Here is a 72089-nt window from a genome sequence, read left to right as displayed (position 1 = left end):
TAAAAGCCATACGCCATTTCCATTTTTTCAGTGACATCTGTAGAATTCTTGAGGGCAAGTGTATTTCGTTTGTGTGGTTCGTGAGTCCGTGCTCGTGCGTGGGGATCTTAGTTCGAAGAACAAGCGCAGAAGGATATACAATGGATCGTAAAATTAAAAAGAAACGTTCCGTAGTTCAAAGAGCAAAGGCAGAAATGTGTACACGAAAAAGTCAGTCGCTGGTCACCGTCTTTGCTGTTGACTTGGCATGGCGTGGTTAAAGCGAAGCAAACGGTCTTCGAATGTGCAAGTTATTTTTAAATCATACCTCAAGTCCTTATCTCGCTTATCTCTTAATTTATGGCAGGGAGAACGTCTCGTTTGTGTACGTTTCACGAGTGACTCGGCTGGCTGGCTGGCCAGTAGGGATCTCCCAAACAGTGAGCATTGAAATGTACAGACAGTCGTGTGGAGTGGTGTTCACTTATTAAGATTGATTAAGTAAAGATCAGTGATAAATGTATAGTTCTTGAGGACAAGTGGATTGTGTTTGTGTATAGTCTGTGTAGTTGTGAGTTCGTGCTCATGCTCGTGCGGGGGGTTCTTAGTTCGAGGAAAAAGTGCAGAAGGACGTACAATGAATCGTCAAATTAAAAAGAAACGTTCCATAGGTAAACTCAGCGGAAAAGAATTATAATGGGTATCCTGGATAATTTTTTAAAGACTATGAATGTCAGTAGAGCAGTCAGTGAAATAGCTAAAGCTACAGGTTGTTCCGAAAGAACAATCTATGCTATAAGGAAGGAACACACACATGGTCCTTTGCGAACTCCCGCCAAAAAAAGCAAAAAAGAGAAGGACGGCAGGAAAATGCAAGGAAAATTAAATATGATGAAACTGTGCAAAGTGGAGTGCGTGGGGTGGTTCACTATCTTTTATTGGCTAACATACTACCGACATTGAACGTGATTTTGAGTCGGGTAAATGGAGAAGGTTCTTTACCACGATTTTCCAAAACTACGTTGTATCGCTTTTTACATGATATATAGGCTTCCATTATTTAAGACGGGATAATAAAGCAGCTTTCACTGAAACCGATGAAATTATTAATTCGAGGCACAGATATATCAGGGAGATAAAACGTTTCAGGTCAAAAAATAAAGCTATAATTTGCACAGATGAATCGTGGGTAAATATTGGGCAGAGAGTGACAAAAAATGGAAGGATACGACAGTGAAAAGTGCACGGCAGGCCGCCATTGAAGGGGTGAGTTCGGGACTTAGGCTTAGGCCACCGAAAAGCCGAGGACCGCGATTCGCCTTGGTCTACGCGGGTAATGAACATGGTTTTGTTCCAAATGCTGAACTAACATTTTTATGCCATAAAAACACGGCGGACGCCCAAGAGGAAATGACTGGTGAAACTTATGAGAAGTAGTTTTCGGAACAACTGTTGCCGAACACTCCCGAAGGTGCCGTGATCGTTCTGGATAATGCCGCTTATCATTCCCGTAAGTTGGAAACTTGGCCGGTGGCTTCTTGGCGGAAAGATGACATCGTACAGTGGTTGCGTAAAAACAAATATCTTTTGAGGACGGGATGCTCAAGCGAGAATTGTTGCACATCGCTTCTCAGCATAGGGCCCTGTATGATAAGCAGGGAACAGATGAAATGGCAAAATCGGCAGGTCGGCAGATTCTACGTCTCCCGCCTTATCACTGCGAGTTAAACCATATTGAGATGGTGTAGTCCCAGGTGAAAAACTACATCCGGTATCATAAGGTATCATTCTGGAAAAATGATATGGAAACTTTAATAACCGCTGCGTATAAGAACATTACGGTGGACATATGGGCCAATTACGTGAACGAAGTAAACGAAAACGAAAGAGATTTGTGGAAAGCAGACGAATTACAGGACGATGTTAACGATGAACAGTTTTTAATACGACTTTCTATATCGTCCGGACCAACCTCAAGTTCATCTCCTGAACCCGGTTCATCCAAAGCGGGAACATCAGGCCTTGCAGAAATGATAGAAGGTGTACGTCCGATGTCTGAGAGCAACGACAGTGATTAAGAGTAGTATAAGTGGATGGTTCGGCGGCCTTCACCTCCACCGGCACTCCGCAGAGGCTTCCTCCTCCTCCTCCTCCTCAGGCTCTCGGGAGAGGCCTCCTCCACCTCCTCCCCCACAGGCTCTCGGGAGAGGCCTCCTACTCACCGACCTCGCTGGCTAAGAGCGCGAATCTAACCTTACATCCGCCATCTTGGCGGGGCTTAACCTAACTTTTTATGCGTAAGAGAGCTAGCCTACCCTCATGGAGGGGCTTAACCTCAGTTTTACGACCGGATGCTCTTCCTGACGCGTAAGAGCGCGAACCTAACCTCACATCCACTATCTTGGAGGGGCTTAACCTAACTTTTTATGCGTAAGAGGGCTAGCCTAACCTCATGGAGGGGCCTAACCTCAGTTTTACGGCCGGATGCCCTTCCCGACACCAATTACACAAGATGGTGCCTATGCATGGCTCCTTATGGGACGCCTTAAGGGTGCTTGTGCAACATGGTGGCTGCAAGATGGCTGCTATACATAGGCTCTTATGAGACACCCTAGGGATGCTTGCACAAGATGGCGGCTATACACGGCTCCTTATGAGACGCCTTAAGGGTGCTTGCGCAAGATGGCTGCTGCTCTTATCAAGAAAGCTAGCTTAGAGGCTAACGTGCCGTGTTAGAAACAACGGTTCTGGCAAGTTTTCGTAACTTGATCAGGTCTTGCAATGGTAGAGAGTATAACGCGCCGTGCTAGAAATAACGGTTCGATTCATTAAATTTGGGGCTTAAATGCAAAATGTTAAATAGCTCGAAAACGGTGCGTCGTAGAGCAAAACGGACAAAATATTTTTGCGCAATACCCAGGTTTGCTGTATCAGGAACATGATAGCATAAGAAAAAGTAGACTAATGTTGAGATCAACGGTTCGGTTCCTACTTAGGCCCTTTGGTATTGGCGGCTATCTAATTGTACAAGATGGCGGCTATACATAGCTTCTTATGAGACGGCTTAAGGGTGCTTGCACAAGATGGCTGCTGCTCTTATGAGACGACCTAGGGATGCTTTCGCAAGATGGTGGCCATCTAATTCTACAAAATGGCGGCTATACATAGCTTCTTATGAGACTGCTTAAGGGCGCTTGCACAAGATGACTGCTATACATAGGCTCTTATGAGACTCCCTAGGGATGCTTGCGCAAGATGGCAGCTACAAGATGGCAGCGACAAGATGGCGGCTATACAGAGCTCCTTATGAGACGGCCTAGGGTTGCTCGCACAAGATGGCGGCTATACACAGGCTCTTGTGAAGAAAGCTAGCTTAGAGGCTACTGCGCAAGATGGCGGCTGCTGTTATGCATGCGGTGGAGGGCAATTTGAAATTCCACATGCTCTTGTCTGTAAACAAAGCTACGTTCTTTTTGACAGCGGCCATCTTTAATCAAGAAAGCATCGTGCTGCCATGTTTAGCTACTACCTTTGAAATATGGCGGCGGCAATGTCTACATGTTTTTATGGCAGCTGCTATCTTTAATTAACAGAGCACCGTGCTGCCATCTTTAGCTACTGCGTTAGGTACGTGGTAGCTGGTAATTTCAAAAATTCCACGTGCTTTTTAACAGCGGCCATCTTTAATCAACACAGCATCATGCTGCTATCTTTAGCTACTACCTTTGAAATGTACTGGCAGGCAATTTGAAAAAATCTACGTGGTTATGTCAGCTGTCAGCCGCCATCTTTAAACAACAACGCATCGTGCTGCTATCTTTACGGCACTAAAACTCATCGTGGTGAAGGGTAATTTAAAAAATTCCACAAGCTTTTTTGACAGCTCTCATCTTAAATCAACAGAGCATCGTGCTGCTATCTTTACAGCACTAAACCTTATACCTTTGAAATGTGGTGGCGGGTAATTTGAAAAATTCTCCGTGCGTTTTTGACAGCTGTCAGCGGCCATCCTTAAACAATAGCGGCTATACATAGGCTGTTAAGGCCTCCTCCGCCTCCTCCTACGTCAAGGCATGGCTTTATATCTCTATCGAGCAAGTTTAAGCCTGCATCGCGAAGGCAAGAGTGTGCACGTGTTGCAGTGGTAACATTATTATGCTTGTTTAGACTTGCAGATCACAAAAGAAGTGATTGAAACATAACAAGACTAGAATCAAACGCTGTACTCGATGTTGTTAACTTCAACCTGCGTTCAGAATATTGTTGATGTGTTCAGATCACTAAATAAGTGATTAAGACTAGAATCGAACACTGTAGTCGATACAACATGTGTTCAGAACATGTCAGGGGATACCTTTGTTGTAAGAAGATCAGATCATAAAAGAAGTGATTGAAACATAACAAGACTAGAATCGAACACTGTACTCGATGTCGTTAACTTCAATATGCGTTCAGATCACTAAATAAGTGATCAAGACTAGAATCGAACACGATACAACATGTGTTCAGAACATGTCAGGGGATTCCTTTGTTATAAGAAGATTAGATTACAAAAGAAGTGATTGAAACATAACAAGACTAGAATAGAACACGATACAAGATGACGTTACTTACGACATGTGTTCAGAACATGTCAGGGGATACCTTTTTCTAAGAAGCTGGATTCGAACAGAGAATAAAATAAGACCAGAATTCTTAACAGCTTGTGCAAGATAGCGGCTGTCATCTTGAGCAAGCACCCTTAAGGAGTCTCATAAGGAGCCGTGTATAGCCGCCATTTGTGTCCGCCATCTTGCGCAAGCATCCCTAGGGTGTCTCATAAGAGCGTATGTATAGCAGCCATCTCGCAGCCAAGATCTTGCGCAAGCACCCTTAAGGCGTCTCATAAGGAAGAGCAATGTATAGCCGCCATCTTGTGACATTGGCGTCGGGAAGGGCATCCGGCCGTAAAACTGAGGTTAGGCTCTTCCATTAGGTTAGGCTTGCTGTCTTGCGAGTCAAAAGTTAGGTTAAACCCCTCCATGATAACGGATGTGAGGTTAGGCTCGCGCTCTTACGCGTCAGGAAGGGCATACGGTCGTAAAACTGAGGTTAAGCCCATCCATGAGGTTAGGCTAGCTCCCTTACGCATAAAAAGTTAGGTTAAGCCCCTCCAATATGGCGGATGTAAGGTTAGGGTCGCGCTCTTAGACAGCGAGGTCGGTGAGGAGGAGGCCTCTCCCAAGAGCCTGTGGAGGAGGAGGTGGAGGAGGCCTCTCCCGAGAGCCTGAGGATGAGGAGGAGGAGGAGGAGGAGGAAGGCTCTGTGGAGGGCCGGTGGAGGTGGAGGCCGCCGAACCATCCACTTATACTACTATTAATGTATGTTGTATTCATTTTACCTTCCTACAAATATAAATTTATGAATGAATGAACTACTGGCAAAAATGAGTGCAATTGAATTAGACAAACGATTGACTGAATGGGTGGCTATATTTCTAGAACATAGAACTCAGTGAATTATAGTAGGCGAATCTTTACCTGACCCTGTCATAATTAAGAGGGGAATTCCTCAAGGCAGTATTATTGGACATTTATGTTATATATACACTGACTGACAGAGCAAATGCAACACCAAGAAGGAGTGGTTCGAAAGGGATGAAAGTTGGGGAAAAAACAGAGACGGCACGGACGAATAATTGATGTTTATTTCAAACCGATATGCAGGTTACACAATGCACACGGCATCGACTCAGTAGGATGTAGGACCACCGCGAGCGGCGATGCACGCAGAAACACGTCGAGGTACAGAGTCAATAAGAGTGCGGATGGTGTCCTGAGGGATGGTTCTCCATTCTCTGTCAACCATTTGCCACAGTTGGTCGTCCGTACGAGGCTGGGGCAGAGTTTGCAAACGGCGTCCAATGAGATCCCACACGTGTTCGATTGGTGAGAGATCCGGAGAGTACGCTGGCCACGGAAGCATCTGTACACCTCGTAGAGCCTGTTGGGAGATGCGAGCAGTGTGTGGGCGGGCATTATCCTGCTGAAACAGAGCATTGGGCAGCCCCTGAAGGTACGGGAGTACCACCGGCCGCAGCACATGCTGCACGTAGCGGTGGGCATTTAACGTGCCTTGAATACGCACTAGAGGTGACGTGGAATCATACGCAATAGCGCCCCAAACCATGATGCCGCGTTGTCTAGCGGTAGGGCGCTCCACAGTTACTGCCGGATTTGACCTTTCTCCACGCCGACGCCACACTCGTCTGCGGTGACTATCACTGACAGAACAGAAGCGTGACTCATCGGAGAACACGACGTTCCGCCATTCCCTCATCCAAGTCGCTCTAGCCCGGCACCATGCCAGGCGTGCACGTCTATGCTGTGGAGTCAATGGTAGTCTTCTGAGCGGACGCCGGGAGTGCAGGCCTCCTTCAACCAATCGACGGGAACGGGAAATTGTTCTGGTCGATATTGGAACAGCCAGGGTGTCTTGCACATGCTGAAGAATGGCGGTTGACGTGGCGTGCGGGGCTGCCACCGCTTGGCGGCGGATGCGCCGATCCTCGCGTGCTGACGTCACTCGCGCTGCGCCTGGACCCCTCGCACGTGCCACATGTCCCTGCGCCAACCATCTTCGCCACAGGCGCTGCACCGTGGACACATCCCTATGGGTATCGGCTGCGATTTGACGAAGCGACCAACCTGCCCTTCTCAGCCCGATCACCATACCCCTCGTAGAGTCGTCTGTCTGCTGGAAATGCCTCCGTTGACGGCGGCCTGGCATTCTTAGCTATACACGTGTCCTGTGGCACACGACAACACGTTCTACAATGACTGTCGGCTGAGAAATCACGGTACGAAGTGGGCCATTCGCCAACGCCGTGTCCCATTTATCGTTCGCTACGTGCGCAGCACAGCGGCGCATTTCACATCATGAGCATACCTCAGTGACGTCAGTCTACCCTGCAATTGGCATAAAGTTCTGACCACTCCTTCTTGGTGTTGCATTTGCTCTGTCAGTCAGTGTATATGAATGATATGAGTAAAGAAGTTGACTCAGAGGTAAGGCTTTTTGCAGATGGTGTTATTCTTTACAGAGTAATAAATACGTTACAAGATTGTGAGCGACTGCAGAATGACCTCGATAATGTTGTGAGATGGACAGACGGCAATGGTACGACGATAAACGGGGTTAAATGTCAGGTTGTGAGTTTTATAAATAGGAAAAGTCCTCTCAGTTTTAATTACTGCGTTGATACCTAGGGAAGAACTTCATTGGGGTAATATAAATATGATTGTAAATAAAGGATACAGATCTCTGCACAAGGTTATGGGGGTATTTAGGGTTTCTAGTAAGAATGTAAAGAAGAGGCCATGTAATTCCCTGGTAAGACCCCAAGTAGAGAATGGTTGCAGTGTAGGGGACCCTCTCCAGGATTACTTGATTCAAGAACTGGAAAAATCCAAAGAAAAGCAGCTCGATTTGTTCTTGGTGATTTCCGACAAAAGAGTAGCGTTACAAAAATGTTGCAAAGTTTGAGCTGGGAAGACGTGGGAGAAAGGAGACGAGCTGCTGGACTAAGCGGCATGTTCCGAGCTCTCAGTGGAGAGATGGCGTGGGAGGACATTAGTTGACGAATAAGTTTGAGTGGTGTCTTTAAAAGTAGGAAAGATCACAACATGAAAATACAGTTGGAATTCAAGAGGACAATCTGGGGCAAACATTCGTTTATAGGAAGGGGAGTTAGGGGTTATAATAACTTACCAAAGGAGATGTTTAATATATTTCCAATTTATTTGCAATAATTTAAGAGAAAGCTAGGAAAACAACAGATAGGGTATCTGCCACCTAGGCGACTGCCTTAAATGCAGATCAGTAGTGATTGATTGATTGATTTATTGATTGATTGAAACCTGCTCTCCGGGATGATACTTCACGCTTTCTTTATTAAATAAAACAATTATTATGTGCAGTATGGACGCATGTAAGTAGTCAAACAAGTTTGCTGTAAAATGGGCTTAATAGCCTCAATTTCTCCAGTATAATTAAACTACCATTATCATTGTCCTTCTACGCCCAACTTGGCAGTTTCGAACTTGCCTCAGTCCGATGGCATTTGAAGGTGCTCAAATGTGCTTGCCAGCCTCCTGTATATAGGTTTACTGGCACATAAAACAATTCCTGCGGGACAAAATTCCGGCACCTCAGCGTCTCCGAAAACCGTAAAAATAGTTAGTGCGACGTAAAAACCAATCGCATTATTATTTATTTCTTTTCTATGTATCTACGAGGGTCGAGTCAAGTCATGGCAATTTTTTTTAGTTTGTTAGTTAGTTGTTAGTTAGTAGATACAGTACGTAGGTCGAGTCATAAGTCATGGCAACTATTATTTTTTTCTCGCGAACAGGAGACAACACGGAAAATCTAAGATAAGCATTTGGAAATATAGGGCATGCACTTGTGCATACATAGTGCCTGAAGACAAGTTCTGACTTTAGGAGATTCTCGTAGGAAAGTGACAGAACACAGGCCATTGGTACATTGTTTTATTATGGTATAGACAGCAAATACACACGATACTACGTACAAAGAACAGGTTTCCACTGGTTACAGACCTTCGAAATAATCACCCAAGTTTTCCACTGTGTGTACATCTTTGTCCATGGACACTGGACGGTCTGGGCGAGGCAAATCGGCAATTGATACCCTACCCCGTTTGAACGTCTGCACCCACGTCGCCACTGTTCTACAGGGCATTGTATGCACACCTAATGCTTCCCGCAGCTCTGCATGGCATTAGTGTGCATTTCTGCCGCGCAGAACTGCTATTTCAATATACGATCGTTGCTCCTGCTTGTTAACTTCCATTTTGTGACGCTCTCACTCACACACTGAACTTGGGGGCATGCTTAGACCCACACTGTTGTTTACATACACCATCTAGTGGCATCATACGCAAGTACTTACCGTACGTTTCCAAAAGCTTATCTTGGATTTTCCGTGCTCTCTCCTATTCGCGAGAAAAAAATAATAGTTGCCATGACTTATGACTCGACCTACGTGCTGTATCTACTAACTAACTAACTAACTAACTAACTAACTAACTAACTAACTAACTACCGAGCTCGATAGCTGCAGTCGCTTAAGTGCGGCCAGTATCCAGTATTCGGGAGATAGTAGGTTCGAACCCCACTGTCGGCAGCCCTGAAAATGGTTTTTCCGTGGTTTCCCATTTTCACACCAGGCAAATGCCGGGGCTGTACCTTAATTAAGGCCACAGCCGCTTCATTCCCACTCCCAGCCCTTTCCTCTCCCATCGTCGCCATAAGACATATCTGTGTCGGCGCGACGTAAAGCAACTAGCAAAAACAAAAACAAAAAAAGTAACTAACTAACTAACTAGCTGAATAAATAAATAAATAGTGAGTATTCAAGTATTATTGTTCATGAACTCGAGGCTACAAGTATGTACTTTATGACAATAATCACCATTATTAATCGACGTGTTCTCAATTGAATTATACCTGTAACATCTTAAAAAGTAGAACTGGAAATCAACTAGGTAGATAAATATGTGAATATGAATTCGTAGAATGAGAAAATATATTAATAGAATAAGCAGCGAACAGGGATCCTGGAAACGACTTATTCGTGCAGGTGCATGTAGTCTGAGTCCTGAAAGAAAAAAAATATGTATGTATGTGTGTATATATGTATGTATGGAAATACAGTGTGTATGTCCTTTTCCATTGAATACGCAGTCAGAAGGCAAAGCAACAGATGAGACATCCTACATATCAAGCGAGGAGTTAATTACATTAAGTCATGCAACAGAAAATTCTCATTACAATTGCTCCAGTCCCCAACTGCATCAATTTTGCTCCGTCATGGCAGGCGTGAAACAAGGCATAATGGTGACTAATACACACGCGACATCAGATCGATACCATAATGTTATTAGTTTGTATCGATCTATTGAAAACGATCTGAATTACATGTACAAAGAATTGCTGTACTATTACTTCTACTTGCTAGGATTTGCTGTGTGTGGGAAAATTAACTCCTGGGTTTAGGAGGACTAAATACCTATATACCATGGAACAGCCTACCCGACTCCTTCACTGGATGGTTAACGTTGACGCCTTCGATTGAGAGGATCCCGGGTTCCATTCCCGGCCGGGTCAGGAATTTGAATCGAGTGTGATTAATTCACCTGGCTCAGGGACTACTAGTAGATGTTTGTGTTCGTCTCAAGACTCTTCTCTTCATATTCAGACAACACACCACACTACCATCCACCACAGAAACATGCAAAATTGATTGAATCCCTCCGCGTAACATTGGCGTCAGGATGGGCAGCCGGCCGTAAAACAGGGCCAAATCCACATGTGCGACATGATTCGCACCCGCGACCCCACACGAGTGGGGAAAAATGGTAGTAGTAGAAGAAGAAGAATAAACCAACGAACAGCCTCCATTTAAATGAATTCTACGAGTAAGAACATTTACACTTTTCATATATATGGTACAAGTTAAGCCGCGAACGAATTGCGTGACATTATGAAATCAACAAATAATTTATAGAACAGAGCATCCTAAAAATAAAAAGTCAAGGTAAAACATGAAGTAGACATCGAGATAGATATGTACAATACTGAAAAATAGAAGGAGAAAATACAAAACCACAGAAATAACGTAAAATAAAAGTAAATACATAAATTAACAAGTGAAGAATGAAAACTAAACTAGGATGTCTAGTTGTTGCATTTAACAGCTGTTGTTGAAGCTTTCAGAAGGTCGTCGATAGTTCCGCAGAAGGCTCTATGTGGGCATTGTGTCGCATTGTCTGGAATTCTTCACCACAGTCACAGCTTGGAGAAGGTCGAAGGCCCCAAGAACACATTGCAGAGCCACTTCTTCCATTACCCAGTGGGACCCAAACAGTCCGCAGGAGATGAAACCCAGGCCCCTTAATTAAGACCACGGCCGCTTCCTTCCAACTCCTGGCCCTTCCCTGTCCCATCGTCGCCATAAGACCTATTTGTGTCGGTGCGACGTAAAGCAACTAGCAAAAAAAAAAAAATTAATAAATAAATAAAATAAAATAAAATAAAATAAAATAAAATAAAAAAACCGAAATCCAGGCGGGGGCTGTGTAGGATCAAAGATCGATCTCCATTTGTCGGGGGCCTTAACAGTCCGTTGTTCATTCCAAGTTCGCAGTCCACAGTAGTTTTCTTTCAACAGTGCTTCCAGCAGCAGGTGAGGGTGTCTGGATTTCTTGGTGAATGGGAAGTGATTTATTGTATCATTAGCTAAATAAATAGGCTATATATTTACCGTCTTACTAATAAACGGTGTATAAATTTTATACAAGGTTTAAACACCGTTTATGTGAAATTCGTTACTAATAAATAATGGCGTATGGCCTCCGGAGAGGCCTGGTGCAGGGCTTTTTCTAGTAGACGGCCTATGTCTGTGAAGATGAGGGCCCTACCTAGGATGATTTCTAACGTTGAATACGCCACAGACACCCAGCCCCGAGCCATTGGACTTACCAATTAAGGTTAAAGTCCCCGATCCGGCCGGGAATCGAACCCGGGACCCTCTGAACCGAAGGCCAGTACGCTGACCATTCATCCAACGAGTCGGACAATTCGTTACTAATAAACCGTGTATAAGCCTCCTCTGTATACATCTGTTATAGTTATTCATTGAATTGCTTATACAGACCAGAACCCTTCTATAAGCGCTGTATAGCAGCGAGTAGCGGGAAAAGAAACGAGTGAGCAGTTTATTTTCGTGGTATTTGCTGTCTGCAGTAATATAATCGTGGGAAATATTCGACTTATCCATTTAACGTTGAACACACATTGAAGGAATGGACGATAACGTTGATGATCTTCACGATATTTTAAACATAGAAGACATTCACCATTTAGAGGTTATGGAGCTAGACATCTTCGTAAAGTAAAACAGTTTAAAGAGACGGAATGACAATGAACAACTATAAAAGAAATTATGGTTGAGCGTATTTTTGTGTAATAATGTGTTACTGCTTAATAGACTTTTGAAACTGCGAGTTTATTATACATTTTCTGCCTCTACAAAGATCCTTCTCAAATTTGAGTATAAAAAGGGACATACTGTATTCCTTGGCATAAAAAATGGTATAACTTGAAAACCGTACGTAATATGATTTTTATACTTTGTAGTTGAATACGCAGATATATGTTGTATAAATGCCTAATAGAAACTTTTTTGATAAAACCATTCTTTTAGCTACAAAACAGTTTTTCCTTTCTCCTGAAAAGTAAAGATTTTGGAACGTGTACCCTTTTCAACTCACCGATTCAATTACAATTGCCTACGTTTTCCGTAATATCCCCGTTAGGAGCTCTTGATCTTTTCTTAAGCTTTTCCATTTCTTTCGTGGCGTTTATTTCACAAGCAAGCTGGAATTAAAGAGGACAAATTGGGGCAACTATTCGTTTATAGGTAGGGGAGTTAGGGATTGGAATAACTTACAAAGGGAGATGTTCAATAAATTTCCAATTTCTTTGCGATCATTTAAGAAAAGGCTAGGAAAACAACAGATAGCGAAACTGCCATCTGGGCGACTGCCCTAAATTCAGAACAGTAGTGATTGATTGATTGATTGATTGATTGATTGATTGATTGAAATGTTTTTATCAATATAAACCAGTTCCCAGCTGTCTCATTTAGTGTTGCCACTGCCTTTTCGATATGCCATGCTACTGCGCGACTTTCCGGAAAGTTTTGCTCGTAGATAACCAGCAGAAGTGATCATAAAGATGGTGAACGTGCGAAATACGTCAGTGAACTGCAGGAAGAGATTCCTACGACTTGGAACGAGTGTGTACGTGCTGTATTGTAATACAATGCGTATACCACATTTATTAGTAAGAAAAATATACGACGCTTATACAGGATTTATTCACTGTATAACTATACAAGTGTTAAACAACTGTGTAAGGACTTTTTATTAGTAAGACAGTTAAAATATACACTATTTTCCGATATTTATCCCTCGTCATATACCTAGTAAACTGAAGAGTTTGCGGAGAAACTGAAATAGACCACAAAGTGGTCGAAGTACGTTTTCTTTTTTTGCTAGTAGCTTTACGTCGCATCGACACAGATAGGTCTTATGGCGACGATGGGATAGGAAAGGCCTAGGAGTTGGAAGGAAGCGGCGTGGCCTTAATTAAGGTACAGCCCCAGCATTTGCCTGGTGTGAAAATGGGAAACCTCAGAAAACCTCAGAAAACCATCTTCAGGGCTGCCGACAGTGGGATTCGAACCCACTATCTCCCGGATGCAAGCTCACAGCCGCGTGCCCCTAACCGCACGGCCAACTCGCCCGGTGGTGTAAGTACATCTTTCGGATAGTAACGCCTGTCCAGCGTCCGGACAAGCCTGTGAATGTCAAAAACGGCATAATGGGCCATTTATTTTGTTTATTTTTGCAAAATGCTCTACGCTACTAAATAATTTTAGATCTGACAATCAATGAAGTGGTAGTGTCAGTCGTTTGTGCACGCAGTGAAGATAAGACTTTGGACATAAAAGCTGTTCGAACCGTCGCCAACCACATTCAGTGCAGGCGTAGTAAACTCTGCTGGAGCAAAGTATGCGGTGTAATGAGACACTGGGTTTGATGAAGACGGGCAGTCACTTGCCATATCGGACGCTAGTACGTGTGACGCGAGAGCTTGGTACACGCATGCACATAAATGGTGTCCCGACATAAACAATCAACACTGTCCCACTCCAGTATTGGAAATAAGGGGTACGGAATGGAGGGGTATTGTTGAATGCCAATCCAGTACCAAAAAAGAGGGGAAGGGAGTGAAGGGGCAGTGCTGAAGGCACAGTGTATGTATTGCTATACATCCACCACTGCGCCCGTTTCAATCACAACAGTCTTGTAGTGGGATTTCTACCTGCAGCAAGGCGTTGAGCGAGGAGGTAGGGGGACGCCATGCCTTGTTTATATCGGGACACCATTTCTGTTCATGCATGCACAGACATGGACGAAAGTATTCATACCCAAACCCATTCAATGCAAAATGCTTTTTTTCTGGACCAATATAGAGTATAGATCAAAATTACAAACCCAAACGTATACCTTGTACATCTGTGGTCATTACAAAGCACAAAATAAACTGGAAGTAAATAAGAGTACATAACAAAACAACAAATGCGTACTCCATGACACTAGTTGTCTGGACATAAGTATTCATACCTCACGTGTTAAAATGGGATTTGAACGAGTAAACAGAAACCTATGATGTTCCGTGGCATTAGTTGTGTAGTAGATATAGACAGAGATGGACTGATTAGCTGGTCAGAGACGGTACTAGTCCAATAGCGAGGAAAACTAGGGAAACGCCTGCTGAAGAGATACGACTTATTCTACGCCTTCAGCACCAAGGAAAATCGCATTCCGAGATCGGAAACATCATTGAAAGAAGTAAACTAACTATGAAAAGCATCATGCAAAGGTTAAAGGACAGGATGTTCTTATAAGAAAGAAAAGTAGTGGACGTCCGAAGAAACTGACCCCACGAGAAGAAAGGTTCATAGTAACCACAATTAAAAAACAACCACTATCTTCGGCAATAGCATCGCAGCTGGCAGAATATTTCCATCATGCAGTGTCACACAAAACAGTAAGGAGTATCCTACATCGTGCTGGGTATCGATCTAGGGTCCCAAGAAAGAAACCGCACATAACGAAAGTGAATCTATGGAAGAGACTACAATTTGCAAAATAATATGTGGCGAAAGATAATGCGTTTTGGTCGACAGTTATGTTTACAGATGAGAGTAAACTTAATATTTTCCGAAGTGATGGATGCATTTTAGTGCGGAGACGCCCTAACACAGAGCTCGATGAGCAGAACATCGTTATCACTGTGAAGCACGGCAGGGGTGGGGTTATGGTGTGGGGCTCAATGGCCGCTCCAGGTGTCGGGGAGTTGGTATTTATCGTGCACTAGTTGGCATGCACCTGGATTGATACCGCAAAGAAGGAGACGCATTTCTGCAGGGCACTATCGCCAATAATGAGACGTGGGCACGAGCCTACGTATCTGAATTAAAGCGTCAGTCGAATGAATGGCATCACCCAAGTTCGCCACGTCCAAAGAAATTTCGACAGGAACCCAGTCGGGTGAAGCTTATGCTGATTGAGGGTGTTATTCTTACACATGCTGTGCCTGAGGACAAACCGTCAACAGTGACTACTAGTGTCGATATCTGGAGCGACATTTGCGTCCGGCTATGCGGCGCAGACGCCAACGTTTATTGCGAGACGATTGCCCAATCGTGTTACATGACGACGAGAGTTGACATGTCGTAAACGATGTCATGGTCTTATTGCAACGGTTGGAACAACCTCCGTACTCATTAGACATGGGTCCTTGTGACTCCGACCTGTTTCCGAAGTTGAGGAACCTCTCCGAGGCCACCGATTTCCTGACTTGGCATCTGCATTTCGCGCAATAGAGCGCTCCGTCTCAGGCATCAACAGAGAACGCCGTACCAACAGTTCCCAACGACTTCCCGACATTTGACAAAAGGTAATAGACTATGCGTGTGACTGCATTGAAGGAATGTAATGCGCTCCTACATCCTAGCATCATGTTTGAATGGGACCCATATACAAGAAGCGCACAGTATCATATCATTTTTCAAGATGTTCTGCCAGCACTGATGGAGGATGTGCATCTCATCGTGCGTACTCAGATGTGGATGCAACACCTGCTCACTTTGACCGCGCAGTACGTGACGTACTAAACCGCACATATCCCGGGCGTTGGATCGGAATTTGCGTCGTATGCCCGCTTCCCTGATATGATGCCATTAATTTCTGCTTGAGGGGGCATATCAAAAGCCTTCTGTGCATGACACCATTACCCAACCAGAAACACTTGTTGTCTGTATACTTGCAGCATCTGGCGAGTTTCGTGCGATGTGTGGTGTATTTGGGAAAGTGCGCCAGAGTTTACTGTGCCCAAGTGATGCCTGCGTTGAATGTTGTGGGCGATGGTACCAACATCTTTTGCCAAAAGCATTCAATAGCTAGTGCCTAATTTCGCTGCATGCACAAACGACTATCATTTCAGTGACTGCCAGTTCGCTTATCTACGAACGCAGAGCATATTGGAAAAAGAAATGTAAAATAAAATGTACATAATGTCGCTCCTGATATTCCCAGGCTTACCCTGATTCAGGTTTTCGTCCTAAACGATACGATGCCTTTCAATGGTTGTTGTATTTCGACCACCTCTCTGGGCTACTTCAGGTTCTGCACAACGTTTTGACTCAACCTTCATAATGTATACAATGCACTGCATTACAGCGTGCCTTCTAATATGGACGAGGTGAAGTTGTTACGTTCATTTTTCGGTTCCACTCTCATCCTTTACTTTGATAATATGAAAACGACTGTGGTCTTATGAACGATGTTTATAAAACCATCCTCTCTGGATCCAGTCCCTATTATGATGTTAAAGTGTTACTCAGAGGGTCAATTAGATTATACATTCATTGGGATCGGCAGAGTGGTATGTAGGCCTAATTGCATTTTCTAGTGCAGTGAGGAAAGGAACTGATTAAGGGGCCGAAGAGCCAGGAATAAAAAAATTACCTGTCACGAAAATCACCCACATTGATGTTAACTGTGACGGAATTCTCACCTGGCCACATGACATCCAGGTATGTGTTCGGAAAAACAATTACATTCGGCCGGTGAAGGATGTGATCTCACTGTATTTTAGCACAGAATGAGGAATAGATTTAAAACTAAACAATATTCACAGTTTGGGTATTTAAAGACCCATTTTTGAATAAGATAGGAGGTAAAGCATGTCCTACTACAGGAAAATCCCAATTATAGCCACGGCAACATCCATTCTGAACAGAACAGTTTCCTATCTCTCAATTAATTGTGTACATTTCAGTGGAAAGATGGAAAGTGTGAAAATGAAACATAATAATAATAATTTCGTGTGGCTATTTGTAGCCGGTTGCAGCCCTTGTAAGGCAGACCCTCCGATAAGAGTGGGCTGCATCTGCCATGTGTAGATAACTGCATGTTATTGTGGTGGAGGATAGTGTTATGTGTGGTGTGTGAGTTGCAGGGATGTTGGGAACAGCACAAACACCCAGCCCCGAGCCACTGGAATTAACCAATGAAGGTTAAAATCCCCGACCCGGCCAGGAATCGAAACCGGGACCCTCTGACCGAAGGCCAGTAAACTGATCATTCAGCCAACGAGTCGGACATTTGAGATAATGAAAACATATGTTACTGTAAGAATACTTTTACACGGACTGGGTTCATTTTAAAGTTTTTGGAAGACAACAGCCTGTGTAAGCGAGTTATGCATTAATAACACTGGTGTATGGAGTTTTTTTTGTTTAGAACTTTTTATATGACAGACACTATTTTTGAAAAGAGGTAAGTCACGGGTACAGTTACAGTTCAATGGTGCAAAGTCCACTAGTTACATTCCATCTTCTGCAGTGGAATCTTTACTCACAGATCCGCCCATACAACTGGCTATGATCATCGTTTAATAGGTGGGGAATAATTGCCAATAGACCCCTCTTCTTTTCTGCAATAGCTGGGCTGAGTGGCTCAGACGGTTGAGGCGCTGACTTTGTGACACCAACTTGGCAGGTTCAATCCTCGCTCAGATCGGTGGGATTGGAAGGTGCTCAAATACATCAGCCTCGTGTCGGCAGATTTACTGGCACGTGAAAGAACACTTACGGGACTAAATGCCAGTAACTCGACGTCTCCGAAAACCGCAAAAGTAGTTATTGGGGACGAAAAGCTATTATTATTATTATTATTATTATTATTATTATTATTATTATTATTATTATTATTATTATTATTATTATTATTATTATTATTATCCGGCTCCATGGCTAAATGGTTAGCGTGCTGGCCTTTGGTCATAGGAGTCCCGGGTTCGATTCCCGGCAGGGTCGGGAATTTTAACCATCATTGTTAACTTCGCTGGCACGGGGGCTGTGTGTATGTGTCGTCTTCATCATCATTTCGTCCTCATCACGACGCGCAGGTCGCCTACTTGCGTCAAATCAAAAGACCTTCACCTGGCGATCCGAACATTTCCTCGGACACTCCCGGCACTAAAAGCCATACGCCATTTCATTATTATTATTATTATTATTATTATTATTATTATTATTATTATTATTATTATTATTATTATTATCTGCCATGATGTGGTGTTTGAACTTTGAGTAATGCAGACCGTACCTCGCCCGCTTAGGACTTTTCTTTGAAAACCGTAATGGTATGCCCAACTTCAGTGTCATTATGTATATCATGTACATCATATTCACAGTAAGGCAGTCTATATTATTAAAATCACAGTGAATGCAACATGATTTAGATATATTCAGTTTCTTATTGATAATCAGCTAGTCCGCAACTTCTTGGATGTCACGGGAATCGGATGTATTCTTTGTAACTACTTTCACCGACTTCTAAACGTTAGCGTCTTCTACGATTTTAAACATTTCACTGGAAATGAAGCTTTTGACACACGTTTTCGTTTCTCAGTTAAAGCTGCCAACTGGACTACCTCGTGTTTCCCGCATGTGGATCTAGCGCTGTTCATACATCGTTTTCCCAGACACATAACACCTTTCCATGTAATAAAGCGTTTTCATGATTTTGGAACTTTGCACTTTTCTACTTTAAGGTACCCATTTATACAGGGATGATGACTTTGTAAGTAGAGATGCATAATACGAATCAAAAACATCAGGAGTTAGTTTCAAGGATTTTTAATTTCATTGAACAAGGAAACTATAAAGAAGAGATGGTAAGGGAAAAATATATTAGGAAATAACAAAACCAAGTTAAAGATTCTGGAGTGGAAGTTAAGTTCTTCCACGATTTCTTAATCACTGTAGCAAGTGTTAGTTCCATGTCGAACCGCCTTTGATCCAGGAATTAACCATTCTCAGTGCGGTACGAATCCAGCTTACAACTGCACGACTCGTACCAGGTGGCCACTCGCTCACCGGAACTAACTTCTGTTTTTTAGTACCTCGTGTACTATGTGCATCCCAAAAAAATTAAAGTATCGTTTTTAAAATTCTCGACTTACTGACGGAATGCAAGTTCACATTCCTGAGGGTGAAGCAATAGCACCCTTACTGCTATTTGTTCCACGTACCACCGAGACAGGCAGGCCTTTTGGCGACGAAGGCATGGGAAAGGAATAGGACTGGGAAAAAATTGACTACAGCCTTGGTTAAGATACACTCCTACCATTTCTGTAGCGGCGAATGGGGCTTAATAAAACAATTATATAACAAAAGAAACATTTGGACATTAAATAAATTTTAGAATCGTCAAAACCATATCATAAAATCAAAATCAAACACGGTATAATACATGACAACTATAGGCAGGATGTGGACAGCATAAGGAACCCTACGAGGTTATGGATCGAAGAACTTTTGTGGCCGAAACTTCCACCAAAAATAATTTAGTTAATACCTACTTATAGTAAATACATATTTATTGTTGTGTTGTTTGAGTCATCAGTCCATAGACTGGTTTGATGCAGCCCTACATGCCACCCTATCCTGTGCTAACCTTTTCATTTCTACGTAACTATTGCATCCTACATCTGCTCTAATCTACTTGTCATATTCATACTTTGGTCTACCCCTACCGTTCTTACCACCTACACTTCCTTCAAAAACCAACTGAACAAGTCCTGAGTGTCTTAAGATGTGTCCTATCATTCTATTTCTTCTTCTCGTCAAATTTAGCCAAATCGATCTCCTCTCACCAATTCGATTCAGTATCTCTTCATTCGTGATTCTATCTATCCATCCATCCCACCTTCAGCATTCTTCTGTAACACCACATTTCAAATGCTTCTATTCTCTTTCTTTCCGAGCTAGTTATCGTCCATGTTTCACTTCCATACAATGCCGCTCCACACGAACGTCTTCAAAAACATCTTTCTAATTCCGATATCAATGTTTGAAGTGAGCAAATTTCTTTTCTTAAGAAAGCTCCTCCTTGCTTGTGCTAGTCTGCATTTTATGTCCTCCATACTTCTGCCATCGTTAGTTATTTTACTACCCAAGTAACAATATTAATCTACTTCCTTTAAGACTTCATTTCCTAATATACAGTAATATTTCCTACATCACCTGCCTTCGTTCGACTGCACTCCATTACTTTTGTTTTGGACTTATTTATTTTCATCTTGTACTCCTTACTCAAGACTTCGTCCATACCATTCAGCAACTTCTCGAGATCTTCTGCAGTCTCAGATAAAATAACAATATCATCGGCAAATCTCAAGGTATTGATTTCCTCTCCTTGGACTGTGATTCCCTTTCCAAATTTCTCTTTGATTTTCTTTACTGCCTGTTCCATGTAAACACTGAAAAGGAGAGGGGACAAATTTGCTGCTTCTTTTTCAAAGCCCTCGATTCTTATCACTGCAGACTGATTTTTATACAGATTGTAGATAATTCTTCGTTCTCGGTATCTGATCCCTATCATCTTCAGAGTCATAAATAGTTTGGTCCAATCAACATTATCGAATGCCTTTTCTAGATCTACGAATGCCATGTACGTGGGCTTGTCCTTCTTGATTCGATCCTCTAAGATCAGACGTAAAGTCAGGATTGCTTCACGTGTTCCTACATTTCTTCTGAAGCCAAATTGATCTTCTCCCAACTCAGCTTCAACTTGTTTTTCAATTCTTCTGTAAATAATACGTGTAAAAATTTTGCAGGCATGAGATACTAAACTAATGGTGCGGTAGTTTTCACACCTGTCAGCACCGGCTGTCTTGGGGATAGGTATAAAAACACTCTTCCGAAAATCGGATGGGACTTCTCCTGTCTCATACATCTTGCACACTAAATGAAATAACCTTGCCATGCAGGTTTCTCCTAAGGCAGTCAGTAATTCAGAGGGAATGTCATCAATTCCAGGTGCCTTGTTTCTATTGAGGTCACTCACAGCTCTGTCAAACTCTGACCTCAAAATCGGGTCTCCCATTTCATCAGCATCAACAGCCTCTTCATGTTCCAGAACCAAATTATCTACATCTTTACCTTGATACAACGGTTGGATATGCTCCTGCCATCTTTCTGCTTTGTCTTCTTTCCCTAGAAGTGGCTTTCCATCTGAGCTCTTCATATTCATACACCTAGATTTCCTTTCTCCAAAGGTTTCCTTGATTTTCCTGTATGCAGCATCTACCTTTCCCAGGACCATACAGCCTTCGACATCCTTGCACTTCTCCTTCAGCCATTCTTCCTTAGCTACCTTGCACGTTCTATCCACTTCATACTTTAATCGCCTGTATTCTTTTATGCCCTCTTCATTTCTAACATTCCCGTATTTTCGTCGTTCATCAATCAGGTCTAGTATCTCCTGAGTTATCCACTGATTCTTAGTTCAACTGTTCTTCCTTCCTAACATTTCTTCAGCAGCCCTACTGACTTCATTTTTCATGACTCTCCACTCTTCCTCTATAGTGTTTCCTTCAGCCTTTTCATTTAGTCCTTGTGCAACATGTTCCTTGAAACAATCCCTCACACTCTTTTCTTTCAACTTGTCTAGATCCCATCTTTTTGCATTCTTTCCTTTCTTCAATTTCTTCAACTTCAAATGGCATTTCATGACCAACAAGTTGTGGTCAGAGTCCACGTCTGCTCCTGGGAAAGATTTGAAATCCAACACCTGGTTTCTGAATCTCTGCCTAATCATAATGAAGTCTATTTGATACCTTCCAGTGTCTCCAGGTCACGTCCACGTATACAGCCGTCGTTTGTGGTGTTTGAACCAAGTGTTGGCAAGGACTAAATTATGATCAATGCAGAATTCAACCAGCCGACTTCCTCTTTCGTTCCTTTGTCCCAATCCGAATTCTCCTACTGTATTTCCTTCTCTTCCTTGGCCTACCACTGCATTCTAGTCTCCCATCACAATTAGATTCTCGTCACCTTTTACATATTGTATTAAATCTTCTATCTCCTCATATATTCTTTCAATTTCTTCCTCATCCGCTGAACTAGTAGGCATATAGACCTGCACTATTGTGGTGGGCATTGGTTTGGTGTCTATCTTGACGACAATAATTCTTTCACTATGCTGGTCGTAGTAGCTTACCCGCTGCCCTATTTTCTTATTCATTAATAAACCAACTCCTGCATTTCCCCTGTTTGATTTTGTGTTGATAATTCGGTAGTCGCCTGACCAAAAATCTTGTCCTTCCTGCCAACGTACTTCTCTTATACCAACTACATCTAACTTTAGCCTATCCTTCTCCCTTTTCATATTCTGTAACCTACCACAACGATTCAAACTTCTAACATTCCACGCTCCGACTCGCAGAATGTCAGTATCCATCTTCCTGATGATCGCCCCTCTCGTGTAGTCCCCACCCGGAGATCCGAATGGGGGACTAGTTTACCTCCGGAATTTTTACCCGGGAGGAAGCCATCATCAGTACATCATTCATACAGAGAGAGCTGCATGTCCTCGGGAGTTAGTTACGGCTGTAGTTTTCCGTTGCTTTCAGCCGTGTAGCAGCATCAAAACAGCTAAGCCATGTTGAGTATTATTACAAGGCCGTATCAGTCAATCATCTAGACTGCCGCCCTTGCAGCTACCGAAAGGCTGCTACCCAACTTTCGATGAACCATTCGTTAGGCTGGTCTCTCAACAGATACCCATCCGATATGGTTGCACCTGCGGCTCGGCTATCTGCATCATTGGGACACGCAAGCCTCCCCACCGCGGCAAGGTCACATGGTTCGCATTAAAAGAAACATTAAAAGAAAGGAAATACGAAACACTACTGGTAACATAAACACAAAGGAAAAGTACAAACCCTGATGAAATGAAGTTACATCAAACAAAATTACAAGTTGAACTTTTGAAGCGACCACTTTCACCAAAGGAATAAAAATACAGGTCATGGGAAATGAATCAGAATTACTGAGGTCATTCTTAATGACAAATTATTTTAAATTACAAAACTGTTAAAAAAACTTGCCTCACTCCTACGTGAAGATGGCTATAAGACGTCTGTACACCATTATAAACGTCTGGCTCCATGGCTAAACGGTTAGCGGGTTGGCGTTTGGTTACAGGGATCTCGGGTTCGATTCCCATCAGGGTCGTGAATTTTAACCATCATTGGTTAATTTCGCTGGCAAGGGGGCTTGGTGTACATGTCGTCTTCATCAACATTTAATCCTCAACACAAAGCGCAGGTCTTCTTCAGGAGTCAAATCAGAAAAACCGCACCTGGCGAACCGAACACGTCCTCTGACACTCCCGCCGTCTCATTTTACCATTATAAATAACAATTTATTTTTGTGTATAAAGGTCGACGAGTAAACTCATGTGACAAATTAAAACGTGATATAAAATAAAATTAAGTTTCATTAGGAAATTTAAGATTTGCTTACCCCAAGAGAAGGCAGATCTCCCACGGAGCACAGAGCTCACGCACAAGTCCGCTTTACATGTTGCCGAAGAGAGAATTCAGACACCCTGCGACGCGCTTCCCGAAGGTATGCCGTGCTGCGTGGTGCAACCGGAAATGGCACAGCAAAATTAATGACCAATGACCGCACAGGAGTTACCTTTCTATTTTTTAAACCAATCAAATTTAAATGTTTAATTGGACGCTTGTTTTCTTGTCCTCGGAAACTTCTCGAAGCTTGTATCTTGTGCAAGTTCCAGAAAAATCTATGCGTGTGGTACAGGGGGGCCCACAAATTTTCGACGATAAAGTATAATACAGTTTTAAATTATCCAACATTTACTTGAACTAGGTCAAATATACAAACTCTCGTAGCATATGTCACAATTTCAATGACGTGAAAGTCGGAAACAATGGAGAGCCATTTTCGGAGCTACCGACAATGGGGTTCCAACCAACCATCTCCCGAATGTAAGCAGACAGCTACGTAGTGAACTCGGTGAACGACTTGACTCCACCATTACTGTTTACGAGACACTATACTTGAGATTAGTCAGATACACAGCCACAGAGATACTAGAATCTTCAGGGCTCGACCTTGGATGGAACATTTCCGTTTCATGTTCCAGAAGGCGCACGGGGAAATCAGGTGAAGAAAACAATAGATGGAGAGGCCGCGATATGTTCCCGGGCTGGCTGAATAACATCATCATCATCATCATCATCATCATCATCATCATCATCATCATCTGTTTACCCTCCAGGTTCGGTTTTTCCCTCGGACTTACCGAGGGATCCCCACCTCTACCGCCTCAAGGGCAGTGTCCTGCAGCTTCAGACTCATGGTCGGGGATACAACTGGGGAGTATGACCAGTACCTCGCCCAGGCGGCCTCACCTGCTATGCTGAACAGGGGCCTTGTGGAGGGATGGGAAGATTGGAAGGGATAGGCAAGGAAGAGGGAAGGAAGCGGCCGTGGCCTTAAGTTAGGTACCATCCCGGCATTCGCCTGGAGGAGAAGTGGGAAACCACGGAAAACCACTTCCAGGATGGCTGAGGTGGGTATCGAACCCACCTCTACTCAGTTGACCTTCCGAGGCTGAGTGGACTCCGTTCCAGCCCTCGTACCACTTTTCAAATTTCGTGGCAGAGCCGGGAATCGAACCCGGGCCTCCGGGGGTGGCAGCTAATGACGCTAACCACTACACCACAGAGGCGGACTGAATAACATCAACCGGAGCATAATTTAAAAAAAAGAATAGTTAAAGAGGTGTAACAAGATGTTGTACTGCAGAAGGGATCGTACTGTATGTGCGTGTTAAGTGAGGCAAATTTCTCCGAAACATACCAGTACGCTAGTGATGGGTCGCGTGATGCAAAGCTCTCGATGCATTCTGAGCAAGCGATGCAGTACGTGCCTCATAATGCTATCTCGATGTCGTATAGTGATGTCAGGCGCATGGGCTCTTTGTCTCGAGGCAGTGCTGGGAAACGTATCGAGAACTCTCGATGCATTTCGAGCAACTGATGCAGTCCATGACTCGTAACCCTATCTCGAAGTCTGAATCGGGACATCATGCGCATGCGGTGTGTTATCCCTCAAGTATACTTCGCCTGCTGATCAACTAATGACGATAGGCCCGCTTCTTTATAATCTACTCGCAGTCATCTTACATACTGGTACTTCCTGCATTTTAGTTAGGCAATGTGCGCTTCCATGGCTAAATGGTTAGCTTGCTCGCCTTTGGTTCAAGGGCCTCCGGACTCGATTCTCGGCTAGGTGGGGTACTTTAAAATTCATTGATTAGTTTGTATGGTTCGGGGACTGGGTATGTGAAATAAATAGTGATGAAGAATGTGACGTATTTGTAAGATTGAATTGAAACTAAGTTATTTCCTTTACGACGCATCGAATAGTGTAATAATGTGTACAGAAAGGAAAATATACCGGTAATGGCATAAAGGTATGTGTGCATGTATCTGAAAAGGAACTCGTTCTCGGGTTAAGTCTCCTTCTGGACTATTGATACTTTTATGTAAGTATGGTAACAAGTAGATCGTTTCCAGAAAAGGATCATTCAACGCCAGCTACAATATTATGAGACCTGAAGGCACATATACAGGATGAAGCCGAACTCCATCGACAAACTTTCGGAAATTATTCAGGGAAGCATTCAGTGGCTCGTTATAGAGTGGAACCGGTAATTAAATTATGATTTATTCGGTTTTATTACCGAAAACTGCCTTATTTATGTGAAAATACCTTTACAACAGAGACAAATAGTGCAATATTCAATAACTAAAACGTACAACACAAAACCCAGAGTAACAAAGCCTCTAATATGTAATAACCAGAACGTAGAACACAAAACCCAGAGTAACAAAACCTCTAATATGTAATAACCAGAACGTAGAACACAAAACCCAGAGTAACAAAGCCTCTAATATGTAATAACCAGAACGTAGAACACAAAACCCAGAGTAACAAAACCTGTAATATGTAATAACCAAAACATAGAACACAAAACCCAGAGTAACAAAGCCCGTAATATGTAATAACTAAAACGTAGAACACAAAACCCAGAGTAACAAAGCCTGTAATATGTAATAACCAAAACGTAGAACACAAAACCCAGAGTAACAAAGCCTCTAATATGTAATAACCAGAACGTAGAACACAAAACCCAGAGTAACAAAGCCTGTAATATGTAATAACCAAAACGTACAACACGAAACAGAGAGTACTGCGATAACCCTCTGTCGAAACACGTAGACTTTTATCACAGTGTGTTCAATATGTTCTGTCAGTGTACTGTTTAAAAGGTAACCATTCCATGTAGTTGGCTTCCAGCATGTTGAAGAACTCGTACGGTACATAATTCCCACACCCCGGCGTCTGTCAAAAACTAGCATTTAGGACGGACGTAAAACAATTATTATTATTATTATTATTATTATTATTATTATTATTATCATCATCATCATCATCATCATCATCTGTTTACACTCCAGGGTCGGCTTTTAACTCGGACACAGCGAGGGATCCCACCTCTACCGCCTCAAGGGCAGTGTCCTGGAGCTTCAGACTCTTGGTCAGGGATACAACTGGGGAGAATGACCAGTACCTCGCAGAGGCGACCTCACCTGCTATGCTGAACAGGGGCCTTGTGGAGGGATGGCAAGATTGGAAGGGATAGACAAGGAAGAGGGAAGGAAGCGGCCGTGGCCTTATGTTAGGTACCATCCCGGCATTCGCCTGGAGGAGAAGTGGGAAACCACGGAAAACCACTTCCAGGATGGTTGAGGTGGGAATCGAACCCACCTCTACTCAGTTGACCTCCCGAGGCTGAGTGGACCCCGTTCCAGCCCTCTTACCACTTTTCAAATTTCGTGGCAGAGCCGGGAATCGAACCCGGGCCTCCGGGGGTGGCAGCTAATCACGCTAACCACTACACCTATGAGGCGGACATTATTATTATTATTATTATTATTATTATTATTATTATTATTATTATTATTATTATTATTATTATTATTTTCAATGCAATACAAATACAAAGCTAACTGATCTGATGACATGGCCACGAGGTTATCAGATTTGTTTACATTATGATTGGTTTAAGTCCGCCTCTGTGGTGTAGTGGTTAGCGTGATTAGCTGCCACCCCCGGAGGCCCGGGTTCGATTCCCGGCTCTGCCACGAAATTTGAAAAGTGGTACGAGGGCTGGAACGGGGTCCACTCAGCCTCGGGAGGTCAACTGAGTAGAGGTGGGTTCGATTCCCACCTCCGCCATCCTGGAAGTGGTTTTCCGTGGTTTCCCACTTCTCCTCCAGGCGAATGCCGGGATGGTACCTAACATAAGGCCAAGGCCGCTTCCTTCCCTCTTCCTTGCCTATCCCTTCCAAACTTCCCATCCCTCCACAAGGCCCCTGTTCAGCATAGCAGGTGAGGCCGCCTGGGCGAGGTACTGGTCATTCTCCCCAGTTGTATCCCCGACCAAGAGTTTGAAGTTCCAGGACACTGCCCTGGCGGTAGAGGTGGGATCCCTCGCTGTGTCCGAAGGAAAAGCCGACCCTGGAGGGTAAACAGATGATGATGATGATGATGATTGGTTTATATTGCATGTGTTCAAGTGGAAGAGATTTTATTATCTATTGGTTATTATGTATATTGTCCGCCTCTGTGGTGTAGTGGTTAGTGTGATTAGCTGCCACCCCCGGAGGCCCGGGTTCAATTCCTGGCTCTGCCACAAAATTTGAATAGTGGTACGAGGGCTGGAACGGCGTCCACTCAGCCTCGGGAGGTCAACTGAGTAGAGGTGGGTTCTATTCCTACCTCAGCCATCCTCGAAGTGGTTTTCCGTGGTTTCCCAGTTCTCCTTCAGGCAAATGCCGGGATGGTACCTAACTTAAGGCCATGGTCGCTTCCTTCCCTCTTCCTTGTCTATCCCTTCCAATCTTCCCATTCCCCACCAAGGTCCCTGTTCAGCATAGAAGGTGAGGCCGCCTGGGCGAGGTACTGGTCATTCTCCCCAGTTGTATTCTCCTACCCAAAGTCTGAAGCTCCAGGACACTGCCCTTGAGGCGGTAGAGGTGGGATCCCTCGCTAAGTCCGAGGGAAAAGCCAACCCTGGAGGGTAAACAGATTAAGATAAGATAGAAGACCGATTTCGTTGTTTCTGCACGAACAGGCGTGTGTTTGGTAGCCTGAACTCCGAAAAAAAATGAAGATAAGATTGGAACCGCCACAAAACGTAACGGAGGATAACATCCAACGATGCTTCTTAACCAACTAACCCACGCTGACAGCTCGTGCTTGCTAATCATTTCTGTTTTTACCATGTTTGTCCTGGCTGAGGTCCAATTGAAGGGTGCCTCGAGTGCATCGAGATAGTGACGTCAGGCTCGAGTATCTCAGACGAGACTTATGCCCGTCCCTACGTGCACATCGAAGATGCAACGAGGGTAGTGACTGAGTATTGAGTACGCCATAGGTTAAATGACACAAACGGTAAGGAACGTACCAGTAAGTGCGTACTTACTGAAATGTTAACACTTGCTACAATCCCAACCTGAGGACTGTTTCATCGATTCCGCATCCTTATGTCCTAACTGTAATGCTCTGTGCCACTGGTCACCAGTCAGAGCCCCATCCATTTAACATACCTAAAAATTCTACCTCTTATGATTTCGCACTTCTGCTTTAAGCCCTCATAAAATTAATCATCACGTAGTTCAGTGAATTTCCACACTTGCCTCTTCTAGTTATCTTCTGTACTTGTTCTCGCTATATCGCAAACTGCGAATTTTAGTTCTTAATGGAACATCGGTCCGCCTCTGTGGTGTAGTGGTTAGCGATTCCCGGCTCTGCCACGAAATTTGAAAAGTGGTACGAGGGCTGGAACGGGGTCCACTCAGCCTTGGGAGGTCAACTGAGTAGAGGTGGGTTCGATTCCCACCTCAGCCATCCTGGAAGTGGTTTTCCGTGGTTTCCTACTTCTCCTCCAGGCAAATGCCGGGATGGTCCCTAACTTAAGGCCACGGCCGCTTCCTTCCCTCTTCCTTGCCTGTCCCATCCAATCTCCCCATCCCTCCACAAGGCCCCTGTTCAGCTAAGCAGGTGAGGCCGCCTGGGCGAGGTACTGGTCATTATCCCCAGTTGTATCCCCCGACCCAGAGTCTGAAGCTCCGGGACACTGCCCTTGAGGCGGTAGAGGTGGGATCCCTCGCTGAGTCCGAGGGAAAAACCGAGCCTGGAGGGTAAACAGATTAAGAAGGAGAAGAAGAATAATGGAACATCGTTTGATCTATATTTCTAATAACCAAGTTAGATTAATATTTAAATTTTAAAAATGAACCGTCTCTGTGGTGTAGTGGTTATTGTGATTAGCTGCAAACCTCGGAGGCCCGGGTTCGATTCCCGGCTCTGCCGCGAAAATTGAAAAGTGGTACGAGGGTCGGAACGGGGTTCACTCAGCCTCGAGAGGTCAACTGAGTAGAGGTGGGTTCGATTCCCACCTCAGACATCCTGGATGTGGTTTTCCTTGGTTTCCTACTTCTCCTCCAGGCAAATGCCGGTATGGTACCTAACTTAAGGCCACGGCCGCTTCCTTCCCTCTTCCTTGTCTATCTCTTCCAATTTTCCCATCCCCCCGCAAGGCCCCTGTTCAGCATAGCAGGTGAGGCCGCCTGGGCGAGGTGCTGGCCATCCTCCCCAGTTGTATCCCCCGACCCAGAGTCTGAAGCTCCAGGACACTGCCCTTGAGGCGGTAGAGGTGGTATCCTTCGCTGAGTCCGAGGGAAAAACTGACCCTGGAGGGTAAACAGATAAAGAAGAAGAAGAAGAAATGAAATCCCTTCTCATTAACGTCATCCCCTCCATCACTTTTTCCCCACTATTGTTGTGTAAGTTATGAACGGAATAGTTTCAACGAGACCAGTATATATATATATAATGGCGTATGGCCTCCGGAGAGGCCTGGTGCAGGTCTTTTCCTAGTAGACGGCCTATTAGGCGACCTGCATATCTATGAAGATGAGGGCCGTACCTGGGATGATTTCTAATGTTGAATATGCCACACACACCCAGCCCCCGAGCCACTGGAATTAACCAATTAAGGTTAAAATCCCCAGCCCGGTCGGGAATCGAACCCGGGACCCTCTGTCCCAAAGGCCAGTACGCTGACCATTCAGCCAACGAGTCGGACAACGAGACCAATATATTAATCTGAAAACTTATATTACTAACAATTTCAACTGATTTCTCCTCACAGTCATTGTAGCAATCGGCTTAACACAGATAATTTCTCTGTATCCTGGCTGTCACGAGTTTTTCGTACTTTCCCTACTTCAGTTTCTTTACTTTTCGTACCTATCTAACGCATACTGCTGCCCCAGTTCTAATCCTGTTATCAATATTTCGAGTTACGACAACAACAACAATAAAAATAATAATAATAATAAATATTTTTTGCTATTTGCTTTACGTCGAACCGACACAGATAGATCTTATGGCGACGATGGGACAGGAAAGTCCTAGGAATGGGAAGGAAGAGGCCGTGCCCTTAAGGTACAGCCCCAGAATTTGCCTGGTATGAAAATGGGAAACCACGGGAAACCATTTTCAGGGCTGCCGACATTGAGATTCGAACCCACTATTTCCCGGATGCAAGCTCACAGCTGCGCGCTCCTAATCGCACGACCAAGTCGCCCGGTAATAATAAATATAATAATACTGTTAACATTATAGGTTTTACGTCACATTAACCACTTGAATGATTTTCTGAGACGCCGAGGTGCCGGAAATTTGTCCCACACTAGTTCTCTTACGTACCCGTAGATCTACCGACTCGATATTGGCGTATTTGAGCACCTCAGATGCTACCGGACCGAGCCGGATTGAATTCTTCAAATTGGACTCCGAGGCGCTAAGCCTAGCCCTCCCGAATTAATCTACTCTTTCACCCCAAATCAGTTTCTTTCAAGAGTAGTGTGACTGATCGGATCTCACTCTGACCATCATATAAAACTGAATGTGCCACTTTTCAAGGCTCGTTTATCTTCAGAAAATGTAATTTCCTGTCCTTTGAAGCCGAGTTGTTACTCGTGCTGTTCTCTAGATATAATAATCATAATAATAATAAAAATACCGAGCTCGATAGCTGCAGTCGCTTAAGTGCGGCCAGTATCCAGTAATCGGGAGATAGTGGGTTCGAGCCCCACTGTCGACAGCCCTGAAAATGGTTTTCCGTGGTTTCCCATTTTCACACCAGGCAAATGCTGGGGCTGTACCTTAATTAAGGCCACGGCCGCTTCCTTCCCCACTCCTAGCCCTTCTCTGTCCCATCGTCGCCATAAGACCTATCTGTGTCGGTGCGACGTAAAGCAACTAGCAAAATAATATAATAATAATAATAATAATAATAATAATAATAATAATAATAATAATAATAAACACTCATCGTAGTCTATCCTAATTACATAGAAATATATTACATACTTACTTCAGAGAGCAATGCATTTTCTGTCTGAACAGCTGTAGTCGAGTCCTCCCACACCATCCTCGGAATGAGGGGATGAATTGCCTGCCACGCCCTCCAACTTCCCTTCTCTTGCCGAACATTGTACGACAGTCTACCCTTGCATCACCTCAAAGTTTATACAGACATCCTTTGCTACAACGATACCCGTAATAAGTCTCCTTCACTGAGTAATATATACATCTCTACAAAAAATTTACAATAAACGCAAACGTCTGAGGCCCTAACTGCTGTTTCGTCAATATACATGTCCGATTAAGCCCCTTCGTAATAAACTTAGCGATATATTATTGACAATAACCCTTAGGCTACAGTTTAGAGGTATTCTGTTAGAAATGACTGCTTACTGCAATAGAGCAAAGTATTTTCAATATAACATAAAGCGGAATAATAATAATAATAATAATAATAATAATAATAATAATAATAATAATAATAATAATAATAATAATAATAATATAGTTTATATAATATATTAATATAATACTTTATTATTATTATAATAATAATATAGTTTATATAATATATTAATATAATACTTTATTATTATTATTATTATTATTATTATTATTATTATTATTATTATTATTATTATTATTATTATTATTATTATTTAGGGCGGTTTTGGCCGTGCGGTTAGGGGCGCGCAGCTGTGAGCTTGCATCCGGGATATAGTGGGTTCGAACCCCACTGTCATCAGCCCTTCAGATGGTTTTTCGTTTTTTCCCATTTTCACAACGGGCAAATGCTGGGGATGCTGGGGCTGTACCTTAATTAGGGCCACGGCCGCTTTCTTCGCACTCCTAGCCCTTTCCTATCCTATCGTCGACAATAATAATAATAATAATAATAATAATAATAATAATAATAATAATAATAATAATAATAATAATAATAATATGGCCTCAGCTACTGTTCGTGATCTTTTACCACTTAACGGGGGATGGATTCAGCCTAGTTTTAGGAACGATTGCCTAACTTGACGCAACCTCTCGTGGAGGAATGTATTCGATACTGCGTGTTTGCGGGTGGTTTGTAGTGCGCTGAGTTGTTCATAAATAACGAAGATGAGTATTAAGGCGAACAGGAGCCAGTCCTCAAGGTAGAGGAATTAAACAATCGCAATTAAAAGTCCCTGCTCGGGCGGGAATCGAACCAGGAGCCACATGAGCCGAAGGACACTATGCTGGCCATTCAGCCAAGAAACCGGACATCACTGAGACGAATTCGAAGAATTTCCCAGCTTAGAATCATTGGGACTGACATTAACAAGTTATAGACTTACTTCAACGACCTCAACAGACCACCAGACTCGCCAGACCAGTTGAGTTGCGCTATTCGCTAGGCGTTCATCCATTGTGTCCAAGGTTGAGAGATCACATCCTAGTTCCATCGATTAGCTTTTTTTTTTTTTTTTTTTTTTTTTTTTTTTTTTTTTTTTTTTTTTTTTTTGCTAGTGGCTAGGAAAACACGGAAAACCACCTTCAGGGCTGCCGACAGTGGGATTCGAACCCACTATCTCCCGGATGCAAGTTCACAGCCGCGTGCCTCTAACCGCACGACCAACTCGCCCGGTGATTAGCCCTTGAGAGAGCTTAAATACAAATGAGCTCAGAGAGTAAATATACTAGACATTTCGATCATTCATCTTCAGAACAAAATCATACCACTCCGGGAACTCACGGTCAGTAACAATGGATGTTTAAAATGTATTATTATCATCATCCAGTTTCTTTGTTTTTATACAATTGGCTTTACGTCGCACTGCCACAGGTAGGTCTTATGATGATAATGGGACAGGAAAGGTCTAGGAGTGAAAAGAAAGCGGCCGTGGCCTAAATTAAGGTAAGGCCCCAGTATTTTCCTGTTGTGAAAATGGGAAACCACGGAACACCATCTTCAGAGCTGCCGACGACAGTGGGGTTCGAATCCACTATCTCCCGATTGCAAACTCACAGCTGCGCTCCCCTAAGTGCACGGCCAACTTGATCGGTGCAGGTTTTTTTCTGATTTCCCTGGTGTTAATTTGCCCTAACTGGGTGTACGATCCAAGCCTACTGAAACACTAGGCCTACTGATCTTCTGAATGTGCTCATCTATGGATCTTTCAAATCCCAATACAGTACTTTCCTCATAATGCTGCAGGTTTCTAAAACCGCTTTCTTATGTAGCTCAATTCAGATGTTCTTTCTTTAAGCTTTAGGTGGTGAAGAGCAACATACAGCTGGTGGGGAATTATTATTATTATTATTATTATTATTATTATTATTATTATTATTATTATTATTATTATTATAAACAACAACATAGTACCTTATACAAACTTGGACTTTGATTACCTAGTCATTGCCCTCCAGCTGGGCCAGAGACAACTGACGAGGCTCCCTGAACCAGAGTTTATTTGCTGTCGGGTGGGCAGTTCTATTCCGTTCATACTCTAGACACCATGGTGACAACCTCTAATGTTGTTAAACTCCTGAGATCTCACTGGTTCCGGTGCTTCAACATGGGCAACCCATTATTATTATTATTATTATTATTATTATTATTATTATTATTATTATTATTATTATTATTGTCATTGCGTGGTCCTGTCATGATTTTCACTATTGTGAGAAATTGCGCATTTGGATTACTATATATAATTTTCTCTCTGAATGAGAATGGCCCGTTAGTAAATTGCAAACTTATCTACACGTAACAAATGCCTGACATTGGGATGATCAAAATTTGAAGTGAAAATGAAAATGAAAATGAAAACCTACAACCTGGTTTCCAGTCATTGGCCGGGTCAGGGATGTAATGAATGAAACATATATAGGCTGTTATTACAATGGGGTCGCCACTCCCAAAGTGATTTATATTAATGAGTGATAAATGCTATGAAATGATAATGGAGAGTGTTGCTGGAATGAAAGATGACAGGGAAAACCGGAGTAGCCGGAGAAAAACCTGTCCCGCCTCCGCTTTGTCCAGCACAAATCTCACATGGAGTCACCGGGATTTGAACCACGGTATCCAGCGGTGAGAGGCCGACGCGCTGCCGTCTGAGCCACGGAGGCTCTCCAAAATTTGAAGTAAGACTTGTTAAATAATGTGGTTGCGCGGTTTGGATCACGTAGCTGTCAGCTTGCATTCGGTTTCGAACCCGACTGTCGGCAGCCCTGAAGATGGTTTTCCCTGCTTTTCCATTTTCACACCAGGCAAATGCTGGGGCTGTACCTTAATTATCGCTACGGCTGCTTCCATTCCACTTCCTATGGCATCGTTTGCCATAAGACCCATCTGTGTCAGTGCGACGTAAAGCAAATTGTAAAAAATTAAGAATGTTTTACATTGGGACTTGGAACTTGTAATGTTAAAAGATTACTCTTGCAAGTCCGGCTCCCTGGCTAAATGGTTAGCAGGGTTCCCGGGTTCGATTCCCGGCTGGGTCGGGAATTTTAACCATAATTGGTTAATTCCGTTGACACTGGGGCTGGGTGTATGTGTCGTCTTCATCATCATTTCATCCTCATCAAGACGCGCAGGTCGCCTACAGGTATCAAATCAAAAGATCTGCATCTGGCGAGCCGAACTTGTCCTCGGATACTCCCGGCACTAAAGCCATACGCCATTTCATTTACACTTCCAAATCTCTGAGATCACAGCGACATACTATAGCGTCATATCACACACGCTCTTTGCTCTTAAATGAGTCATCAGTATCAATTGTAGAACAGAATAAGCACATACGAGTACAGAAACCACAATTACACAGGTTAATAGAGAATTATCCAGTTACATATTCACGGCACTAATTTACCTTGTAATTGAGGATTCCACAGGTTCTTACACTTACGTTCTTCGTGCTGTGATTGATGTACCGCTACTCGACCCTACAGACAGCTAAAATCAACTACTAATTATTGTCCCTTGAGACGTCGGCAACCTGTACATAGGCCCAAAAATATTAAGTTTTGGCAGAGTCCCAACGGCGGGTTATACGAGAACCTTCACAGCAATGTTCCGGCCCCGGGGTGTTGGGGGTAGCGTGCCTGTCTCTTACCGGAGGACTCGGGTTCGATTTCCGGTCAGATCACGGATTTTTAGCTGGATGTGGGGGCTGGTTCGAGGTCTGCTCAGCCTACGTGATTACAATTCAGGAGCTATCTGACGGGGATTTAGCGGTTACGGTCGAGTAAGCCAAGAATAACGGCCGAGAGGGTTCGTCGTGCTGACAACATGGCAACTCGTATTCTTGAGGCCTTCGGGCTGAGCAGCGGTCGCTTGATGTCATGGCCCTTCGGGGCTGTTGCGTATGGGGTTTGCAGTTGGGGTTTACAGCAATGTCAGGGATTATAAGTATATATTACGAGTTACACTTATCATTGCTTTGAGCTTTGGCTCTTGGATGGAGAATTAAACAAGGAAGAAAGTAAAAAAATGTGACCAGACACTCAGCTTCAATCTCTACAAATAAATGCAAAATGGGAACACGTCAGGAGGACATGAAGTGCGACAGAGAGCCGCGAGTTAGCTGAGCTGGTGGAGGCACTGGGTTGAAATTACTGTGTGGCAACTGGTAGCTGGCGTAGGTTCAGACCTTCTCGGAGAGTTTTTTCCTTAATATTTCGTTAAACTTATTCCCCGTTGCTAGGAGGAATTTAAACATTATCCAGCATGGATAGTATCGTATTTATTTCGAGTATTTTTACTCAAACCCTGGAGTGTTGTCCGTGTGCGGGAGGACTAAACAAGAGAGAAAATAAATATGTGCTTTGAGACTTACTTTAAGGTTGTAGTCTGCCCGAAGGCAGGTCCGAACCTCCGCAGAGGTGTGCGTGAGCCGGAGTTTACGTACGGTAGGGTGGTCTTTCCGCTTCTCCATTCCACTAACAGCGCGTGGCAACCCATCCAAATCTTGACCACGCCTAATGGTGCTTAACTTCGGAGATATCACGGGATCCATTGTTTCAACACTGCTACGGCCGTTGGCAGACATAATGTCAGTCTCAATAAATAAAACAAACTAGGAACGAACAAAAATCAGTTTCGGTTCTGCCGAACCTCATGCTCTGTGACCGTTCGGAGTCAATTGAACACAGAAGCAGCGAGGTTCTGGAAGAACTCCTCTTCATAAAGGCCAGTTCTTCCCGAACGTTGAGCACCATTGTCCAGCGCTCTTCCTTTGAGCTCTGGTCATGACGAAGTTCTTGCAGTGCCGTCTTCATTAGACCCGAGATATTCGAAATGGGGTTCAAGTCAGGACTTTGGAAAGGACAATGTGTCACCTTGATTCTTACCCACTAACCACAAGATCGCTAAACGGCATTGAGGTATGAACTGTGTGAATACCCTGCTGGAAGCTAACGTGCAACACTCTGTCTTTCGGGATAATTTACGTCCGAGGCTGGAAACAACCAGAGACTCAAAATCTGGTAGTAAAAATCGGCGTTTAGAGTTTCCGGAGTTCTCATCAATATGCCAGCACCGTGTGAGGTAAACCAACCCCATGATTAAAAGCTAAAACGGCCCCTTCTGTGACAGGCAACGTACTAAGCATCATAACTGGTGTTGGGTTAGGGTGCATGCGAATCCGCTCCACATCTCCACAGGAAAACGTCAGTTTATCGATGAAGACTACATCTTCTCACGCGAAATTCATTTCCAAGATCAATCATTTAGTTCTCGGTCAAATGGACCTGCCTAGCAGCGACGTAATTTCGCAGTCCCGCATCCCTAATTCGGTTACATGCAATCTGTACCGCACCAGGAATGGAAGCCAAATTGCTTAATGAAACAGCTGAGAGGAGGCGGTTCTTCTCTAGAGCTGCCAAAACGGTTTCATCGTGCTCTCTAATCGAGATGCGTAGGAAGCCTGTGAAATACCTGTTTGATTCTTGGGCATATTCCCGATAGCAATAGTAATAGAAGCCAGAACGCATTCCCAACGACCGTTGCCGATAAAACAGTCGTCACTAGCGCCAACATGGCTGACCGACGGTTCACAAGTTTTGCCATTATAGGAATGTTGTTGTTGTTTGAGTCATCAGTCTATAGACTGGTTTGATGCAGCTCTCATTGCCACCCTATCCTGTGCTAATCTTTTCATTTCTACGTAACTACTGCATCCTACATCTGCTCTAATCTGCTTGTCATATTCATATCTTGGTCTACCCCTACCGTTCTTACCCCCTACACTTCCTTCAAAAACCAACTGAACAAGTCCTGGGTGTCTTAAGATGTGTCCTATCATCCTATCTCTTCTTCTCGTCAAATTTAGCCAAATCGATCTCCTCTCACCAATTCGATTCAGTATCTCTTCATTCGTGATTCGATCTATCCATCTCACCTTCAGCATTCTTCTGTAACACCACATTTCAAAAGCTTCTATTCTCTTTCTTTCTGAGCCAGTTATCGTCCATGTTTCACTTCCATACAATGCCACGCTCCACACGAAAGTCTTGAAAAACATCTTTCTAATTCCGATATCAATGTTTGAAGTGAGCAAATTTCTTTTCTTAAGAAAGCTCTTCCTTGCTTGTGCTAGTCTGCATTTTATGTCCTCCTTACTTCTGCCATCGTTAGTTATTTTACTACCCAAGTAACAATATTCATCTACTTCCTTTAACACTTCATTTCCTAATCTAATATTTCCTGCATCACCTGCCTTCGTTCGACTGCACTCCATTACTTTTGTTTTGGACTTATTTATTTTCATCTTGTACTCCTTACCCAAGACTTCATCCATACCATTCAGCAACTTCTCGAGATCTTCTGCAGTCTCAGATAAAATAACAATATCATCGGCAAATCTCAAGGTTTTGATTTCCTCTCCTTGGACTGTGATTCCCTTTCCAAATTTCTCTTTGATTTCCTTTACTGCCTGTTCCATGTAAACATTGAAAAGGAGAGGGGACAAACTGCAGCCTTGTCTCACTCCTTTCTGGATTGCTGCTTCTTTTTCAAAGCCCTCGATTCTTATCACTGCAGAATGATTTTTATACAGATTGTAGAAAATTCTTCGTTCTCGGTATCTGATCCCTATCATCTTCAGAATCATAAATAGCTTGGTCCAATCAACATTATCGAATGCTTTTTCTAGATCTACGAATGCCATGTACGTGGGCTTGTCCTTCTTGATTCGATCCTCTAAGATCAGACGTAAAGTCAGGATAGCTTCACGTGTTCCTACATTTCTTCTGAAGCCAAATTGATCTTCTCCCAACTCAGCTTCAACTTGTTTTTCCATTCTTCTGTAAATAATACGTGTTAAAATTTTGCAGGCATGAGATACTAAACTAATGGTGCGGTAGTTTTCACACCTGTCAGCACCGGCTTTCTTGGGAATAGACTAAATGAAATAACCTTGCCATGCAGGTTTCTCCTAAGGCAGTCAGTAATTCAGAGGGAATGTCATCAATTCCAGGTGCCTTGTTTCTATTGAGGTCACTCACAGCTCTGTCAAACTCTGACCTCAAAATCGGGTCTCCCATTTCATCAGCATCAACAGCCTCTTCATGTTCCAGAACCAAATTATCTACATCTTTACCTTGATACAACGGTTGGATATGCTCCTGCCATCTTTCTGCTTTGTCTTCTTTCCCTAGAAGTGGCTTTCCATCTGAGCTCTTCATATTCATACACCTAGATTTCCTTTCTTCAAAGGTTTCCTTGATTTTCCTGTATGCAGCATCTACCTTTCCCAGGACCATACAGCCTTCGACATCCTTGCATTTCTCCTTCAGCCATTCTTCCTTAGCTGCCTTGCACTTTCTATCCACTTGATTCTTTAATCGCCTGTATTCTTTTCTGCCCTCTTCATTTCTAGCATTCTTGTATTTTCGTCGTTCATCAATCAGGTCTAGTATCTCCTGAGTTATCCACTGATTCTTAGTTGATCTTTATTTCCTTCCTAACATTTCTTCAGCAGCCCTACTGACTTCATTTTTCATGACTCTTCACTCTTCCTCTATAGTGTTTCCTTCAGCCTTTTCATTTAGTCCTTGTGCAACATGTTCCTTGAAACAATCTCTCACATTCTTTTCTTTCAACTTGTCTAGATCCCATCTTTTTTCATTCTTTCCTTTCTTCAATTTCTTCCACTTCAGATGGCATTTCATGACCAACAAGTTGTGGTCAGAGTCCACGTCTGCTCCTGGGAAAGTTTTGCAATCCAACACGTGGTTTCTGAATCTCTGCCTAATCATAATAAAGTCTATTTGATACCTTCCAGTGTCTCCAGGTCTCGTCCACGTATACAGCCGTCGTTTGTGGTGTTTGAACCAAGTATTGGCAAGGACTAAATTATGATCAGTGCAGAATTCAACCAGCCGACTTCCTCTTTCGTTCCTTTGTCCCAATCCAAATTCTCCTACTTTACTACCTTCTCTTCCTTGGCCTACCACTGCATTCCAGTCTCCCATCACAATTAGATTCTCGTCACCTTTTACATATTGTATTAAATCTCCTATCTCCTCATATATTCTTTCGATTTCTTCATCATCCGCTGAACTAGTAGGCATGTAGACCTGCACTATTGTGGTGGGCATTGGTTTGGTGTCTATCGTGACGACAATAATTCTTTCACTATGCTGGTCGTAGTAGCTTACCCGCTGCCCTATTTTCTTATTCATTATTAAACCAACTCCTGCATTTCCTCTGTTTGATTTTGTGTTGATAATTCGGTAGTCGCCTGACCAAAAATCTTGTTCTTCCTGCCAACGTACTTCACTTATGCCAACTACATCTAACGTTAGCCTATCCTTCTCCCTTTTCAGATTCTCTAACCTACCACAACGATTCAAACTTCTAACATTCCACGCTCCGACTCGCAGAATGTCAGTATCCATCTTCCTGATGATCGCCCCCTCTCGTGTAGTCCCCACCCGGAGATCCGAATGGGGGACTAGTTTACCTCCGGAATATTTTACCCGGGAGGAAGCCATCATCAGTACATCATTCATACAGAGAGAGCTGTATGTCCTCGGGAGTTAGTTACGGCTGTAGTTTCCCGTTGCTTTCAGCCGTGTAGCAGTATCAACACAGCTAAGCCATGTTGAGTATTATTACAAGGCCGTATCAGTCAATCATCCAGACTGCCGCCCTTGCAACTACCGAAAGGCTGCTACCGCCCTTTCGATGAACCATTCGTTAGTCTGGTCTCTCAACAGATACCCATCCGATATGGTTGCACCTGCGGCTCGGCTATCTGCATCATTGGGACACGCAAGCCTCCCCACCGCTGCAAGGTCACATGGTTCGCAGAGAAGTCAGTTCGTGTTTCATAACAAACACAAAAGAATGGCTTTACCAAGATTAATTAACTGTAAGCAACTTTAATTAGTAATGATATCTGTGAGGCGAATGGCTAAGTTCATATTTTAAATCACAAATAAAATGCCATACACTGGAGGTGAATCGAACTCGGGATGTTCGTACCTGTCTATGTCTACCTACGCCTCAGTAGTCAACGTCACCTGGCATAGGTACCAAGCGATCTGCTGTGCATCATACTTTGAACTTGGACGGATAAACCTAAGTATAAGCGACATGTTTATTTCTCAATTGTCCGCCTCCTCATTGTAACGGTTAGCACTATAAGCTGCTGTCCTCGGAGGCCTAGGTAAAATTCCCGGCACTATCAGATATTTAAGAATGACGAAAGGGCTGGTATGTGGTTAAAATGGTTCATGCAGCTCACATGCCTGAAAAGAGCTGCACAACTTCGGGATGAGGACACGAGTTTACTTTATATCCTAATTTACCGGATGAATAAGAGCTAATGTTAACTCGAATTCTTTACATGACGTCATTCCGTTACCCAGAATAATCGAATAACGTTAGCCACACAGCCGAACTGTTTTCAGGAGCGTGTAGCCGTATTCGATGGACTCTCGCATTCACAGGCGTGCCTGGAAGGAACTTAAACATCGTGGGCAAAGTAAAACTGGGCCGGAAAGTATTTACAATATGACTGACGCGGGATTCACCCTCGTTAATGAACACCACAGAAGATACTGGAAACCGCCTCATCTGAAGAAATAAAAAACTGAGGATCCAAAAGTGCTGACTCCACTTCACTGAGAAACCATCAGCAGAACTCAACGCGCGAAGGTTCGTCTGGACGCTTTAAGGCATGCATAGCAGTAAATTTGTAAGGATAGGCTACAGATGCAGGTCCATTCGGACAATGTTTTGACACCATGACCTCTTATTTCCCACTTGTACAGATAAATGGCGTAGAGATTTCGTCAGACTTCGTTCAGGTTTTCCTTCACTCGAACTATGTTTTCTGGTGTTCGAACTCTTTTCGGATAGTTCCGATTTTTATTCGCTACACAGCCCGTTTCCCGCCATCTTGCATTGCAAGTTTTTCCAAAACACTTCCACTCTTAAACTGTTGTGTAAACAGTTCCGCACAGGTCTTCTTCGCATATCACTCGAAAGTTTTATCGTGAGCACCACTTTGTGTTGCATTCAGCTGGTCACTAAACACGTCTGCTCCTCTCACTTACACAGCGACGTACTCGGGAGATGTGCGTGACAGCAAACGATTGGTGCATCAAAATCGCAGCTTCCAGCATTTCCTGTGATGGGCAGTTCTCCTGTTCATTAACAAGGGTCAATTGCGCGTCAATCTCATAAATATTTCCCGACCCAGTTTTAGTTTAGGGCTGCCTGGCCGAGGCGGTAAAGGCGTGCTCGGTTCATCCGGAAGGACGTGAGTTCCATTCCCCGTCAGGAAGTCGAAAACTTAAGAAACTAGATTTCCACTTCCGGAGATGCACATGGCCCTGAGGTTCACTCAGCCTACACCAAAAATGAGTATCAGGTTAATTCCTGGGGGGAACGGCGGCCGAGCGTAGAGCTAACCACTCTACCCCATGAAGTACCGAGGTTACGGATAATGGAAGCCTTTACCTTCCACCCCTCCAGGGCCCTTCATGGACTGTTCGAAGATGATTTTGCTTTTGTTTTAGAGTTTTAGTTTGCCCACCTGGTACAATAACATGCGCGCATTCTTTTTTGAGTGACTGTACATATAGCAGTCGGCCCCGCGGTGTAGGGGGTAGCGTGCTTGTCTCTTACCCGGAGGTCCCGGGTTCGATTCCCGGCCAGGTCAGGGATTTTTACCTGGACCTGAGGGCTCGTTCGAGATCCACTCAGCCTACGTGATTAGAATTGAGGAGCTATCTGACGGTGAGATAGCGGCCCCGGTCTAGAAAACCAAGAATAACGGCCGAGGGGATTCGTCCTCCTGACCACACGACACCTCGTAATCTGCAGGCCTTCGGGCTGAGCAACGGTCGCTTGATAGGCCAAGGCCCTTCAAGGGCTGTAGTGCCATGGGGTTTGGTTTTATATGTAACATATCTTGAAAAACCACTGTGTATTGATATTCATGTGCATAATTTATATTCAAAAATATATTGTATTTAAAGAAAGACTATTTGGCACCGAAATTTAGGATATAACGATTCCTACTTCCTGAAAAAGAAACCTGTGATGGAAAATTCTATACACCGTTTCTCTAATATGAAACATGCAGCATAGAAGTTTCGAGAAGTTAAGTGGGATATTAAGACAAATGAGTTTTGTAAAGTTAACAGAATATAAAAGGTGAAAACGAAATCCAATATGCAAAACAGGGAAAAAATAACAAAAGTAGGTGTATCTTTCTGTGCTGAAGCTTTACCGAAAAGTTGTGGCAATGGGAACGCAATGAGGAAACCTTATGAGATCAGCTTACAAGACGCATATTGGAGTAAATAATCAGTAATATCAAGATGTTCGCCTCGGTGGTGTAATGGTTAGTGTGATTACCTGCCACCTACGGAGGGCCGGAATCGATTCCCCGCTCTGCCACGAAATTGAAAAGTGGTGCGATGACTGGAACGGGATCCACTCACCCTTGGGAGGTCAACTGAGTAGAGAGGATTCGATTCCCACCTCAGCCATCCTCGAAGTGCTTTTCCGTGGTTTCCTACTTCTTCTCCAGGCAAATACCGAGATGATACCTAAGTTAAGGCCACGGCCGATTCCTTCCCACTTCCCTGACTATCTCTTCCAATCTTCTCGTCCCCCGCAAGGCCCCTGTTCAGAATAGCAGGTGAGACGGCCTGGTAGAGGTACTGGTCCTTCTCCCCTGTTTCATCCCGGACCAAATGTCTCACGCTCCAGGATACTGCCGTTGAGATGGTATAGCATACTATGACTCAACGATACGAAGGTCCTGAGGGGAATACTGGGACCCGTAAGAGAAGAGGGAGGCATAACGATGAGCTTTACAAACATCAGGAGGACATCGTCACGTGTATAAGAAAAAGGCGAATGGTTTTCTATGGGCTCCCAACCCGCATGAACCGCTGCAGACTTACCAGCAAGATCGTCGCTGTGGTAGGTAGAGGAAAGGCATCTGGGAAAAAGTTGATCTCTTCGGTGAAATCGGATCTGGAACAATTGGGGATCCCGCATGAGTCCACACATGACCACCACCCACAGTTTCAGCAAGGCATTCGGCGGGGAATTTTTCCAACGTCACTTACCAGTAGGAAGAATACAGGGACCAGCAGACTTATGTGGACGTAGAAATGTAAGGTGGTGCACAGCAAGAAAATGAAGAAGTACTGGAGGAGGAGAAAACAGAAGGCCCACGTAACGACTAGATACGAGCCCCGTGGTCCTCAGTAGGCCCAAACGACAAAGAAATAACAATAATAATAATAATAATAATAATAATAATAATAATAATAATAATAATAATAATAGTCCGCCTCTGTGGTGTAGTGGTTAGCGTGATTAGCTGCCACCCCCGGAGGTCCGGGTTCGATTCCCGGCTCTGCCACGAAATTTGAAAAGTGGTATGAGGGCTGGAACGGGGTCCACTCAGCCTCGGGAGGTCAACTGAGTAGAGGTGGGTTCGATTCCCACCTCAGCCATCCTGGAAGTGGTATTCTGTGGTTTCCCACTTCTCCTCCAGGCGAATGCCGGGATGGTACCTAACATAAGGCCACGGCCGCTTCCTTCCCTCTTCCTTGCCTATCCCTTCCAATCTTCCCATACCTCCACAAGGCCCCTGTTTAGCATAGCAGGTGAGGCCGCCTGGGCGAGGTACTGGTCATTCTCCCCAGTTGTATCCCCGACCAAGAGTCTGAAGCTCCAGGACACTGCCCTTGAGGCGGTAGAGGTGGGATCCCTCGCTGTGTCTGAGGGAAAAGCCGACCCTGGAGGGTAAACAGATGATGATGATGATGATGATAATAATAATAATAATAATAATAATAATAATAATAATAATAATAATAATAATAATAATATCAAGATGGTGGATAGGTAAGAGATGTCTTCGGTTGAATGCCTACATTCATTACATAGTTGTTTCAATTAAATTAAAGGCATCTCTGTGACGCCCTTGGAGGAGGATTAAGTAAAGGCTTCTATAGATCCTGTTATTAACGGGATAGAGTATTTAGCCCTATGAATGGCCGACTTTGCCTCCAAGAATTAAAATTGGACTCATTTTTGTTGTAGTCTGAGTGAACCACAGGGACATATGTTTCCTCTTTTCTACATTTTTCGGCTTACAAACAGGGAATTTAACTAACATCGCTTCGGTTGAATCGAGACACCTTTACTGCCTTTACCCCAATTGTCTCAATTATGCATTGAAAAATATAGTACCGGTATGTAAAAATCGTACCAGCATATGTGTAACATCTGTAAAAAACGGTAGAGTGAAACGGAATTTCGTCTTCTTCATCTTACTGGCATTTTCTTCTACATTTCTGGGCTCGGTACTAATCAATCAATCACTACTGATTGACAGATTCCCTATCTGTTACTTTCTTAGCCTTTTCTTAAATGATTTCAAAGAAATTGGAAATTTATTGAACATCTCCCTTGGTAAGTTATTCCAATCCCTAACTCCCCTTCCTATGAATGAATATTTGCTCCAATTTTTTCTCTTGAATTCCAACTTTATCTTCACATTGCGATCTTTCCTACTTTTAAAGACGCCACTCAAACGTATTCCTCTACTAATGTCATTCCATGCCATCTCTCCGCTGACAACTCGGAACATACCACTTACAAGGGGGCATTCCTTACTCGTCACCACCGATTTCGCTCAAATTTATAAAACATGCAGGGCTTGGCTGGAAATGAAAGTACCCAAAATGGGAACTCCAGATGGCCAATGTTGACGTGGCTCTCGCAGCGCATAAGCCACTTACGTTAATGCGCACGCTGAGCAGCAGTTGGCGTAGTGGTAAGAGCTTGGACTGGTAGTTCGTTGAATGTGGGTTCCACTCACCGTGAAGAGAATATTTTTCTCAATTTTTATATTATTAATTAATTTTATTTATTTATTTACTTATTTATTTATATGAAAAAGGCATAGAGGACGTCATTTTTTTAATGAGCGCACAATTGTAGAAAATTTGGAGTTGCGAACTTTCCCCACGTGTTCAAACATAAATTCTTCTCTTTTCTCCTTTATTGGCTATCTCCCCTCCTTGGGAAATGTGCCATAAACGTGAATAGTCGTTTCGCTGTAAGATTCGTTTTCACCTGACAAGTGAAGGTTGCTCCTGGCGGCTGTGCACAAACAATAGATTCTTGGCGCAGGCAGAAGAAAGTCTGACAATGAAATCCCTATTTTTTACCTTTTCTGTGCCTTTTGCGTATAAATAAATATCATCATCATCATCATCATCTGTTTACCCTCCAGGTTCGGCTTTTCCCTCGGACTCAGCGAGGGATCCCACCTCCACCGCCTCAAGGGCAGTGTCCTGGAGCTCCAGACTCTTGGTCGGGGATACAACTGGGGAGAATGACCAGAACCTCGCCCAGGCGGCCTCACTTGCTATGCTGAACAGAGGCCTTGTGGAGGGATGGGAAGAGTGGAAGGGATAGACAAGGAAGAGGGAAGGAAGCGGCCGTGGCCTTAAGTTAGGTACCATCCCGGCATTCGCCTGGAGGAGAAGTGGGAAACCACGGAAAACCACTTCCAGGATGGCTGAGGTGGGAATCGAACCCACCTCTACTCAGTTGACCTCCCGAGGCTGAGTGGGCCCCGTTCCAGCCCTCGTTCCACTTTTCAAATTTTCGTGGCAGAGCCGGGAATCGAACCCGGACCTCCGGGGGTGGCAGCTAATCACGCTAATCACTACACCACAGAGGCGGATGCTATAAATAAATACACAAAATGAATTGCTTAATTGGAAAATGAATAATAGGATAAGTTGACAGAAAAAACAGCCTCCACACGGGGAATCGAACCCACGATCATCGAATTACCAGTTCGAGCTCTTACGGCTACGCCAACTGCTCCGCGGCGTGCGTACTAACGCAAGTGGCTTATAAGGTGCGAGAGCTGCGTCAACAGTTTTACTTATATTTTCTACACGCTTGGCCATCTGGAGTTCCCACTTCGGGTACTTTCATTTCTAGCCAAGCCCTGCATGTTCTATAAATTTGAGCGAAATCGGTGGTGACGAGTAGGGAATGCCCCCTTGTTAGTCGCGCAGCTCGTCTTCTTTCTCCCAATTCTTCCCAGCCCAAACTTTGCAACATTTTTTAACGCTACTCTTTTGTCGGAAATCACCAAGAACAAATCGAGCTGCTTTTCTTTGGATTCTTTCCAGTTCTTGAATCAGGTAATCCTGGTGAGGGTCCCATACACTGAAACCATACCCTAGTTTCTTTTTTTTTTTTTTTTTTTTTTTGCTAGTTGCTTTACGTCGCACCGACACAGATAGATCTTATGGCGACGATGGAACAGGAAAGGGCTAGGAGTGGGAAGGAAGCGGCCGTGGCCTTAATTAAGGTACAGCCCCAGCATTTGCCTGGTGTGAAAATGGGAAACCACGGAAAACCATTTTCAGGGCTGCCGATAGTGGGATTCGAACCTACTATCTCCCGAATACTGGATACTGGCCGCACTTAAGCGACTGCAGCTATCGAGCTCGGTCATACCCTAGTTGGGGTCTTACCAGAGACTTATATGCTCTCTCCTTTACATCATTACTACAACCCGTAAACATCCTCATAACCATGTGCAGAGATCTGTACCCTTTATTTACAATCCCATTTATGTGATTACACCTTATATTAACACCCAGATACTTACAATGACCCCAAAAGGAACTTTCACCCCATCAACGCAGTAATTAAAACTGAGAGGACTGTTCCTATTTGTGAAACTCACAACCTGACTTTTAACCCCATTTATCAACATACTATTGCCTGCTGTCCATCTCACAACCTTATCGAGGTCACGTTGCAGTTGCGCACAATCTTGTAACTTATTTATTACTCTATACAGAATTACATCATCCGCAAAAATCCTTACCTGTGATTCCACTTGTTTACTCATATCATTTATATATATGAGAAAATATGAAGGTCCAATAATACTGCCTTGAGGAATTCCCCTCTTCATTATTACAGCTTCAGATAAAGCTTCGCCTACTCTAATTCTCTGAGATCTATTTTCTAGAAATATAGCAACCCATTCAATCACTCATTTTTCTAGTCCAATTGCGTTCATTCTTGGCAGTAGTCTCCCATGACCCACCCTATCAAATGCTTTAGACAGGTCAATCGCGATACAGTCCATTTGACCTCCTGAATCAAAGATATCTGCTATATCTTGCTGGAATCCTACAAGTTGAGCTTCAGTGGAATAACCTTTCCTAAAACCGAACTGCCTTCTATCGAACCAGTTATTAATTTCACAAACATGTCTAATATAATCAGAAAGAATGCCTTCCCAAAGCTTACATGCAGCGCATGTCAAACTTATTGGCCTGTAATTTTCAGCTTATGTCTATCAACATTTCCTTTGTACACAGGGGCTACTATAGCAACTCTCCTTTCATTTGGTATAGCTCCTTCAACCAAACAATAATCAAATAAGTACTTCAGATATGGTACTATATCCCACCCCATTGTCTTCAGTAAATCCCACGAAACCTTATCAATTCCAGCTCCTTTTCTAGTTTTCAACTGTTGTATCTTACTGCAGTCCGCCTCTGTGGTGTAGTGGTTAGCGTGATTAGCTGCCACCCCTGGAGGTCCGGGTTCGATTCCCGGCTCTGCCACGAAATTTGAAAAGTGGTACGAGGGCTGGAACGGGGTCCACTCAGCCTCGGGAGGTCAACTGAGTAGAGGTGGGTTCGATTCCCACCTCAGCCATCCTGGAAGTGGTTTTCCGTGGTTTCCCACTTCTCCTCCAGGCAAATGCCGGGATGGTACCTAACTTAAGGCCACGGCCGCTTCCTTCCCTCTTCCTTGTCTATCCTTTCCAAACTTCCCATCCCCCAGCAAGGCCCCTGTTCAGCACAGCAGGTGAGGCCGCCTGGGCGAGGTACTGGTCATTCTCCCCAGTTGTATCCCCGACCAAGAGTCTGAAGCTCCAGGACACTGCCCTTGAGGCGGTAGAGGTGGGATCCCTCGCTGAGTCCGAGGGAAAATCCAACCCTGGAGGGTAAACAGCTGATGATGATGATGATGTATCTTACTGCAAATGTCATTGTTGTAACAGGTAAATTTTAATACTTCCTAAGTATTAGTCACCTCCTCTATCTGGATATTATCCCTGTAACCAACAATCTTTGCATACTGCTGACTGAATACTTCTGCATTTTGAAGATTCCCACATACACACTCTCCTTGTCATTAATTATTCCTGGAATGTCCTTCTTGGAAATTATTTCTGCCTTAAAATACCTATACAAACCCTTCCATTTTTCACTGAAATTTGTATGACTGCCAATTATGCTTGCCATCAAGTTGTTCTTAGCTGCCTTCTTTGCTAGGTTCGATTTCCTGGTAAGTTCCTTCATTTTCTCCTAACTTCCACAGACATTTCTAACTTTATTTCTTTCCAGTCAGCACCTCCTTCTTAATCTCTTTATTTCTCTATTATAATAAGGTGGGTCCTTATCATTCCTTACCACCTTTAAAGGCGCAAACCTGTTTTCATATTCTTCAGCAATTGCTTTTAACCCACCCCAGAGTCTGTTTACATTTTTATTTACCGTTATCCACCGAACATAGTTACTTTGCATTGTCAGCCATATGGTTCTGCCTAGTAGTCCTACTTTTAAGACCTTCCTTTCTATCACATTTATTTTAAACTACGACAAAAACAGCTTCATGATCATTTGATCACTAATACCATCTATTACTTCGGTTTCTCTATAGAGCTCATGCGGTTTTACCGGCACCACATCCAGGATATTCTTCCCTCTAGTTGGTTCCATCACTTTCTGAATCAGCTTTCCTTCCCATACTAACTTATTTGCCGTTTGTTGGTCATGCTTCCTGTCGTTCGCATTTCCTTCCCAATTGACACCTGGTAAATTCAGATCTCCCGCTACAATCACATTCCTTTCCATGTCTTTTCCCACATCTTATCAAATAATTCTGAATCCGTGTCAACGCTACCCTTTCCCGGTCTGTACACTCCAAAGATATCAGGTTGCCTATTCTCTTTAGAAATGAGCCTTACACCTAAAATTTCATGTTTTTCATCTTTAACTTTTTCGTAGCTTACAAATTCTTCTTTCACCATAATGAGTACTCCCCCACCCAACATTGCTATCCTATCTCTACGATACACACTCCAGTTCCGTGAGAAAATTTCTGCATCCATTATATCATTTCTCAGCCATGATTCAACTTCTATTGCAATATCTGGTAAGTATATATCTATTAAATTACTTAATTCTATACCGAGCTCGATAGCTGCAGTCGCTTAAGTGCGGCCAGTATCCAGTAATCGGGAGATCGTGGGTTCGAGCCCCACTGTCGGCAGCCCTGAAGATGGTTTTCCGTGGTTTCCCATTTTCACACCAGGCAAATGTCGGGGCTGTACCTTAATTAAGGCCACGGCCGCTTCCTTCCACTTCCTAGGCCTTTCCTATCCCATCGTCGCCACAAGACGTATCTCTGTCGGCGCGACGTAAAACAAATAGCAAAAAAAAAAGAAACTTAATTCTATTCCTTCCTTTACAATACTTCTACAGTTCAACACTAACATTTTACGTCATCCCTACTTGATTTCCAGTTCCCTGTTCCCTTATCACCGCTCCCTAGGCCACCCCATTTCCCTGAATGTACCTCCCTATAACCCTTCCAATGCGAAATAAGCCTAGTTTCTCCGACGCCAACCCCATGTGGAGGAGTGGATTCACCACAGCGTGTTTCTGAGGTGGGTGGTAGTATGGCGAGTTATATGTAGGCTGAGTGAACCTCAGGACGATATGCACCTCCTGAAGTGGCAATCTCGTTTCTTAAAATGTTCGACTTCCTGACAGGGAACCGAACCCACGTCTTTCCAGGTAAATTGAACACGTCTTTGCCACCTTGTCCAGGCAGCCCCTAAGATGTGTATGAAGACAATCACAAACAACTAGCCCCTGAGCCATAGGAATTAACTAGATGCAGCTAAAATGTACGGTCCGGCAGTAATCGAACCCGGGACTCTATGAACCACAGGCCACTACGCTGACCATTCAGCTAAGGAGTGCGACGGTGATGTGAAATGAACATCATCTTAATATTCTACCTGGGTTATTTAGACCATTATGTGTTAAGAAAGTAAATTAATGAACTGTTTTTTTGCTTGGTGCCATCTTGAGTCTGAAGAGGCCTACCTCTGAACCACCGACTGAATGAAGTTAGTGACACCGAGTACCAAGAGTGATAATGTCGTGCACAGAAATCTTGTCAGTGTCACTCTCGCTCCAAGGAGCTACAGGTCCCATCATCTGACGGGGTGTGGAAAGGCTTCCTGTCTTGTGCAGCGCTTCCCAGCCCGCTCCACCCTGCCCCAATCCCTCGCCCTGCTCCCCCTGAGTCATCAACAGTTAGCTAATGAAAATGGTAGAGCCGTTGTGTGTACACAATGTCAACATTGCCGCCTTGCTACAACAAACACGGGCTCCGGGTGCTGGCAAGGGCGGCCAAACCTCGCCTCGTCTGGGCCGCAAGCCTGATTTGTGTGCTCTTTGGCGGTCACTACTCTCGCAGTCCACAAGATCTGATACCTATCTAGAGTGGTTCCGTTGGACTCCAAGTCTGTGTTGCCAGACCTACTCAATTTGTTGTAAATCTTATAAATTACCGGGCGAGTTGGCCGTGCGGTTAGGGGCACGCGGCTATGAACTTACATCCGGGAGATAGTGGGTTCGAATCCCACTGTTAGCAGCCCTGAAAATGGTTTTCCGTGGTTTTCCATTTTCACACCAGGCAAATGCTGGAGCTGTACCTTAAATAAGGCCACGGCCGCTTCCTTCCAACTCCTAGGCCTTTCCTATCCCATTGTCGCCATAAGGCCTATCTGTGTCGGTGCGACGAACAGCAACTAACAAAAAAAAAATCTTATACTTTATAAGCCACTCCACTATATCGCTGAAAACCGAAAGCTGAACCAGGTCACCTATTTTTGTCTTTTCATAGCTTCATTTCAGCAAAACATTTCCTAAATTTTACAAAAAAACCTGACATCAACTCTTTTTTGTGTTGAAACAAGTAACAGGTCACAAACATGGACCAAATCAAAGTTTTACGTAGTTTTACATGACTTGTTATCGAGAACATAGCCACTGAACTCCATTTCCGGAAGGATTCTTTATCTCAGGGACGTGAATTTTGTTTCAAAATTCCCACAAGCATTCGCGGAATTCGACCTATGGCCGCCTTGTTGAGAAGGCTATTATACCACTGGAATCTGCTGTTACTGTATTAAAGGTCGTGAGTCGACCTTCTCAAATATTCAGAAGATCATTTGCTGGAATCTCTACTCCCATTTGTAAATACTCTGTCCTGATGAGTACACTTTGCTCCTTGTCCAAACAACAACGATGAATACCATTTGATAATTGCAACAAAGTTAAAGAAACAAATTAACTGGAAAGACAATGTAGCTGTTAAAAGTCAATTTCAATTTCAAGAAGATTAAACTAAAGGCCTGGCGCCAGCAATTTTTGAATACAGCACATCAATAATTCTATTTTCCACTTTAAATTAAATACTGCTTCGCAACTAGTTAAATAGTTTCAAATGAACAAGTATCTACATTCAATAACTATTGTCAACAGTACGTCATGTAGAAGTTTAACTTCTGTAAGTTGAAGTTTCTATTGAAATTTATAATTTCGGATCTTTGATTGTCCTGTTATTTTTTGCTGATTGGCAGGATGGACCACACTGCTCAAAGTTTACGTCAGTACACGGAGCTGGTTGTCGAATTAGTCCCAAACGTGATACAACATCAAGAACCAAACATTTAAAAATTAAGCTCAGAGGGCCATATTATGCAAGGGCATCAGGAAGTGAAGAAGATTAGTTATAAAATATGAATAAAATGCCTAAACTTTCGTACACAAACTCCAAGATGAGAGGAATATTTGTCAGTGTGTTCAACTACGAAGAAAGCTTACATCTCTAGCGAGCCTAGCGGCATTCCCTTCTTGTATCTGCCTTGTCCCAATATATGTTATCATCTTCGGTGCCGATCTGAGTGTAGACGAGTTACCCCCAGTACGTTCAGATCTCAGATATGTCCTCTTTATCGATGTCCTCAAAGTGTCCAATAGAAGCGAAAGTAACTTGGAATTGTGTTTATTTTTTAATTTTACAATTGGCTTTACGTCACACCGAAACAGGTAGGTCTTATGGCGGCGATGGGATAGGAAAGGGCTAGGAATGGGAAGGAAGTAGCCGTGCCCCAGCAGTTGCCTGGTGTGAAAATGGGAAACAACGGAAATCATCTTCAGGGCTGCCGAGAGTGTGGCGGGAACCTACTTTCTCCTGAATTCAAGCTCACAGCTGTGCGCCCCTAACCACATGGCCACCTCGCTCGGTGTGTGTCTATCTCAAAACGACACGTTGTAAGCATAACTTTAACCAAATCCCCTTCGGGAAAACGTACATCTCTACTGATATTTTAAAATAGGCTTAGTTAATGGCTTCGTATTAAAATATGATCATTTATTGAATACCGCCGTGAAAGACTTGTAGTTCCGTACTTCAGTATCTAACGGGAAGAAGAAAGGTTGTAATTACATTAACTGTTAATGTCGAGATTATAGCCCTGAGGACTTCAGAGTCTACTGGTAATTGTAATGTGCTGTCAAAAGAAGTACACATACATACATACATACAATATCATTATAGACTGTTATGCCTTTCAGCGTTCAGTCTGCAAGCCTCTGAGAATTTACTAAACGTCGCCACAATCCTCGATTTGCAACTAGTGTTGTGGCCTCATTTAGTTCTATACCTCTTATCTTTAAATCGTTAGAAACAGAGTCTAACCATCGTCGTCTTGGTCTCCCTCTACTTCTCTTACCCTCCATAACAGAGTCCATTATTCTCCTAGGTAACCTATCCTCCTCCATTCGCCTCACATGACCCCACCACCGAAGCCGGTTTATGCGCACAGCTTCATCCATCCAGTTCATTCCTAAATTAGCCTTTATCTCCTCATTCCGAGTTCCCTCCTGCCATTGTTCCCACCTGTTTGTACCAGCAATCATTCTTGCTACTTTCATGTCTGTTACTTCTTACTTATGAATAAGATATCCTGAGTCCACCCAACTTTCGCTCCCATAAAGCAAAGTTGGTCTGAAAACAGACCTATGTAAAGATAGTTTCGTCTGGGAGCTGACTTCCTTCTTACAGAATACTGCTGATCGCAACTGCGAGCTCACTGCATTAGCTTTACTACACCTTGATTCAATCTCACTTACTATATTACCATCCTGGGAAAACACACAACCTAAATACTTGAAATTATCGACCTGTTCTAGCTTTGTATCACCAATCTGACATTCAATTCTGTTGGATTTCTTACCTACTGACATCAATTTAGTCTTCGAGAGGCTAATTTTCATACCATACTCATTGCACCTATTTTCAAGTTCCAAGATGTTAGACTGCAGGCTTTCGGCACAGTCTGCCATTAAGACCAAGTCGTCAGCATAGGCCAGGCTGCTTACTACATTTCCACCTAACTGAATCCCTCCCTGCCATTTTATACCTTTCAGCATATGATCCATGTAAACTACAAACAGCAAAGGTGAAAGATTACAGCCTTGTCTAACTCCTGTAAGTACCCTGAACCAAGAACTCATTCTACCATCAATTCTCACTGAAGCCCAATTGTCAACATAAATGCCTTTGATTGATTTTAATAATCTACCTTTAATTCCATAGTCCCCCAGTATAGCGAACATCTTTTCCCTCGGTACCCTGTCATATGCTTTCTCTAGATCTACGAAACATAAACACAACTGCCTATTCCTCTCGTAGCATTTTTCAATTACCTGGCGCATACTGAAAATCTGATCCTGACAGCCTCTCTGTGGTCTGAAACCACACTGGTTTTCATCCAACTTCCTCTCAACGACTGATCGCACCCTCCCTTCCAAGATGCCTGTGAATACTTTGCCTGGTATACTAATCAATGAGATACCTCGATAGTTGTTGCAATCCCTCCTGTTCCCTTGCTTATAGATAGGTGCAATTACTGCTTTTGTCCAATCTGAAGGTACCTTACCAACACTCCACGCTAATTTGACTACTCTATGAAGCCATTTCATCCCTGCCTTCCCACTATACTTCACCATTTCAGGTCTAATTTCATCTATTCCTGCTGCCTTATGACAATGGAGTTTATTTACTCTCCTTTCCACTTCCTCAAGCATAATTTCACCAACATCATTTTCCTCCTCCCCATGAGCTTGACTGTTTGCAACACCACCATGATGATTTCCTTTAACATTGAGAAGATGTTCAAAATATTTCCTCCACCTCTCCAGTGATTCCCTGGGATCTGTTATGAGTTCACCTGAATTACTCAAAACACTGTTCATTTCCTTTTTCCCTCCCTTCCTAAGATTCTTTATTACTGTCCAGAAAGGTTTCCCTGCTGCTTGACCTAGCCTTTCCAGGTTATTACCAAAATCTTCCCATGACTTCTTTTTGGATTCAACAACTATTTGTTTCGCTCTGTTTCTTTCATCTACGTACAAATCCCTGTCTGCCTCGGCCCTTGTTTGGAGCCATTTCTGATAAGCCTTCTTTTTACGTTTACAGGCTGCTCTCACTTCATCATTCCACCAAGATGTTCGCCTTTTCCCATCTTTACACACAGTTGTTCCTAGGCATTCCCTTGCTGTTTCTACTACAGCATCCCTGTATGCCACCCATTCACTTTCTATATCCTGAACCTGCTTACTGTCTACTGTTCGAAACTTCTCACTAATCATATCCATGTACTTCTGTCTAATTTCCTCGTCCTGGAGATTTTCTACCTTTATTCGTTTGCAGACAGATTTCACTTTCTCTACCCTAGGCCTAGAGATACTTAGTTCACTACAGATCAGATAATGGTCTGTATCATCGAAAAATCCCCGAAAAACTCGTACATTCCTAAAAGATTTCCTGAATTCAAAGTCTGTTAAGATATAGTCTATTAGGGATCTGGTACCCCTAGCCTCCCATGTGTAGCGGTGAATAGCCTTATGCTTGAAGAATGTATTCGTAACAGCTAAACCCATACTAGCACAGAAGTCCAGCAAACGCTTCCCATTCCCATTAGCTTCCATATCTTCCCCACATTTACCAATCACCCTTTCGTATCCTTCAGTTCTATTCCCAACTCTCGCATTGAAATCGCCCATTTGCACTATTCTATCCTTGCTGTTGACCCTGACCACGATGTCACTCAATGCTTCATAAAACTTGTCAACTTCATCCTCATCTGCACCCTCACATGGTGAATACACGGACACAATTCTTGTCCTAATTCCTCCCACTGACAAATCTACCCACATCATTCGCTCACTTACGTGCCTAACAGAAACTATGTTGCGTGCAATGTTATTCCTGATAAAGAGCCCTACCCCAGACTCTGCCCTTCCCTTTCTAACGCCCGTCAAGTACACTTTATAATCTCCTATCTCTTCCTCCTTATCTCCTCTTACCCGAATATCACTTACTCCTAGCATATCCAGATGCATCCTCTTTGCTGACTCAGCAAGTTCTACCTTCTTTCTTCCATAAGCCCCATTAATATTGATAGCTCCCCATCGAATTCCATTTCGTTCGCCAAGTTGTTTCCAAGGAGTCCCTCGCCTGTCAAATGGGAGTGGGACTCCATTACTTCCATAGGTCCGAGGCTTGCTTAAAGTGTTCTGAGCTCGGTAAATTCATGAAGCAGGATGCTGCCCTACTTGCACATAGTCCAAGTGAGGATCTCTCCTCTAACGGGTTATGGACCACCGGTGAATTGTGTAGTCCTAGCCGCCTGAGAACAAGGAGGACCACGACTCAGAATATGTCCGAGATGCCCACTCCCATTCCATAGCAACTGGTATCCCGACTCTCAGGACCACTTACTAGGCCACTCAGCCGTTGCCCATGGTTCACGAACTAGGACGTGACTACAGTAACCCACAAACATGAACCATAAAGAAGTACACTGCCGGAAAAAATTGCACCACCCTAGTTGAACTGAACACGGTCAGAATAGGACTGTAGAACTGACCTAGCGAGTTGGACATTCAACACAGATCTTTGGGTCGTCTGATGAAACTGTAGGGGTTTTCCCCTAGTAGTTTAACGTCGCTGTAACACATCAAAGATTTTCGACGACAGAAGGGTAGGAAAGGGGTAGGGTTGGGAAGGTAGCGCCTGTGGCCTTAGTTAAGGTACAGTCTCGGCATTTGCCTGGTGTAAAAATGAGAAACCACCGAAAACCATCTTCAGGGATGCCAACTATGAGATTTGAGCCACCATCTTCCGAATGCAAACTGACAGCTACGCGACCCTAACCGCACGGCCAACTCGTTCGGTGTGTGTAGGTTTGAAGGTGTATCGGCCAAGATGAGTGCATGGATTAGTAGAGGACGATCCGTATTACCGTTCACACCTCTGCGAAGTAATGCTAAATGAAGTAGAAGGTGATGGCATTATTAAAAAAACAATGTGTGATCTAACGAAGCAGACTTCAAACTTTCGGGCCCGTTAACAGTCTCAACATTGCGATTACTCTCTCTCTCTTATCATTCTCTTAATTACGATGGTCGTGATCTCCGAGGTGAGTTGTCCTCTGCCAGACGTGCTGCACCAAAGAGGTGATGTACGATCACCTAAGAGTTCGCAAACGACTGCTTTAAATAATGATGACAACAGATAACAATTCCTCAGTTAAATCGCTATTTTAAATAATGATGAATATATGTGTATAACACCTAACAATTCACGACTTCACATGTAAATCTGCACTTACGTTTTCTACAAGCTCTCACGGGAGGGAAGGAGACGCAGCCAGTTCAGCTTGCGACGGTAACTGACCAAAACTAACCATCTTCACTCTACTACAGGAAAGTACTCCTTCTTCACTTACAATTTTCACTTCATTTCACGTCCTCACAAGTAACAGTAAACTTTTAATCCAGAGAGGCGACATTCCGACTGTAAGTTTAATCCACGCTTGATAGAGGTGACTTTCATAGGCAATATAGATGAGACCACAGACCTTTAGGGAACGAAATTGCTGCTAAAATCGAGGATATTTATGAATGTAATGTACGTCTCTTTTGTTAAATATTGAGCATTTATTTTACTGATGTGTAATGTAGAATCTTTTCTTTATCGAAACAGCTCATTACTTCACTTTCTCTATTCTGTTTTTTTTTGCTAGTGGCTTTACTTCGCACCGACACAAATAGGTCTTATGGCGACGATGGGATAGGAAAGGCCTAGGAGTTGGAAGGAAGTGGCCGTGGCCTGAACTAAGATGTGAAAGTGGGAAACCACGGAAAACCATATTCAGGGCTGCCGACAGTGGGATTCGAACCCACTATCTCCCGGATGCAAGCTCACAGCCAGGCGCCTCTAACCGCCCGCCCAACTTGCCCGGTTGTTGTTGTTGTTGTTGTTGTTAGCCCTTAATCGCCATTCGTGTGTGTAGTATAACTGCACAGTTCGGCAGCCACCTCCCCCCTCAGGCTCTCGGGAGAGGCTTCTACCTCATTGACTGCGCTGCCTAAGACTGCATGCCTGCAGGACAATAGAGCACCGCTAACCTCGCTGCTGTCATCTTCACGGCACTAAATCTCATATGCACTTCGTAGCGCGGAATTTAAAATCCAACAACAACAGAACATCGCTAACCTCACTGCTACCATCTTGAAAAGTTCAGTTTTTCAAACACTAAAAAACTATCAAGCAGATACTGATTTCTGTTAGAAAAACGCAACTCAGTGCACTACTAATAGGTCGGGGATTTTATTCTTTATTAGGTAATTCTAATAAGACGTGACCCGTAAGTTCCATTCCCTGTTATGTGTAGCATGAATTTCTCCGGTTCTGAACACATGTGACTGCTAGGGACTTCAATGAAAGCAGTGTATTTCTTATAGCACTAAGCGTTCTGTTTAATTTCACTTTCCTTATGAGCTACATGCTTGTAGCTCATGACAACAGATTCAAATAATATGTTTCCGAACCGATATTTCATGTTACATGTTTATGCGATAACTTGTTCTACTGCTAGGGGGCTTAAATGTAAGCAGTATGTTTCTAATAGCACTAGCATTCTGTTTAATTTCACTTTCCGTGTTTGCGATAAGAGAACAGGGTTTGAATCTATGTTTTTTTTTCTATTGTAACTAAATCAGAGTTCGAAATCCATACAGATTTTTTTCTGTTGCATGTGTTCGAATCCCGCAAAATTTATCTCCTTAAGACAAATGTATCCCCCCTGCAAAGTAGTAAAATAATTGTATCAGCAGTGATTAAGAAGAAATATGTCGGATGGAGATATACAACTTTGCAATTCTATGTGTGCGCGCTGATTGCATAAGAGTGCGATTGTATTAACAGAGAGATTAATCTTACAATGTTCTGCGTTTTAAGTTTTTCTGTTCTGAACACCGATAGCCAACATGTTTCGTCTTGTTCTACAATCAGTTCTAGTGTGTGCTAATTGTATTTTGTCTTGATACATCAATGTTTCAGGAGGTATTACAATTTCGGAAGCATGTTACCTCTTCGCAGAAAGCTGATAAGAAGCATAGCAACCTTGTCAGCAGCAAAACGGAAACTGTTGTAGTACATTGTAAATAAATATTTTATTGCATTCAAAATGTTGTACTTATTGCATTCCTTTGCCTCCTTACACCTACTCATTCTATCTATTAACTCTTGAGAAAACGAACCAGGCTACACATGTGTAACTATGATGACGTCATCGCTGCAGGTTAATAGCGCGTGCTCACTCTAGCCTTCGCGATGCATGGTTAAACTTGTTCGATAGAGATATAAAGCAATGCCTTTATAAAGGAGGAAGAGGGGAAGGTCATAACAGCTTATGTATAGCTGCCATCTTGTGCTAAAGCCTCTAAGCTACCTTACTTCATAAGAGCCTGTGTATAGCCACCATCTTGTGCAGTAAGCTTCCTCAGCCAGCTTTCTCCATAAGAGCAGTCGCCATCTAGTCTATACGAATACAGTATAGCAGTTACCTTGCATAATAACCCTTGCCTCATATCTCGAATTTCAGGTCGATCAAACTAGTAGGTTATTAGTTAAAAGTTGTGAGTCCCTGAGTCGACATTCTAGTTAAGGTCTATACAAATAGAGTATAGCAGTTATCTTGCACAGTAACCCTTACCTCAGTCGCTCGAAAGTTAGGCTGGTAAAACTAATAGGTCATAAGATACAAGTTGTGAGCCCCTGAGGCAGCCCTGTAGTTAAGGCCTATACGAATACAGTATAGCAGTCATATTACATAGTAGCCCATGTCTCATTTCTCGAATGTTAAGCTGACAAACTAATAGGTCATAAGTTACAAGTTGAGCCCTGAGGCAGCTCTGTAGAGTTAGGCCTATAAAAACAATGTATCGCCATTAGCTCCTAGTCCAATGTTTGTCTCATATAACCAATGTATAGCGACGATCTTGCTTCGGGGTCCCTAGCACTAGGAAGTTGCACGCGGTCGCCATCTTGCGCAATCAGCCTTAGGCCGTCACCTTAATTCCTATGTCGCCCCTGTGCCAGGTTTCTCCATAAGAGCCTATGTATGGCTGCGATCTTGCTCTGACCCACGTTCTAGGAGTTAGCCTCATAAGAGCCTGTGTATAGCCGCCATCTTGCGCAAGCGCTCTTAAGCCGTCTCATAAGAGCAGCCGCCATCTTGCCCAAGCGCCCTTAAGCCGTCTCATAAGAGCCTGTGTATAGCCGCCATCTTGCGCAAGCACCCTTAAGCCGTCTCATAAGAGCAGCCGAAATCTTGTGTAATAGCCTCTAATTTGTCTCATAAGAGCAGCCGCCTTCTTGTAGCACGATGCTCTCTTGATTAAAGATGGCCGCTGTCAAGAAAATACGTGGAATTTTTCAAATTGCCCGCTACCATATTTCAAAGGTAGTAGCTAAAGATGACAGCATGATGCTCTATTGATTAAAGATGGTCGCTGTCAAAAAAGCACGTGGAAATTGCCGCCACCACATTTCAAAGGTAGTAGCTAAAGATGGCAGCACGATGCTCTGTTGATTAAATATGGCCGCTGACTGCTGTCAAAAAGCATGTGGCTTTGTATACAAACAAGAGCACGTGGAATTTCAAACTGCCCTCCACCGCATCCATAAGGATCTTCATAACAGCAGCCGCCATATTGTGCAGTAGCCTCTAAGCTAGTTTTCTTCATAAGAGCCCATGTATACCCGCCATCTTCCGCAAGCGTCCCTAGGGAGTTTCATAAGAGCCTATGTATAGCAGCCATCTTGTGCGAGCACCCCTAGGCCGTCTCATAAGAAGCTATGTATAGTCGCCATCTTGTAGAATTAGATAGAGGCGGTCTTGCGCAAGCGTCCCTAGGGCGTCTCATAAGAGCCTTTGTATAGCAGCCATCTTGCGGCCGCTATCTTGTGCAAGTGCCCTTAAGGCGTCTCATAAGGAGCTGTGTATAGCCCCCATCTTTTAGAATTAGATGGCCGCCATCTTGCGCAAGCATCCCTAGGGTGTCTCATAAGAGTCTATGTATAACTGTCATCTTGCGACCACCATCTTGCGAAAGCGCCCTTAAGGCGTCTCATAAGGAGCTGTGTATAGCCGCCATCTTGTGCAAATGGCGTCGGGAAGGGCATCCGGCCCCTTCATGAGGTTAGGCTTACTGTCTTGCGCGTAAAAAGTTAGGTTAAACCACTTCAAGATAGCGGATGTAAGGTTAACCTCGTTCTCTTAGGCGTCAGGAAGGGCATCCGGCTGTAAAACTGAGGTTACTGCCCTCCATGAGGTTAGGCTTGCTCTCTTACGCATCAAAAGTTAGTTTAAGCCCCTCCAAGATGGCGGATGTGAGGTTAGGCATGCAGTCTTAGCCAGCGCAGTCAATGAGGTGGAAGCCTCTCCCGAGAGCCTGAGGGGGAGGTGGCGGCCGAACTGTCCACTTATACTACTCATTGGACTATGCATAGTATATAGTACAGGATACATGTTTTACTGATTTCCAGTTTTTAAGTATTTTGCTGTATATAAATAGTTTCTTACACGTAATTCTTATTAACATTAGTTGAAGCGTTATCAAAATATTTTTGAAAGATACAATGACATAACTTTGCTCCGGTATACCGATTTCCGCCTGATAAATTATGAGCTCAATTGTAGTATTACTGCGATTTGAAAATGTAATACGAAGTTGGATCCAAGAGTTCGGAAACTGGGCACGCGATATGCCATGAACATAAGGTTAGAGTAACGGTAGGCCTCTAAAATGTGTCTTACCATGAGAATGATTTTAACCTGTAAGCAGCGAAACAGCTGAGTTTTGTTATTAGTCGTGTTGTTGCTCGTATGTAAGAAACGTGGATTTCAAGATTTGACTCTATCTCAATAATCCTTTAAGATGTTTGTTAGAAATTTATTACAAATTAATCGCAGTTATAGGAAAGATCATCTCACATTTTTGAAGAAATCCAACTGGCCATTTCTGAGATGCGTAATTCCCACGAAAAGAAGCTTTGATGCTTCCTCGCAAGGTTTTTACATGTGAAATGTGATGTATTTCATTTGATATTTTCCCTGAAAATAATTCCACGAGTACGGCAACTACTTTGGCACATTGAAACTATGATACGAATGTAGACATGAAATTATGGTATGGCCCAACGTACAACCACGAAGTAACATTATCCATGGATATGGACAGTGAATATCTCGGAAATGTCCCATCGGATTTCATTAAATTTTCGAGACACACTTTCTTTTGACTCTATCTCAATAATCCTTTAAGATGTTTGTTAGAAATTTATTACAAATTAATCGGTTATTTCAGAAACCAGGTATGTCCAATACAACTCGTTTTGAGAAAAGTGAAAAAAAACTGCCTACTGCTTCTAATATTTGGCATCTGTGTCTAATTTTGATACCAAATATTTTATCAAATCTCTTGTAATAATTATGAGCATTTTTGAAAAGAATGAGTTTTAAAAATAGTTACGGGACATGTGTGATTTCTCAAATAAATAAACACTTGCTAGCAAAAACATAAAAAGCGAGGTTATGTAATGCTTATAAACATTTAAGCACACTACATATCACACGTTAATTATGTAATTAAGTTTCATTTTTTAAATTTAACTTCACACAACAACATTAAAGTCAGAATTCATATCATTTTCCAATACTGTCCGTCTTAGCAATATCACTTATTACAGTTACTCACAAGGAAGGGTACCCAACTGTTGTCCCTGACTTTTGAACGAGACCAGTTTATTTATGTTTAAGAACATCAGTAACGACTTTTGATGCAATTTGACGTGCTATGGACCGTCGGAAGAGATAGGAAGGGGAGGGGAGTATGGGGCGCAAAGTAAGGAGCAGTCGCAAAACTGGTCTGCTTGTTACGTGTTAGAGGTGAATGTGACCTGTTGTATGCATGGGCTGTTACAAAATGAAACCACCTGTGGTCGTTAAGTTGTTAGAGGATTTCTTCAGTATTTCGGAGGAAAAGATAACTAGGGTTAATCGCACAGTTTTCGAACAGATTGCAAAACAGCTGTTTGATGAAGAGTATGAAGGGTATAGAACACTTATGGTAGATGAAGAAGGCACCGATGAAGATGATAATGAAAAGTGATTTTGGGGATGATCCAGCGATACAGTTAGAAAATGAGACGATTTCAAAAAGCAGTCCAGCATTGTGTGGTAGTGACGAGAACAGTCGTTCCTCGTGTTCATCACCACCAAAGAAGAATAGAATAAAATTTTCTGAAGATTACTTGACTGATGCTTACAATATCTGGACGAAGTAGCCAAGAGGAAATTATCTTCCACAATGATGCCCTCGTGGAGTAGCCCTAGACATGTCCCCTAGAGTCGAATTCACTACCGTAATGGCAAGGAAATACAAATAAAAACTGGAAAGTTTTGAAAAACTTCGAAAAAATGCTGAAAAGACATGGCAGGAATAGGAAAGTGCTACAAGAAAGAATAAATAACGAGGTATGTGATCAGTTAATTAAAATGCGAAAACAACATGGAATTATACACGACCGAATGTTACGAATCTGTGTGATGTCCTCTGAAGCAAAAATTTGTCCAAACAACACCTTAACATTCAAAGCTTCCAAATTATGGATGCAGCGGTTCAAGAGGAATAACAATTGCTTCTCGCAAGATCATGAATAAAGTTGCCAGCAGATTTGTTGGTGATGCCGCTGATATAGATGAGAAGTAAGGCGTTACATTGAAGTGTATAATTTTACACTAGAGCAGATAATTAATGTAGATCGGTCAAGATTTTGTAAAGAGTTACGTTCTGGGAGAACTCTTGCCGTTAAGGGAGCAAAGACGATCTATGGTACCGTGGGTTCAGTTGCAGCAACCATGAAGTCATGTACGATAATGGCTGTTATGGTAATTGATAGCACCCTTCTTCCACACATTTTTGTTCTTGTCTCGGAACCCAGTAGGAAATTTCCAGCAAGCATGACACTTGAAATACCCAATGTGAAAGCATATGCTAGCAAATAAACAAACATGACAAGACGAGATTTGAAAGTGTTCCTGGAACAGGCGTTATGGCAGGATTTGCACGGCAGAGATCGAATTATTCTTTTGGTTGAATCTTGGACAGCAAATAACGAGATAGTCCCAGAAGATGTTGAATTTCACAAGAAGCTGATCCCTGCAAAAAGTACTGGATTGATACAACCAGCGGACGTCTTCTTTATTCGTCCATTCAAAAGTATGTTACGGTTCATCACAAATACGATGGTTTTATCATCTACAATTAAAGTGTGACAAACAGAACAATTTCTTCGCATTAAATCGTTCGTGCAATTCCAGTTTTCGGCAAATAGATTCGAACAATTGATTCGATTTGCTTTCTTCAAATGTAGTTACACCGACAAACATCCAGGATCATTTTGGACACCTTCCAAATACTGTTTCGAGAGTGGTTTGGAAGAAGCATGTTTCAAAGTTTACTGTGTTCAGCTTGCCTTCATTTGATGTGCTCACTGTGAAATATGTTTTTGTCTAGACCACGGATTATTTATCGACCTTCATGTCTACTGCACTTGAACCGCCATGGGTGCGTAATGTATTTTACTCCCAGTATATAAACGTTCCTGAATTCATTTGCTCGCACAACTACAATATTCAGCCGCGTTTGGACTAATATGCACGAGGATTCCTGTCTTTATGTGTACTCATAGTCAGCTCGTAGTTCCTATGTTCCTTGCCCATAGCCGCTGTAATTTTCATGGTATGCATACTTCGATATTGTCTATTCAACACACTATATAGATTCAAAATGTGCACGACAACAGTTGGGTACCCTTCGTTGTCAGAGATATTCTCCCTGTTAACAATAATACCAAGAGAATGTCTTGTCGTGTCCGTTATTCAAGTTCATCAGGTATGACCTGTCTATTTACAGGAGTCCAGGAGAAAATTTTCAAGGTCCCAGTAAAACCCTCGTAATGAGGTGTACGTGCATTCTTTCTCTCTGAAAGATGGAAATACGTATAATTTTAACATATCGATGGCTTACTTCTTTTTTTTGCTATTTGTTTTACGTCGCACCGACACAGATAGGTTTTATGGCGACGATGGGATAGGAAAGCCCTAGGAATAGGAAGGAAGCGGCCGTGGCCTTAATTAAGGTACAGCCCCAGCATTTGCCTGGTGTGAAAATGGGAAACCACGGAAAACCATCTTCAGGGCTGCTGACAGTGGGGTTCGAACCCACTATCTCCCGAATACTGGATACTGGCCGCACTTAAGCGACTGCAGCTATCGAGCTCGGAAGGCTTACTTCTAAAACCTTGTATGTCACAATGCTTTTTCTAACCATTATATTCCTTAAGATTGGTCGCGCCTCCCAGCCGCGTATTTATACGCAGTCCATCAGAATAACTTTCGTTGAGTTCATTTCCCTATGCTAACTTGTAAAGGAAAAAGGACCTTACCATACCGTACTGTAGGGATGTTGTTTGCGTGACGTATTTACGCACTCCTACAGTATAATGTATTTAAGGTTCATTTTCCTTTACACATTTGCATAGGAAAATGGACCCAACGAAAATTGTTCTGATGGGCTGCATATCCATATGTGGCTGGGAGGCGTGACCAGTCTTAAGGGAAATAATGCATAGGAAGAGCATCGGAAGATACGAGATTTTAGAAGTAAACCGTCCATATATGCATTAAACCTGTTTTGACCGAAAATGGACATGTGTGGTTTCACAAATAACCGAAATGCATTCATCACTGGAAGAAAAACTAATCTACCACTATGCAAATTTATACCAACAGCTCATTTCTGAGATACGTTGATGAATATGATATCTATGATCACGGAGAACATGATCGAAGTGTTAAAGTATTTATGTAAGTAACTATACACAAAATCTTCGGACATTTGGATCCCAAGTTGCATATAAATGTTGGTTTACCATACTGATTATGAAAGGAGCAGGAGAGAAGATTAGTTCAGATAAAGGCGAGTACTAGACCTAATACTCAAAAGCAATACAAACTTACAGTTCTGTGACGTAATTTAAAACAATGCACATTCATTGATCTAGATCTGGCATCAAAAGAAAATAGTAATTTTAACTACAAAACTTTACATCAAAATCATTTGCTATTCTCCGTAACCAATACAAATACACAGACAAACTTATGACTTGTTATGATTGACGCCTTCTACTGAACTCAGCAAGCAATATGCATGTGTAAATAACTTCATAAATTAATGTCTGTAACGACTGAAACAGTTCTTTGATTTATTACCCAATCTACTTAAAATATAATAAATGTATTCCCTGATACTAACTAACCTTGACTACCGTAATACTGCGTTAAATTAAATAACATGCTACGGAAACAATGAACTGGACCGTAGTGTTAACAAATGCGTAAGATACATCATTAGTGTGTGATATGATGTTCGTATCGCCGTATTATAAAGAGCTGTCATAATTTCGGTTGCAACAGTGCCATAAACTGCACAACTTATAACTTCTGCACGGAATACTTTCGAAAAACTCTCCAAACATCCTTCTTCTCCCTTTTCTTACCTCTAGTCATTATACATACATACATACATACATACATACATACATACATACATACATACATACATACATACATACATTATCATTATAGACTGTTATGCCTTTCAGCGTTCAGTCTGCAAGCCTCTGTGAATTTACTAAACGTCGCCACAATCCTCGATTTGCAACTAGTGTTGTGGCCTCATTTAGTTCTATACCTCTTATCTTTAAATCGTTATAAACCGAGTCTAACCATCGTCGTCTTGGTCTACCTCTACTTCTTTTACCCTCCATAGCAGAGTCCATTATTCTCCTAGGTAACCTATCCTCCTCCATTCGCCTCACATGACCCCACCACCGAAGCCGGTTTATGCGTACAGCTTCATCCATCGAGTTCATTCCTAAATTAGCCTTTATCTCCTCATTCCGAGTACCCTCCTGCCATTGTTCCCACCTGTTTGTCCCAGCAATCATTCTTGCTACTTTCATGTCTGTTACTTCTAACATATGAATAAGGTATCGTCATTATTATTATTATTATTATTATTATTATTATAGCCCTCGTGGTGGCCATGATCGTTAGGCGTCGAGTCTATATGGGTCCGACACCTTGGTTAGCCGGTTCGAGTCCCGTTGGTTAAACATTTTTACCATCAGAATGTTGGCCGTCAGGGTAAGAGAGGTGGTAGTATACAATTGGTGTACAATTTCTAATCACTGAATTGCGTGCCAAGGGGCCTGGATTTAATTAGAAACCTATCCACAATGTTCAGATAAAGTAAAAGTAAACTCGTGTCTTCACAACAATTAGGTGATGGAGCTTTCTTCAGACGCACCCCAAATGGATATAAGCTGCGTGTAACATTTTAACCACATAGGTACCAGCCCTCCTGCCTTTCTTAAATCTCTTTCAGTACCGGGAATCGAACCCGGGCCACGGAGGATGGCAGCTAAAAGTGCTAACCTTTCATATAGAATGAGGGCATATGACGCTGTTGATAGTGATTCGTCCGTCGAATGGAGTCGTTAAGTCGTGAGCGGATCTCTTGGTGCCATTTGATTGGAGTAGGTTATGTGCCGACACAAGTTTTCACCCTCTCCTTTCCTAGTATCACATATCACGTTATTCATTTGATCTCATTAACTCATCTGATGAGGTTGACGTCAGCAAGGGCATGCGGTCGTAAGAACTTGCTTCATATTCATATTCATCTCACTTCATTCCCTACCCCGTAGAGAAGCGGGACAAGGGCTGGACATAAATACAATTATTATTATTAATATTATTATTTCTATTCTTTTCTCAAATTTCTCGGGGTTGGTACTTCGGGTGTTTTTTTCATGTTACGGCCAGATGCCCTTCCTGATGTCTAGCCTGCGTTTAGGAATGCATTCACTATTGATGATGATGACGACAAGGCTTGTTGTTTAAAGGGGCCCCCTAATGGTACGAAATGGGTCGAAATGTAAGGACGATTAATAATCCATATCCTCCACTGACCAGAACTCAAAATGTGAGGACGAAGAATGAATGGATGAATATGAAGTTAAAACAATCAGTGGATCCGACCCACATTCCCAGAAACTAGCGTTAAACAACTGACCAAAGGACTGCTTCTAAAGCACAATACTGAATAGATGATGCTTGTAGTCTAAATGGGTCCAAAATCCATGTCATCGGCGTCCCATAATGGTACTTATCGCTAGGAAAGTAGAACCATGATATTTGTCATGTTGCGGTCCTAATCAGAAGTAGCGTAGACACGCGGTATTCCACACATTATGGTACTACTCACAGGTAATGTAATGCGCACATGTAACACAGACCTATGGTGTTTCGCAAATTGTATCGCTATTGTTTTTTTGCTAGGAGCTTTACGTCGCACAGACACAGATAGGTCTTATGGCGACGATGGGATAGGAAAGGCCTATGAGTTGGAAGGAAGCGGCCATGGCCTTAATTAAGGTACAGCCCCAGCATTTGCCTGGTGTTAAAATGGGAAACCACGGAAAACCATTTTCAGGGCTGCCGATAGTGGGATTCGAACCTACTATCTCCCGGATGCAAGCTCACAGCCGCGCGCCTCTACGCGCACGGCCAACTCGCCCGGTGTGTAACGCTATTTACAGGCAACGCAAACCTATGGTGTTCTTCACATAAGTGGACTAACCACAGGGACTCGCACTATCCCGTGGTGTTCCTCACATAGTGGGTACTAATCGTAGGCAAGGCAGAGCCATGGTGTCGCTCATATAGTGGTATGAATCACAGGTACTGTAAAAGGCATCCTGAGCATACACTGTCACTACAAATCACAAACATATTGTGTACCTAACATAATGGTACTATGCGCAAGTAAAAGCGACCCATGGTATTCCCTGCGTTGGGGGTTCTAATTACAGGTAGTATCATGGTTCTAATTTGATCATCCCTTGGTCGCCCCTTTTAGTCACCTCTTACGACAGGAATAGGATACCCACCCACAGAGGTTGTGTGTTTGGTCCACGAGAGGTATTTTATTTCCCTCAAGTCCGCCGGCAAGCCGGTTAGAACCCCCTATCCGCCACCTGGGAAGCGCCACGTTTATCACCTCTCTCCCTGCTACACCAGCGTAGTAGGTTCGTGGCATACACTATTACGGGTTTCTGTAATCGTGTGAGTTGTGTAGATAATATAATAATGGCGTATGGCCTCCGGAGCAGGTCTTTCGAACTGAACCCTATTGGCGACCTGCGTATCTGTGAAAATAGGGCCCTATCTATGATGAATTTAGGTGCTGAAGGCGACACACATGCCCAGGTCCCCAAGCCGGAAGAATAACAAATTAAGTTTAAAATCTCCGACCCGGCCGAGAATCAAACCCGCTAACCTTTGACCAAAGGCCAGCACGATAACCATTTGGCCATGGAGAAATGCGTTTTGAGACGAACGCAAATACCCAGTTCCAATGCTAGAGGAATTGCTAGAAGAATGAAAAAACGAGGTCCTCTGAATTGAAGGCCCTTACGCTGATCACACGCCAAGGATTTTCTTATTATTATTATTATTATTTGTATTGTCAATCTTCTTGGATGAATGGTCAGGTACTGGATTTTTGTTCAGAGGGCCATGCGTTCGATTCCTGGTCAGGCCGGAGATTTTACATTTTACTGTGTATTGTTTTATTCCCACGCTCGGGAACTGGGTGTTTGTATATAATTCCACTTCACATTTACACAACACACTTCCAACCACCAAAGAAACACTCACAAGTGAATACATCCTTCACGTGGGATTGGCTTCAAGAAGGGCGTTCGGCCGTAAAACAGGGCCATGTTCACAGGTTCGGTACAGTTCCCACCTGCGACCACACCAGTGTGAAGAAGACTTTTATATACAGTCTGTTTGGGAGATAAGTACAAATATATTTCCAGCTAATTATTTGGTCTGGCCCTGATTGCACATGACGTCAAAAGTTGAAAATTTGATGTTTGTAGCTCAGGTAGTATTTAAAGATGAACGTCTTTGGACTTTCCACTATTTTCCAGTGTGAACGTATGCGTGCTATATGAAGTTAAAGTTCAGTGTTGTACTTAGAATTTCTTCTTACACATTGCGCATGCAGAATATCCGTCTGAAGCTGCAGTGAAGTGGTGTACTTAGAATTGCTTGTTACACATTGCGCATGCAGAATATCTTCCTAAAGCCGCAGTGAAGTGGTGTACTTAGAATTGCTTGTTACACATTGCGCATGCAGAATATCTTCCTAAAGCTGCAGTGAAGTGGTGTACTTAGAATTGCTTGTTACACATTGCGCATGCAGAATATCTTCCTAAAGCTGCAGTGAAGTGGTGTACTTAGAATTGCTTGTTACACATTGCGCATGCAGAATATCTTCCTAAAGCCGCAGTGAAGTGGTGTACTTAGAATTGCTTGTTACACATTGCGCATGCAGAATATCTTCCTGAAGCCGCAGTGAAGTGGTGTATAGCTGCAGTGCAGTGATATTCTTACACATTACGCATGCGTACTACTTGAAGCTTGAAGCTGCAGTGAATTGATGCATCTACGCAATGTTTCCTACACTATATGCATGCATACTGCCTGAGGCAAAGGGTACGGCGGGTAGTATAAGACAAGGGGAAAACAAAGCCACTGCCTACTTCGCTAACATCGCACTGTACTTCAAGCTCCTCCCTCGGACAAACCATTAGCTAAATTTAAAAGTAATCATATTTTAAGAACTGCAGATATTCTTCCCTACATTTCCAAAGGTTATTTGTACCTATCTTCCAAATATATTTAAGCCTTGTCTTCACCGGAAATAAAGGCTTTTCTTCCAATTTGTCTATCTATCAATAAACATAGAACTTAATTGATACCGTCCATAAATGTCAAAAAGGTAATTATTGTGTAAACACGATGAAAGTGCAGAAATTCAGTTACGGTTCTTCATAATGGAAGGAATTTATTCTCATATCTTATAGCAGCAAAGATGAGCGGTAATGAATCTGGCATACTTGTTGAGAGTGTGAAAAACGTCTGATTCCCTTTCCTCGTGTTAGTTTTTGTTGTGTCCATATTGGTATACATTTTACAATGTAGTGAGCGAATGAGAAGGCATACCTTAGACCAAGGACACAACTCCGTTACTACTCTGGAGCAAAAATTGGAAATCAGGGGAAAGCACTTGCGGAGCTGAACTGAGATGGATAGGGATTAGAGGAGATACTGCACGTGCACAACGATTCGCTTAGAAAGTCCTGTCAACAGAAAGTCTAACTGAAAGAAATTCGTGCAGGTGCTGCTGCCATTCATTCTTAACAGTTCATTTCTTCGTGGGAAGTTTTCCCCATATAACGACCACCGAAAAGAGAAAGGAATGCATTGAGGGATGATTAACTCACTCAGCCTGTTCCGCCTTCACCCGGGGGTGGGTACAAAATTTTCCCATACAAGTCACTTGTCCCCAGGAAAGTTATAGTGTCTTCGAAA

The sequence above is a fragment of the Anabrus simplex genome, chromosome 2 (genome assembly GCF_040414725.1).
Source record: "Anabrus simplex isolate iqAnaSimp1 chromosome 2, ASM4041472v1, whole genome shotgun sequence".
Lineage (NCBI taxonomy): Eukaryota > Metazoa > Arthropoda > Insecta > Orthoptera > Tettigoniidae > Anabrus > Anabrus simplex.
This window is presented reverse-complemented; position numbering follows the sequence as displayed.